At 49.3% G+C, this 71,388-nt stretch overlaps 3 protein-coding genes and 1 pseudogene across 3 annotated transcripts; 3 read left to right on the forward strand and 1 right to left on the reverse strand.

Moving 5' to 3' along the window:
• The first annotated feature begins 6,988 nt into the window (after window positions 1-6,988).
• Window positions 6,989-11,212, forward strand: LOC123138399 (probable tyrosine-protein phosphatase DSP2; annotated as a pseudogene).
• Window positions 11,213-11,525: 313 nt separating this feature from the next.
• LOC123138398 (STOREKEEPER protein) lies at window positions 11,526-13,189 on the forward strand. Its single transcript, XM_044558371.1, has one exon. The coding sequence runs from the start codon at window positions 11,631-11,633 to the stop codon at window positions 12,741-12,743; it is 1,113 nt and encodes a 370-aa protein (XP_044414306.1). The 5' UTR covers window positions 11,526-11,630; the 3' UTR covers window positions 12,744-13,189.
• An 8,062-nt stretch (window positions 13,190-21,251) lies between these two features.
• LOC123138400 (E3 ubiquitin-protein ligase COP1) lies at window positions 21,252-27,652 on the forward strand. Its single transcript, XM_044558372.1, has 13 exons — window positions 21,252-21,830; window positions 22,625-22,702; window positions 23,581-23,736; window positions 24,009-24,368; window positions 24,584-24,732; window positions 24,835-24,900; window positions 25,268-25,346; window positions 25,437-25,592; window positions 25,678-25,776; window positions 25,970-26,074; window positions 26,195-26,374; window positions 26,952-27,062; window positions 27,192-27,652. Exons 1-13 carry the CDS (start codon window positions 21,459-21,461, stop codon window positions 27,360-27,362), a joined length of 2,082 nt encoding a protein of 693 aa, XP_044414307.1. The 5' UTR covers window positions 21,252-21,458; the 3' UTR covers window positions 27,363-27,652.
• Window positions 27,653-28,307: 655 nt separating this feature from the next.
• On the reverse strand, window positions 28,308-29,408 carry LOC123134622 (uncharacterized). The gene is made up of 3 exons (XM_044553839.1): window positions 29,301-29,408; window positions 29,026-29,159; window positions 28,308-28,919 (listed from the first exon to the last, which is right to left on the reverse strand). Exons 2-3 carry the CDS (start codon window positions 29,146-29,148, stop codon window positions 28,593-28,595), a joined length of 450 nt encoding a protein of 149 aa, XP_044409774.1. The 5' UTR covers window positions 29,149-29,159; window positions 29,301-29,408; the 3' UTR covers window positions 28,308-28,592.
• Window positions 29,409-71,388: the final 41,980 nt, after the last annotated feature.

A 71,388-nucleotide genomic window follows, 5' to 3' on the forward strand; every position in this document is an offset into this window, starting at 1 on the left:
AGGTAAACCGAATCAATGAGGGACACTACCTGCGTTATCCTGCAATTCTCACAAACGCATTAGTCCCTCAACCAACTTTGTCGTTAATACTCCAAAACCAACTAGGGGTGGCACTAGATGCACTTACACTACCAAACGTCACAACGTAAAAGGGTAATTATAAAGGTGCTCTACAGGTGTCCCCGAAGGTGTTTGTTGGGTTGGCATATATCGAGATTAGGATTTGTCACTCCGTGTTTCAGAGAGGTATCTCTAGGCCCTCTCGGTGATACTCATCAATATAAGCCTTGCAAGCATTGTAACTAATGAGTTAGTTGCGGGATGAAGTCTTGTTACTGGTAACTAATGGGCCCTCTCGGTAATACCTAGTTCAATCTTGTTACCGTCAAGTCTCTTTACTCGTTCTGTAATACTTCATCCCACAACTAACTCATTAGTCACATTGTTTGCAAGGCTTATAGTGATGAACATTACCGAGAGGGCCCATAGATACCTCTCTGAAACACAGAGTGACAAATCCTAATCTCGATCTATGACAATCCAACAAACACCTTCGGAGACACCTGTAGAGCATCTTTATAATCACCCATTTACGTTGTGATGTTTGATAGCACACAAGGTGTTCCTCGGTATTCGGGAGTTGCATAATCTCATAGTCTGAGGAACATGTATAAGTCATGAAGAAAGCAGTAGCAATGAAACTGTAATGATCATAACGCTAAGCTAACGAATGGGTCATGTCCATCACATCATTCTCCTAACGATGTGATCTCGTTCATCTAATGACAACACATATCTATGGTTAGGAAACATAACCATCTTTGATTAACGAGCTAGTCAAGTAGATGCATACTAGGGACAATATGTTTTGTCTATGTATTCACACATGTACTAAGTTTCCGGTTAATACAATTCTAGCATGAATAATAAACATTTATCATGATATAAGAAAATAAATAATAACTTTATTATTGCCTCTAGGACATATTTCCTTCAAACACAAGATCTCTGATCAGTCTATGTTGGCGTGCACCTACGTCGTGTCTTTGCTGAAGATGGTTGATCGACTTAGATGATGAAAATCCCGAGACTGGCCTATGATTGGACTTGTCACTATCGGCGCACGCAACAATTCTTTATTGAAGGCCTAGCCTAGGAGATGTGTGCTTTTCGTTTGTTTTTGTCTTCTACCATAGTGTTAATGGTTGGCTTATAGGGTCGAAGGAAGTATTTTTTTAACACAGTACATATGTGGACGCTCATACACTCACCCTTGTGAACGCATGCACGCACACCCTACCCCTATGAACACCTTTGAGAGAGTGAGCATGCACATCATCATGAATTGACAGAGCCGCCACAGCCGCCTTCGTAATCGACGTGTACATCTTCACCCATTGTACGCACATCGTCAGAAATCCTGAAATAAATCAAAAATTACGATCACAAATGCCATGTCTAGGACGCGAACCCTGGTGGGTTTGGTTCCACCACAAGGTAACTAACCATCTAAGCTATGCTTAGTTCACGGTTGGCTGGTGGACCTACTGTTGCAAGGCACGCGGCTCGAGGATTTTTTTTTGGGAGTTAATTTTTGTTTAGCTGATGGATTTTGTTTAATGATATGTGAATGTGTGCGTCTTTGGATGCAGCGGCCGGGGTTATCCTCCTTTACCATTGAATTTTCAAAAATAAAAAATTGGATATGCGTTTTAGTTGATCATTAAGGCTTTCCGCTGCTCTATGGTTAACATCGCTCTTTAGTTCAACTGGCCGGCAAGTCAGCCTCTTTAGCGAGGTGTCGTAGGTTTGATTCGTCGGGGTTGCAATATGTTTTCCTGGATCGCTAACGTACTAGCCTCGCTCGCTCTACCTTTCATCGGTAAAGTATTAGCCTCTGCATTCAGCTGACAATCTACCGCAAAGAGCGGCAGATAGGAGCTCCCGGAATATATAACTAGTATTTGCATCAAAGTTTAGGCATGGCAGGGCCAAGCCTTGCCAAATTGCTGGCTTCGCCCCTCACCACTACTCCTAGAACTTGCACAAAATGTGATGCTTTAGTCCAATACTTGCAAAAGTTACGACAAGTGGAGCCAGGTGGCCGAGCCAGCCCTAGGGCATGGCAAAAGGTGTGGTGGCCTAGGGCCTATCTTAAATAAGAGACCGATATATCTACAGACTTAAATAAATTACAAAAGAACATAAAATCAACGCGGATAGGGGGCAATTGACCCCAACCCCGACGCACTTTACCACGTTGCATTTATTTAATAGTTATTTATAATTGAGTACATGTATCATATAATCATTATTTGCATTATATAATCATATATAGATGGTGTACTCAGACTTTATTTACTAACTAAAATCATGTTTTTTTAATGTTTACGCATTTATATTATTCGGTTAAGGTTTATTGTGTCTCATTCGCACTAGGGCCTCCATAATACTATGGCCGGCCCTGCCTACCTCATGAAGATTGCATATTTCATTTTAGTGTTTATGTGTTTGGAGCTGTCGATTATCACTTTGGGAAGCATGCATGTTTGACAATGTTTCATAATTAGTTGTGTGCACTGCTCTTGTCTCGATGTAGGCAGACACTAACACCACCTAGTTAGAATCTTGGATTATTAATTATAGGCCAGGTTGAGTGAACTACATCATATTTGTTCGCAGCCTCAAGTAAAATAGTTACACTACTCTTACCTTCATATTGGGAAAATGAATTAATTGAATGACCTCTACATAACTCTACTATAACACTTGAATGGATGGGTACCATCTGTTGTTGAGAATGTAACTTCAGATGTTGTGCATTTGGTGTAGAACTATAAAGAATGCCCTCATGTTTATGAACAAAATGTTTCGCTGATTGATTTTAACACTGCTCTTTTTTTTTTGAAACAAATTTTAACACTGCTCTTATAGTGATGGGTTTTTCTTTGCTGTCAAAGAAGTGTCATCAATTGACCAAGGAATCAATGCAAAACTATTTAGCATGTAAGCTTGTGGGTTTTCACATGCTTGATCAGTTGTCTTGGTTACACTGCTTCAAACGTTATATTTGCTGACACTCAGTCATGTTTATATTTACCCAAATGATAAGTGCCACACGTCAGGTGCGTGGCACTCCGGCCTTGACGTTTGTCAATGGTAATTTCAGTCACGCGAGGATGGCAATTTTCAGTGCCACACGGCAAGTTTCTGTAAAAAAAATATACTGAGGCACGAAACTTGCCATCCTTGACAACTAAAGTTGTCATCCTCGCGTAACTAAATTTGCCGTCGAAAACGTTCGAAGTTGCCATGTGCTCGTACCTGACGTTCGATACTTATCAGGGTCCTATATTTAACATTCAACCATGCAGATTGCAGAGCACAACAGGAGGGCAAATAGGGTTTCAGCAAAGAGGAATCCCTTTGCCTAGCCAGAAGTTTGCATGGAGGTTGGTTCTATCTGCTGTGCACTATACTGAAACGCCACTGGCAACACACCCATCCTCCTCACTTGGCCTAAACCTAACCTAACAAACGGAAAACTTTGATTGGTCGTGCAATAGTATTAGAAGGAGTCGTGCAATAATGCATGTTTAGCCCATTGCTTTGCCTGATTATGGTATGCAAATTGCAGATGCGCTTTTCTGGAAGTGGTTTCCATATGCCGTAAAGAGATGAGACAACACACCAAAGACAAATCATGCTCTGCCAGTCGTCATAAGATATTGTACTATTATTGTATCCTCTAGAATTTTTGGCTGGCGGAACTTGTAACAGCAGTGCCGCACAGAAAAGCTTGTCTTGCCATAGGTTTTGGCACAATATTTCTCGTTTTGAAATGCACGAGCTTTGTAGGAACAAAAGATAGTGGAATTCTCTGCTCCCAATTCAAGTGAATTAATTGGTTCTGATCACACCCATTTTTATTGCTTCTGATCACACGCATTTTTATTGCTTCTGATCACAAACTTAGCGGCTAAGGTTTTATGTCTCTCTTCAAGAACTAACACATGTGGGTCGTACCCAAACTAGTGGAATAAGTAATGTTTAAAGCAAAATCAATTTCTCCATGTGCATATATCTACTCATATTTTATCGGGAAAAATATTAACCCAGGAAACAACGGTTCAGCTAGCAGGCAAAAATACCCTAATTTTCTTGAATATCTGTTGTTGTTTTAGGTCATCCTTGATTCAAAGAATTTTGAAGGATCAAAAATCCTTAGGAATCTTTGCTGTGTGATTGCTTAATTCGTCGGATGAATAATTTTTTCTGAAGATTCCTTTGTGCTACATTTCATAGAAATTTCAGCATTCACTCAAACCTCTTGAAGAGAATCGTGTATTTTTCTCATGCAGTCAAACAAACAAAAATTATGTAGGATTCAAATGGTCATGACATCACAATCCTAGGTTTTTTCCTATTCCTACTTTTAAAAAATCATGAAAATCAAAGAGGCCCGGAGAGGTTTTAGTTTGTCTAGGTTGAAGGGATCACAACAGGAATATCAGAGCTTTGACACCTCTTACTCAAGGTCCAAATGATTTAGGCTCTCAAAGCAATGCATTTGCTAATTCCCGTGACTCAACCGTGGTAGGCATATTGAGGATCTATCAAGGTTGCATACAGGAAAAAAGGGGAATTGCATCAATTTTTATTAGTAGATTCAAGAAAATGACCGCTATGATATAGCCAACGATGGCGGCTCAGGGGTTCCCCCTCAAACCTACGCACCGCCACCCCAAACCTCCCCGCCCTGCGCCACCGTCGGAGGAAGCTTCCTGGCGAAGCTCGTGCGGTTGAAGGAGGCGGCAGGGAACTTTCTTGCGATACCTAGGGACCTGCGGGTGACAGATCCCGGTGGCGGCCATTGGTGCTCTGATGCGCGAAGAGGCTGGGCTCGGCGAGCGGCAGTTGCCCGTGCGGTGGGGATTGTGGCTCGGCCGCCGCATGAAGCACTGGCACGGTTTCGTCTCGGTCGCAAAACGGATTGTTCGGATGTGGCGGGATGGACGAAGAAGGTCGTGCTCGGATATTTTTCGGGCCGATGATGGCGCTGCCTTTGGTTGTTGTTACTTTGTTAAAGGAGTTGTCGATGTCGTTCTTGCCTAGCTGCCTATTGCTCCGGGGAAAACAATAGGTTCGAGTGATATCAGATCGGACTGTCATTTCTCTCTCTTGAGAGCATTGTTTTAGAGTTGCATTTGTTAGGGGATAAGTGGATGATAGCAGGTTTGCGTTGCGGCTGACACTTCCATGTCTTGCTGGTAAAATGTATTGGATGGTTGAGGCATTGAGGCCTAGCATAGCGGTGGTTGTCGGCGATCCTCCGTTGCGGCGTCGCGTTACGGAGATGGTGTGCGGCATTTTGCCGGTGATAATCGCAGTCTTCGAGGACACTGACAACATGTGGTGTTTTATCCGGGATTCCCAAATTTATCAGTGATAGACACTTGTGACGAAAGTATGGGATTGCCTGATAGTCTCCCCGGTGGGATTTTTATTTTTTATTTTTAATAAAAGAGAGCTTCCCTCTTCGATTTCATTTAGAGAAATCACAAGTTCACAAACTCAAAGACCGACTACCAGCAAACCCTAAAGTTGACAGTGCTATGTTGGCAGGAGGAAGCCATCCCTCCCCTCCCTCCACACAGCAGCTTGCCAAAATGAGCTAGATCTCCGGTACCATTCAGCACCATAGAAGACCCAAAAGCTAGTGAAATTCGTTCTACTCGCTATTACATTTAGAGAAAGTTCAAGACACAACGAAGGTAAAAGGAGATGACACTATTTGAGCTACAGGGGACATAAAAGGAAACGGTGGGATTTTGATGGTGTCGTCTTTCTCTCGCCCTACGGTCAATGGCTCCGCTCAGCTTTGGGTGACAGTGTGTTTAGGTTGGTCATGGTGGAAGTAACATAGATAGTAACATAGATGCCACATAAGCAAAAATGTTGATGTGGCAAGTAGTTAATGAGGAGAGAGGTAAATAGAGTAACCTAATATGTTACTATCACATAGCGCTTTTCAATGCAAAATGAGTCTACAAGACAATAAATAAACATGTGTATGTTACTACACATATGACACTTCCCACTATAAGGGTAGTAACATAGAGTAGTAACGTATGTATGTTAGTACTCTAAGTTACTCCCCACTATGACCAGCCTTATAATTTTCAGCTCGCGTGGCTTAACTTCTACTCTTTGTATCAATGCTCCGAATTTCTAGGTCTCTAGGATTTCTTATCATAAGTTATTATTAGCCAACAAATAAACCTGGATCCATCGGCAACGAACTTTGCGTTTTTCTCAAAAAGAACGGTTTAATATTGCTTCCCGTCATCCTGTTGGCTGCTCTTGCCGGCCGCCATCGTTGAACCGGACCTTATCCAGGAACGAAACCGGAAGTTCTTGGCTTGCACACCGAGGACATTGACCTGCTTGCTCGACGGAATCACTTGACATACGTGCTCCCCGTTACACCCGCAGGGCACGTATGTCGCTTTCCTGTCGGCACCAAACCACGACCAGCCGGGAGCGAGATGGCCCGGAATCCCGATCCACCACGCCACAACGGGATCCAGAGCCCCAGATCGACCACGCCACGGCGGCTTGCATGATGGGCAGAAGTCTCGAGTGTCACTCCATGCCATAGATCCTACGTTTTCTGAGATCTTGGAATCTGAGCTGAGCTTTGCTAGCACAGCCTCACTCACTGACAGTCAAACAAATAAACGTTTGCGTCCAGCCTCGTCTCATCCGGTGAAAATCTGGCTCCGGTCACCAATTATCGTCGCGCATCGGACGTGTCCCCTGCCGTCAGTGCTCTGAAATTTCTATGGATCGATGGATGGATCCATGTCGCTTTCGCCTAAAATTTCTCCTCGCCAAATCAAATCACCGTCGATCACATGGCAGCCCTGCTCCCCGCCCTCTATAAATAACCTGCCGTATCGCGGTCTCGTTGCACACGCTTACACGGTACAGTCTCGCACTCAAGACTCAACTCATCAACTGAGGCTGAGGCTGACACTTCCCGCCTCTGCAGCGACACCACGAGACATGAAGCTGGAGGTGTCGCCGAGGCAGAGGACCCAAGAAGCAGAGCAGAACGAGGGCCCCGAGGTATGGAAGCACCCGAAGCAGCTCTGCGCTAGTCTGGGCTACGGGGAGGAGGAGGAGGTGCCACGGCTCGTGCCGCCGCTCAACTTCGGCATGGTCGGGGTTCCCCGACGCGGCCAACTTCCGGTTCCTCGCGTCCCTCAACCTGCGCTCCGTCGTGTGAGTCCCCTTCCCTACCATGCCGAAATCTTCGGCCACCATGCACCCAAACTTCTCTGTTCTTACGCGCGCGCGACGCCCCGTGTTGCTTGCTTCTGCAGGTACCTGTGCCCGGAGCCGTACCCGGAACAGAACGCGCGGTTCCTGGGGCGCAGCGGGATCAAGCTCCACCACTTCGGAATCCAGGGCCGCAAGGTACGCCAACAATTCAGCCTTTGATTCATGCATTTCCAAGGACGGCGAAACCATCTTTGCATCGACCTGCATTTTTGCTTGCTCGGCGCGCTCTGCATATGACTGTGGCAGCAGTAAATGATCTTTTCTTCAGAGTAGCCGTGGGCTGTGGCGTGGATGAATAACTTGCTTTCGGCAGCACTTGCCTTTTCTAGTACTACCCCTTTGCTTGGGCAACTGGCTTATTGGCACTTTGCAGAGTCTATTTACCCGTCCACTTTCATGAGGAACAGCATATACTAGCCATGCCCGCGCTCCGTCGATATGTTACGTGTATATGTCTATTTTTATTTTCTGTCATGAAATTAAGACTTTTATGAGCATAAGTTTGTAGTCATAACTCTATAGTCACAAAAAAGGAAGGCATGCACAAGAATAATTTAAAAAATATTCATTTTTTATCATGATGTGTGCTACATCTTGCAAGATGAAAAGTGCACATTGCCATTTTTTAGCAGGCTGAACACATTACATTCATTTGTAGCTTATATCATTCTAGTGGAGCCTGTCGTGGGATGGGATTGTTACATGCGATGCAACGATACAGAGCCTTTCCAAATTGTTGCATGCGACCTGCATGTAGCTTCGTGCCAGTGTACGAAATAATTTGATCATCAGTCTGCGGACGCTGAGGGTGCACACAATGGTATTATGTCATAGAAATTATCACATGTCTTTGCCAGGATCTGGGTCTGTCCTGTGAATTCATTTTCCTGTGCCATGCTTGCACCGGAACTGCGACAAGGTCGCATAGCGCGTGAGCCGGGTCATGGCAGAGGCATCGTTGCGCCCCCTTCCATTGTGCCCGGGTCATGGCAGAGGTCTCGTTGCGCCCTCTCCTATCGTGCCCGTGCAGCTGACATAGCGCGTGAGCCGGGTCTTGGCAGAGGCATCGTTGCGTCGTCCTCCCCTCTCGCCGCTAGAGCGTGCTTCACCAGCCGCCATGGCACTTTGTGCTGCCGCCGGTACCGCCGGAACCGCTGCACGAAGAACTCGCACACGTGCTTGTCCGACTGCAGTGGAGTCCTCAACCTGGAGTACTGAAAAATGCGCCGACGACACGTCCTGTCCGACTCCAACAGCATCTAGATAAATATCAACCAATAGCACGACTCAAATCAAACTTAACAACAACGGAAGAATCCATCGAACAGCCAACGCCCCGACGGCGCACAGGGCGCACCCGCCGACAAAAAAAGCACAAAGAATCATGGCCAGCAACAAAACACCGCAGAACCGCCCGACGAACCGATCATGAAGCAGAGTCGCACACGACTAATAACAGCAGCCCAAATCCGAATTCCAGGGGAATGACTCCGATGACGGGCGATGTCCATGTCTTCCACTGATGGCCATTGTGATCATGAATTGTGTGAAGACAATGAATTCACCGGTGGTGGCGGCGGCGGAGATGGTGAGGATGTCACCGGCCGGGCCCCTAGCGTTTATCGCCGACGGCGGCGGCGAGGTGCCCGGCTGCTTGCACTCCGCAGCCTCGGCGCTCATGGACGCTGCCGTCCGACGCACTACAGGACCACCTCGCCGTGGACGCCATCGCGATATTGGTGCAGGCGCCCATGGATCCTGACGCCCCCACGCACTACGGGATCACCAGAGTCGCCGTGGACGCCATGGTCATGTTGGTACTCGCAGCCACCAGCGTCCTACAAACGCCATCGCCATGTCAGGCGCACAACACTTGGCTGTGCACACCTGCCAAGCTGCTCGGACCGACGTACGCCCAGCCGACATGCGACGACAGGGGGCCGATGGACTGTTGGGCGGGGGCGAGCTTGAGCAGAGACGCCGCAGCCTGAGGTCTGCGTCACCCCCACATGCACGCCACCATTGCCTCCTTTTCGTCGTGCCCTCCACGCGAGCCTCGCCATGCTGTGGGACGCCATCCTAGGGCCGATGGCAGCGGAGATGGAGTCCCGACGGTGGGAGCTCCGGCAAGACGCGGTCCGGCGGCGAGGCCGGACGTGGACTCGCCTAGATTAGAGAGGTGCGGCAAACGCATTGGTGAGGTCCAAAAGCCTTTTTATACAGGCGCATACGATGAGAAGCGGTTGCACGGCTGCGTAAGACGGTGGAGGCTTTCGCTGGAGTCTTCCGGATAGAACGTTCGAAAGGTCAATATGTGTCAATGTCCGTAACAGCCAGCACACACCAACAAAAAAATATCTACAGTCGCATGAACCAATCACGCAGATCACAACCAGTCAAAACAAGGCACATGAAAACCCACCACGCGACAAATCCGGTCAGATCCAATCCATGCATGGCACATGCTCATGCGGGGCAGAAGGAATGCCCGGTACGTATATCTAACCAAGAATCGGTAGATCTACTAAGAGCGTACCCAGTCATATCCCCCAATAAATAACGTGTCATCTCTCGATTGGTCCGATTTTCACTGATAAGAAAAAGTCAAAAAAACGTGGTAAACCAAACCTGGCCAGGTTTAGTATATTTAGAATATCTGATCAACCAGCTCGCCTTTTTACCTGCCATGCTACGCTCTGCATTAGTACCACATGTCTGCATACATGGAAAACGGGATGTCTGCTTGCCTAGCATCACGTGTCAAAAGCTCTAGTTTTTATCTGATATCCACTGCAACGGTGACTCGACGAGAACATATTCCACTGTCGGCTCTTTGCTCACCAAGCTATGATCTGCTAGTTAGTGGAACGCCAAAGGCCGTCGACGCTGGCAAGTTGACGTTCGGTCACAGCTTATTCTGTCGGCGATTAACAATGCATCCTACCGTCGAGCTCACCAACTTTAGTTCAGAATCATCCATGTGTGCACTGCAACTGCAATGCAAACTCCCTTTTGGAAAACCTATACTATGTGTGCGAAATGCCAACAAATAACTGAAATGTACGTACCTTGTTGCGAGTGCAGGAACTGTTTGTCGGCATCCCCGAAGAAATGATCCGCGAGGCGCTCAAAGTCATCCTTGGTACTATCTCATACACTTACTTACAGACATCTTCACTGATTGAAGGCTGCAAAACCACACATCACACTTGAAATCTCCCATTCTCTGAAAGATCACTTGAAATCTCTGACACATATCCTTGTTTGTTTTCACTTGATTCAGACGTAAGAAACCATCCGGTGCTCATCCACTGCAAGAGAGGCAAGGTACGTAGGCCTCCATTGATCATCCATCCATTCTGCACCCTACACCTCATACAACACTTTTTTTTTTGACGGCAACCTCATACAACACTTTAAAACGAAAATCATAACCATATGCTTCTTTCAGCACCGTACCGGCTGCGTGGTGGGCTGCCTGAGGAAGCTGCAGAAGTGGCGCCTGTCCTCCGTCTTGGACGAGTACCTGCACTTCGCGGCGGCCAAGGCCAGGAAAACCGACCAGAGGTTCATGGAGCTCTTCGACACGTCAAGCTTGGTGCATCTGCTGGCCTCGCAGTGTTGATGAAAGCGAGCGAGCGTTTTTCGTTTCTCTTTTGGCCTGTCCCGATCCTGCCACCATGCGGCTGCGACGACCTGTCTTTTCCCGCGGCGATTTACAGAGAATCATGGGCCATATCTGTGAGAGATACAAGGGGACCAATGAGAGATGTACTCCTTGAATGCTCAAAAATAACAATTCAAAGTGTATGGCACAGTATCATTATTCCCGCAAAAAAAAATGGTAGAACACCATTGTATGATCGATCTGATAGGATTTTCCGAGATGTTATTTTGAAAATGCTGGTATGGACTGAATGTTTACTGTTTACTGATGCCATTTGACAACTAACTACTTCTCCTGCTTGTGAGTGAGCCTAGTATTTTTTCTTTTTGCCTAAGAAAAATAGTGAGTCTAGTTTTTTTAGAAACGGTTTTTGTTTTAGAGCTGTGAGTGTGTCTAGCCAGAATGGACATGGACTGAATAAAGCCATGAGGCCCAAATGGACATGGGCCTGGTAAGCCCGAGTGCCTCGCATCGCAGGAGAGAAAGGGTTATCGTAGGGAGTACGCTGATACTTTCCTTCCCCTAATAAACCCCCAAATTGAGAGAGCAAACCACCGAGTCCGCCGCCGCCGCCGCCCACCTTTCTTCTTCTCCCAAACCCTAGTCTCCGGCGGCGATGGCCCCCAAGCGCGCCGCGAAGAAGGCGGCACCCCCGCCTCCGCCTCCGCCTCCGGCTGCCTCCTCTGAGGAGAGCGAATCCCGCTCGCGCTCCGAGGAGTCGGAGGGCGAAGACGCCGAGTCCCCTCCCCCCGCCCCCACCCCGGCCCCCAATAGCACGCCGGCGCCCCCGCAGGAGGGAGAGGAGGAGGAGGAGGAGTCTGAAGAGGAAGACGAGGAGGAGTCTGATGAGGAGCCCGCCCACGCGGCCCCAGCCGCCGCCGCCACCCCCAAGAACAAGCCTCCGCCGCCGCAACAGGGAGGTGACTCCGATTCTTCTTCCGACGAGGAGGAGGAGGAGCCCACCAAGGCGGCCCCTCCCTCCGCCCTGAAGAAACAACCCCCGCCGCCGCCGCCGCCGCGGCAGAGCGAGGAATCGGACGCCTCCGACGAGGAAGAAGAGGAGGGTGAGTCCGAGGAGGAGGCGCCGCCGCCGCCGCCGCCGAAGCTTGCTCCAAAGCAGGCGCCAGAGGGCCGGAAGCCCCAGGCAGCGGCGGAGACCAAGAAGCCGGCCGCTTTCAACCGCATCTGGTCCACCGACGACGAGGTGCGTATCCTCGAGGCCCTTGCTGCTCACCAAAAGCAGCACGGCACGCTGCCGCAGCCGGACGCCCTCGTGGACGCCCTTGCAGGAAAGCTCGACAACCGTGCCTACGGCAGCAAGGAGCTCCAGGGGAAGGTCTTGGCCCTGAGGCGTCGGTACCTCCTTCTCAGCAAGAAGGGCGAGCCCCCGAGCAAGGAGCATGACCGCCGGGTGCTGGAACTTTCCAAGATGGTCTGGGAAGGCGGTGACACGGCCGCAGCTGCCCCTGCGAAGGCGGCAAATGGCCAGGAGCCAAAGGGGTTCGAGGAGATGTGCGAGCTGTATCCGTACCTGGCGGAGCAGGTGAGGGAGCTGGATGCGGCGAACCCGGGCATCTTCAAGAGGCAGTTCGGGATGATGGACGACGACAAGGCGCGCGCGATGGACGAGAAGATCAAGAGGCAGAGGGTGGCGCAGATGAAGGTGGAGCTGCGCCGCCACGACCTGGCCAGGGAGGTGACCAAGGCGATCATCGACCTGGTCGACTGATCGGAGCGTCATGGGCTTACAAGTTAGTACAAACTGAAACTGTATCTGTGATCACCTGAAGTTGGTGCGATGAAATGCGGCGTTTTGGTGGAGCAAGAATGTTTCTGAAACTATGATCTAGAGTCTGCAGATTGGGCTGGCTCGATGCATCAGACATGTGGTGGAACTGCAAATTGTGCCTCCTGTAGTCCTGTTTGTAAGAATGCTTTTCTCGTGTGGCCAGAGCAAATGCTAGAAATAGCAAATTAGGGGTGTCTTTATAGTGTAAGCATGATGAGACATGTGCTGGAACTGCAAATTGTGCTGGTGGATTAAGAATATTTTCCGAAGTGCGCTAGAACTGGCAAATTGTGCTGTTGTTGCGCGAATCTTTGTTGCCACTGGTTCCATCGATTGTGCGAGGTTATGTATGAAACGGTCGCTGAATTTGTAGTTGGTTCAGGAAAGCATTTCTGTTGTTAGTTTTGACAGCTTGTTGCTGTTTTGGCTGTTTCAGGGTTTGGGTGCAGGCTGGAGTCGTGAGTCTGAATTGGATGAATGTTACCAGGGCATGGCGCTGGGTTATACTCCTCTACTTTTCTGCTGTTTAATTTAACCAGCATTTTATACTTGCGTGACTGTTTCAGGCTTTCTGTGCTGGATTATATGAATGTTACCAGGGCATGGCGCTGGGTTATACTCCCTCCGTTCCAATTTACTCGTCGTGGTTTTAGTTCAAATTCAAATTTAAACTAAAACCACGACGAGTAAATCGAAATGGAGGGAGTACTACTTTTCTGTTGTTGGGTTATACTCCCTTTGTACACAAATATAAGATGTTTTTGCAGTTTAATTCAAACTGCAAAAACGTCCTACATTTGTTTACAGAGGGAGTGCTACTTTTCTGCTGTTTAATTTGGAGGTAATTGCACCGCGGTGCTTGAGCTAGTGATGGATGTTCATTTAGTCCTTGTAGTTGCAAGTGGTTTCAAAACTTTGACATGCCCTTAAGGCGAAAAATGCGCCTACATGACACCGTATTTTCGGTTCGCGTGCACACGAGCTTCAAAAAAAAAAAGGTTTGCGTGCACACTTGGGTGCCAACCTCAAGTTAGCGAACAGGCCGTGCTAGCCACCTCACCAGATGAACTTTGATGTACTAGTAAGCTTGCACGTGCAACGCACGTCTCGACTAATATTTACAACCGTCACCTGTGTATGTAAGAGGATAATCTGATTGTAGTAGTAAAAAATATTTCAAATGTACTGTTGTGTAGATAAGGTTCACTTTCCACCCAAAAAACTATTTGCACTATTATTTCAAATCTTTAGTAGCCTTCTTATTTCTAGTAACCGTACACATGCAATGCAAACAAAAAAAAAAGTTACAAAGAAATATATTTGAACTTTGGGACAATGTGCTACTACAAAAAAAAGTCACCTATCAATGTGCGTGTCTTAAAAAAAAATGGTGCGTGACTACACTCCATATCCATATCTTGATGCTTGAGTACACTCCATACTCCATTTGCTCCATATGATAGCTTATCCTCCTCTCCAGAAAGAGCTTCATATGTATCCCTACCTGGTATATCAGCATTTCTCAAAATAAAAAAATAAAAAAAACTGGTGTATCAGCACATACTGTGTCCCTACAAGAAGCTTGTAATTTTTTTGGCAGAACATATAAACCCAGTAGCAATCAAGTCTCATGGGAAAACTGATCACTCAATTAGCGAGAAAGTGCTCACTTAGCAAGTTTACTTAATGCATCATGATTTGTTTCTTGAAACTTCATGCTTAGTGAAAGAAAAGTAAGGCTTGGAGATCTTTCTAGAGTTTAGTACCGAATAACTTTCTCAATCGCATGGCATTTAGTGATTCTGTATAAAGAAAATGGTTACAGGCTTGGTAAAGGAACAATATTCCTACAGACAAGTGAGAAATCTCATGTAGGCTTCCACAAATAACTACAGGCACAACACACACGAACTCCTGAAGAATTGGCATGATTGGCATGTAGTAGGTCCGACGAAGATAGAGATACCAGTGTCGTACAAGGCAGGAATGATGAAGACAGAGATGTCCTCGGGCTTCAAAGGAGCACCAAAAATAATAATAAGAAAAAACAGTAAGAAAGTTCACCTAGAAACCGTAAAGCATCAGGACGCAACAACATTCAAAGATTCAGGTAACATTCAAAGCAACCTCTGTAGGCCCAAAAATTAAAGAGGACACTATCGATCAATACACAAAACAACCAAAACTACCACAACATTATTTATTTATAATTATGTAGCTTAAGTTGTATAATGTTTTCATGACAAAAATACTTTGCACAACATGAAATCTGAAAATGCAGTATTTCTCATGAATGTTTGGCTGTCCTATAGTGATGATCAGAGATTTGTCTATTTCAGTAAGAGATCGATGGGGATCACTTGAAAAAAAAAATCTAATCAGGTGGATGTGAAGCTCACCATCTGGAACCAATACGAACGCATACCTCGAGCTCCTGCCTCCCAACGCACCTGGGTGACAGTTCTATCAAATTGGATGGATTGGAGACTGGAGGACTATTAGCGTTGCTACAGGAGCGAACCCCCAAACGGCGCCTGCCCACACTGTGTATAGACGTGTCGCTCCCACCGAAGGCCTCTCTGCATCATGCTTGACACCTTCCTCGCGGCCGGCATGCCGAGGTGCTCAATGTGCTCTCCCGCGTCAACCGTGGCGGTGCTGTGCCTCCCCGACGTGGAGGTGCGCCCGGATCTGATGCTCCTCGTCCGCACGGCCGCCTCCTGCAGCAAGCTCCATTCGGCGCAGCACAGTATGTGCGAAGGAGCGGCGAACGGTCACGGCGACCCGTGCTCCAAAAGAGGCCGATGGCGACCACGTACGTGGGGCATCAGCCGAGTGGAGGAGCGATGGCCTGAGTGCCGTGGGGAAGCGGCAGATCGGTGGAGCGGCGGGCGGCGACCCTCTGCCTCGCTTGGTAGGAGCGGCCGGCGGCGACTGGGCAGAGGCAAGGTGCGTCGCATTCTCGGCAAGGGCGATTTGATGTGGATGAAGGGATTGGTAGTCGATGGCTGGCTAGATCGGGCAGCGGTTCGGCGGGGCGGGGAGGCGGCGTGCGGCGCGAGAGGAGCAGGAGTAGGAGGGCGTGCGGGCGTGCATGCGTGCGTGTGTGGGGTTGCGGCAGTATTTTTTTCTTTTTAACGATGGATGGATTAGCGCTGGCTTAATGCATGGCTTGTAGCTTTAACCACGGAGGATTAAGTAATGGCATGGTGGGTAATTAAAGCGTAAAACACGTTTAGTATGCTGGAGGGATGTAGACCATTAAAGGAAAAAGTCCATTTTGAATCCTGAACTCGTAGACGTTCGGCGAAACGAACTCCCAAATCGAAATTCTGGTCGATTGCACCCTAAACTATGCAATCCCGGTCTAAATCAAACCTTGACAAATTTCAACCGGGATTTGTCTAGCTGGTGGGCCAAGGAGCACCGTCCTCCGCACTAGGCCAGCCAATTTATTTTTTTTGTTTGCTCAAAAAATTTCTTTGCGGCAGAACTTCGGACGTACGCACAGTAAGGGGGTGTTTAGTTCAGAGACTTTTTAGTCTCAGGAGCTAAAAAAAGTCCCTAAAAAGTTCCTATAAACCAAACGGGAGGGACTTTTTCTACAGGGACTAGAAAAAGACTCTACTGAAGAGTCTTTTTTTTTAAGGATATTGAAGAGTCTTTTTTTATTAGTCCCTGTGACTAGAAAAAGTCCTAAGACTTCTGAACCTAACACCCCGAGCGGGACCTCGTACTCAGCGCTTTAGTCCGGTTCGAAAAACGCGAAGCAGAAAAAAATAAAATTTTATTCGCCCGGATTGGGAATCGAACTCCGGCCACCAATTTGCACGCCACGTACGTCAACCAATATGACAAGCTTACGTTGCTGTTTATAAAAGGAAACAAACTATTTGACCCCATCTTCAGTACAAACAGTAAACATATAGCTGTATTATAAACCAGCTATAAATTATTTGAATAAAGAAAACATAAATTTAAAAACTGTTCACAAAAACAAAAAATTGAAAGAAATCAAAATTTTGAAAAAGAATAGTACCAATTGAATTCGCAAAAATGGAAAAAGTTTGTTAATTTAAAATAATTCATCAAATTTTAAAAAGTTCATCGAATTTGAAAATTTTCAGAAATTTCGACAAAAAAGTCCATTGATTTTGAAAAAATTCATCGAATTAGAAAAAAGGTTCACGAATTTGAATAAAGTTCATTGTTGAAATTTCTTAAATAAAAATTGAACATTTTCGTGATATACGTTGAACAGTATTTAATACATGTTGAACATTTTTGTGATATCCACTGAACAATATTTAAATTTCATTGAACTTCTTTGTAAGAAAATGGTTTTTTGAAGTAGTTCTATGTTTTAATTTAGAACAAATATTTGTAAACAGAAAAAAAGAGAATCAAACAAGGTAAGAGAAAGCAAAATGAAACAGAAAAACAGAAAATCGAACAAGGAATATTTTTTGAATCTCCGAAACGAAATTAGAATGCACGAATATTTTTTAAATTGGTGAACAATATTTGAAACAGAGATATTTTTTTAATCCCGAACATTTCTTTAATTTTTTTAAGAAATATAGGAAAAAGCATTCTGAACAAATTTTTAACAAAAACTAAAAGTGGGCCGGCCCAGCAGGAGCAAAGTGTAGGGCCCTTTGTAAATTTTTATTTTTTAACGAAAGAAAACTAAAGCGGGCCGGCCCAGTAGGATGCAGGTGTGTGCCCTCAGCGAAATCCCAGTAATCCCGCCCATCCAAACGACTCGAAGGTTTGATTTAGACCGGGATTGCATAGTTCAGGGTGCAATCGACCGGGATTTAGATTTGAGGGTTCGTTTCGCCGAACGTCTACGAATTCAAGGTTTAAAATGGACTTTTTCCACCATTAAATTGCATGTTTCGATAGATAGGAGGACTCCGTTCCTCCGCTTTGTAGTTAGGTTTTGGATTTGTAAGTCGTGGTGCGTCGTTGGGGTGGTGGGAGCGGCGCCCGGACGAATAAATCTGCCTCAACCCGACTCCCACACCGGCGGTGTCCTTCATGGCGGCGTCTCGGAGTTGATGGCATCATGTCTCTGTCGATCCCTCAGATCGACAGCGTTAGGGTTCATGGATGGTGTTGACGAGGCGGCGGCGGCGACTCCATCAGGTGTGTCTCTCCTTCTGCTCTGTCCCCGTTGTTGTGGCGTTGTCTCCGACGTCATGATGGAGCAGGGAGGTTTTGTCGTTCAGGAGTACGCGCAGGCGGTTGTCTACGCAAGTGACATCTGGAAGATGGAGTATCTTGTGTTGGGTCTGTGGTCGAAAGCAGGTAGTTCTGGTTTCCTTCTCTGACGTCGTCGTTATGCGAGGGTGTCAGTTCTGAAGTTCGATGGCGTGTCCGGGGACATGTTGCCCCGGTCTGATTCTTTCAACGGCTATGGTTTTGCTTTTGGCAAACTACTTTGGAGGTCTGTAAAGCTGCTGATCAGCGATGGAGCCGCGTCGAGCTTGGGCGAAGAGGTGATCTGTCTTTTTACCCTTTGGTGGCCGCTTCGGTGGTGTCGAAGGAAAGGGACAGGCGCTGGTATTTTGCATAGGATTTTCCTATCTTTTCAGTCATGTATGGTCGGTGCTTACGTGCCTTATAACTTGATCTTTATTCTATATAAATGAGACACGTATTACCATGCAAAAAAAAGGTTTCGATAGATAGGATGATCTGGTTCTCCGCCCTCTCTTTCTTTTATAGTGGTAGTAGATACATTGCATAGATTCTTTTTTCGGATAAAGAAATGTATTACTCAACGATCAAATTCTTACAATTATCACGGACAATCCTCAACACTTCCTCCAGGCCCGATCCAACCCAAGTAATGGTTCGGCCCTCGGATCTAGCAAAACTAGCAAGTTTATCACTAGCTTTATTTTGACTATGAGGTACATGAGTAATACAAAACTTTCTAAGACTCAACAGGTACTTGATCTCACCCACCAAAGGGGCATAAACTGAGCGGTCCATCTCTTCACAAGAAATCATAGACACTGCATTGCTCGAATCCATCTCAACTTCAATTGATAGCTCCGACCACTGGATTGCAAAGGACAAACCTTCCATGCATGCACATGGCTCTGCCTCCAATACATCTCTACAAGAGAACAAGGTTCTGCATGATGAGAAAATTATCGCTCCAGCGTTATCCCGCAGGATCATCCCGGCTCCCGCTCCACCTGATTCATCAAAGGAACCATCTGTATTTAATTTGACCCAACCCCTCTTGGAGGGCTTCCACGGTGTATCTTGTACATGCTTCTTCATATATTGCTCCGCACCACCAATGATTATGCTTTCTTTCCCTTTTGCTGGATCCCAGCAGTCACCAACCCGAATCCCAATCAGTTCATCCAGGTACCTTTGGAAGAAACGTACTGACACTGCCATGGGAGGGGCCGGTTTGGCATGTGTAACCTCATTGCGTATGAACCGGCATCTCCAGAAAATTAGCAATATCATGCGTCACTGACTCTGAGTATCACCCAGTTGGCCAAGCGCGTTGAGGAGCCATTCCTTTCCCGAGTTTTGAAATGATAACAGGTCGGGGATCTGCCATATGGTGGACATCTGCTCATATAAGTCCCGCCCCAACTGACACCTTATAAAAGGGTGGAAATTATCTTCTTCCTCCATGCCACAGACAAGGCATGTACTACTCATCTCCAGACCAATCATGTGTTTATTCTTCCAAGTGGGCAGTGAATCTGTTGACAATCTCCATGCAAAGTTTCGAATTGTAGGGGTAACATTGCACTTCCATATATATTGCCAACACGAACGATTACCGTCCGGTGACGTACTAGACGCCACATCAGTAGCCCTGTTAGCCTCCTCAAACGCTAGATTATATGCCGACTTGACCGTAAACCTGCAATGCTTCTCTGGACCCCATGCAATAACGTCGTCCCCAAGCCAAGCATAGATTTTTTCTTTGAGGGGAATATACAATGCATAGAAAGCTTTAAGTTATAGTAAACGAAGACTCTCGTGTGGTTTAAATAGGCTGCAGTTAGTGCGTCCATTTAGCACATGGTGTTTCTTTTTTGGTTTATTAGAAATTTGTAAAAATATATAAGTTATAACCACAATAACAGAAGTAAAGTTTAATATTTGTGTGTTACAAATATTATACATACAATTAAAGTAACTTGGTACTTTAAAAAACAGTCATGTAATTTTAAAAATATTCAAGTATTACCTTTAATAAAACATTCATATAATTAAAATAGGACAAACATTTTTAAAATCACAATTCATAATATTTATTTTTGTTATACAAACATTTGATTAATTATTTGCACATTTTTATAATTCATAAGTATTTTTGAATGTTTCTCGACGCAGGTAATAATATGAATTTGAGGTTTCTAATTTGAGATATCCGGTTGTAGAGTCAAATATTTAAGACGTGACCGGTCACTGTCCGCAGGCGTTTAAGGGTTTGGATTTGCGAAGTCCGACTCTAGACGCCCTTACCTTTTTAATTCAAACAACCACTTTATTTATACTCTTGCGTGACTGCTTCGCCCTAGTTTTTTTTATTGAACACAGTACAAACACAAGCACTCATACATATACGCATACACTCACCCCTATGAATGCACACACGCACATCCTATCCCTATGAGCATCTCTGAGAGACTGAACCGACATATCATTTTAAGATTTACGAAGTTAACATAGACGCCTCGTCATCAACAGGAACGTCTCCTTCCGCTAAAAGCGTATTGCCGTAAATTTTAAAATAAATTCAAAAATAATGGGAACAGTAAGACTTCAACTCTGATGAGCTGAGATACCACTGTGGCTCTAACCATCCAATCCAATCATGGATTGGGTCGCCCTAACTTGGCGACCGGATACCGAACCACAGTTACTTTACCCTCTGCCGAACCCGAGCAGTGGCCATCCATGGGTAGACGTCGGAGGTGGCGACGTGCCTGCCCACCGAGCACTAGCAGCACAGCAGTATTCATTTCGTGACAACAACGGAGGAGCATCTGGTCATGCATGCAGATACACACACCTAGGCCAAGCAGCACACGCACAGGCGGTCACGTCAACGGGGACACGCCGTGTCCACCCGCCGTCCACCTAACATCTTTCACCCTGATGCAGCTGCACCTTTTTTTTTTTTTTGAGGGGTTGATGCAGCTGCAAGCCTGCAACTGTGTTGCGCATCGTGGCTGGTCTAGACTCCACACCGCTCCAGCGTGCCAACAACGTTCGTCGCGTGTGGGCCGTTCCTCCCCTTGCCCGCGAGCCTGAGCGATTTTGATTTGGTTGGGTTGGGTCGGGTTGGGTTGGGTCGCCGCCCTGTCTGTCGTCGTGGGCCTTGCGTGCAGGCGGGGAGGGAGGAGGAAGCGGCGGCACGGCCGGGGTGGGGGGTGGGTCGGTCTTCTCTTCCCCGACGTGGTCTCCTCCCACCCATACGCGCCGCTCCCACTCTCGGGGTCTCGCCGCCCACAGAACCAAATTCCCTCCACCACCTCCTCCCTCGCGCTCCTCCCTCCCCCATCACACATCCCACCACCACCACCACCACCCGCTTCCGTACGCAATTATTCCCCCCTCGCACACACCCGGCCGCGGCGCCGCCACCACCACCACCACACCCCGATGGGCGACTCCTCGGTGGCCCCCGCCGGCGCGCTCGTGCCGTCGGTGCCCAAGCCGGAGCACGCGCCGTCCGGGGGCGACCCGGCGGCCCAGCTCCAGGCCCTGGCGGCGGCGGCGGACGACGCGTGCGCGGGCGCCTCGCCGTCGTCGTCGCCGGAGGCGGCGGAGGGGGCGGAGGCGGATGCAGCGGGGGACAGGGACCTGCTCTGCCCGATCTGCATGGGGCTCATCAAGGACGCCTTCCTCACCGCCTGCGGCCACAGCTTCTGCTACATGTGCATCGTCACGCACCTCAACCACAAGAGCGACTGCCCCTGCTGCGCCAACTACCTCACCAAGGCGCAGCTCTACCCCAACTTCCTCCTCGACAAGGTCAGCTCCTTGCTCCACTCCGCTTCTTCTTCGTGCTATCAGTTGGCCGTGCTCGCGATGCTCTCGCGACCGATTTGGGCTGCGTCCCTAGGCCCCCAAGTGTGGCACAACCTTTAGAAATGTTAGGGTTCTAATGTCCATACATTTGGATGTGATTTGGGCTGTGAGTCCAGTTGGGTTTAATTTTTTCAATATAATGCATATAATGCCCTCTTTGAGTTCTGTGTAAGTCACGAGGTTTTAGCTGTGTATATGGAGCAATCATCAAACAGTATCGAACGCATCATCAAACAGTAAAGTGCGTGGGACTGAGATCCAGTGACTTGCCCAAATGTGACACTTACTGTTTGGTGATTGCTCCATACAATGCCCTCTTAATTTTCTGCAAGTCACTGGATCTCAAGTGTGATGCATTTTTTTTAAACTAAACTTGCTGGTATTTTTGCAGATATTGGTAAGAGCCCTGGTCAGATAGTACTGTTCCTTTGACTTGTGTGATGCATTGCAGTTTATTGTAGATGTCAGATTTGATCAGTAGTAAATGTGTGTGTGCATTACTTGTGTTTTGTCTGCTTGTCAACAATGCTTGTTATGTACGCTTGCTATGGCTTTGATGGTTTCTAGTTCTGTTACAATTGAATAGTATGTCTCTTTTTTCTGTGGGAAATTGAATATGTCTCTGTGTATGGTTCCCTTGGTACATTCAAGCTATCTATCATGTTATGCCTGTTCATGCTTATTGAAACTGCCATTACATAGAAAATCACTAAGTTCTGTTTTTTTTTAACTTATAGGTCGTGAAGAAAATGTCGGCCCGGCAAGTTGCGAAAACAGCATCTCCCATTGATCAATTCCGACATGTTGTGCAACAGGTCAGTCACTCCACATGTGTTGCTTTCCTGTGTAATGTTTGTCCACTCCTGACATATAGTTGCAAATTTCAGCTCCTTTAATGTTCATTGCAGTATGCAGATAATGACTATATGCATTGTTCTGAGCAAATATAGTTACTAGAATGTTCACCTTGTATGCGCCTTTAGCTGTATCTTCGGGCTGCAACTACTTTTGTGGTGAACAGGCTATCTTCCTGCGTCCACTATCAAATGCTCGAATCTAAGTAGCTGCAATGCAATCCATATCTAAGTATCTGAACAAACTTTCCTCCTTGCATGTTTTGCCACTGCCGAATCTATGTAACCACCAATCCATGTCTAAGTATATACCAAGGATGAAATGCAGCCGGGGGTTAGGCCCCTTTTGATTAAAAAAATATACTTCAAGGAAAGTTAGCAAACAAATTGTACCTGCCATACAGTCATCTGTTCCCCTTCAGGGGCACCTATCTATCTTTCTCCTCACTGGTACAAGAAAATCTTCAGATGATAAACCAAGCATCACGAAAGATGGATTTGTACTAACATGATCGAAATGACATATGTAATAAAAAATTAGCAACAAATTTGCAAATTAGTTAGTTATCAATGTGCCTTGCTGGTTCTCTGTTATCACATACTAAGAACTCGATCAAGTTAGTTCTAAACTTTTGGCATAGGAGCGTCATATATTCATGCTTTTATTTTCTGGCTTTTGCATTGTGCAACACTCCATTTTCCCTTATCAACATGATTTCCATAACTTTTAAACCCCTTATCACGCGCTTATTTATACACATGCACTAAAAAGAAGTTACCGACGAATCATGACATATCACTAGTATGTTGAGTTGAGTTTTAATTCATCTTATTTACAGGGAAATGACATGACAGTTAAAGAGCTAGACAGCCTTATGACTTTGATTGCTGAGAAGAAGAGGCAAATGGAACAACAAGAGTCAGAGACAAATATGCAAATATTGCTAGTCTTCTTGCACTGCCTTAGAAAGCAAAAGCTTGAAGAGTTGAATGAGGTTTGTCCTGACTACTGATAATATAGATATAAGCGTTTATTTTCTGGTTCTTCATACTCCTTCCGTACCAAAATATAAGACGTTTTTGTAGTTCAATTTGAGCTGCAAAAACGTCTTATATTTTGGGACGGAGAGAGTACATGCTAATTAAATTTTATATCACAATTTTTTTTCCGTCTTGCTATTTATTGAAAAATGCCTACTTACTTTTTGGTGTAGTTTTTTTTACATGAAGTATATTCTTGTTAATAATGTTGGCTCCTTTTAAACAGATTCAAACTGACCTGCAGTACATCAAAGATGATATAAGCAGTGTGGAGAGACATAGGTTAGATCTGTATCGAACAAAAGAAAGGTACTCCATGAGGCTGCGCATGCTTTTGGATGAACCTGCTGCATCAAAGATGTGGCCTTCGCCTATGGACAAACCTAGTAGTCCCTTTGTTCCCAACTCTCGGGCACCACCTAGCACATCATCTCCAGGGGGGTTAAGTAATAGGAGGTTTGATTTGAGAGCACCGGCAAGCCATCAAGGACATCAAAGAAGAGATGCCCTTGCTAGCTCAGACCCTCCCAATCCCCCTCTACAGTCGGGTAATGTTATTGCTCGGAAGAGGCGAGTTCAAGCGCAGGTTTGTCTCTTTATTTAAGAAAATGTGTACTCTTCTATGTCTAAACATTATTGTTGTTTGTTGCACACTTCAAGTAGGTTATTAGTATATGCAAAATAGTAGTCGAGAACATTGACTAGTAGTAGGCACATTCTTTTTGTAACGTGTTAGATGAAATGATCCGTGCTAATCCCATGCTATTTGTTACTATCTAATGCAAGGACTTAAAATTGCAGTTTAACGAGCTTCAAGAATACTATTTGCAAAGACGGCGTACTGGAGCGCAGTCTCACAGGCAGGAGGATGCTGTTACGATGAATAGAGAAGGTTATCATGAAGGTCTTGAAGATTTTCAGTCTGTGCTTACAACATTCACTCGATATAGGTCTGCTGATTATTTGTTCTTAGTAACATAATATGCTCAGAGTAATTTTTATGGTGTTCATCGAGCTTATCATGTTTTTGTCCTGTTTCATGTATGTTTCAGTCGCTTACGTGTAATTGCGGAACTTAGACATGGAGATCTGTTCCACTCAGCAAATATTGTATCCAGGTGAGTGTTTAAAAAAAATTCAGCATCGGTAATTTTATCAGAGTATAATTTTCTGTGCATAATTTTATCTGAGGCAGGTAGTGCTGTAGCAGAGCTCCAAAGCCGGCATAGGGGTAGAGTGAGGGATTTATAGGCTCCTATTCATCAACTTTAAGGGTGTTCAGTTTGCAAAATAAATAAATAATCATCTACCAAAGTTTATTGCTGATCATTACAGTGTACAACAAGGGACAAATCTACCAAAAAATTGTTTGCTGACATCATTTGAGTATTTTTCTGGCTTAAGGATCCACAAGTCACTGCATTTGTTATCATTGTAGTCCTTACCATGAAAAATGAAGACAATATTGATATTCTTTAAACGCAGTATCGAATTTGACCGTGATGATGAGCTATTCGCTACTGCTGGAGTCTCGAAGCGTATTAAAGTCTTTGAATTTTCTACAGTAAGTAAACTTTTGCAGGGTACTTGTGTTCACCATAAGCATGTAGCCAGAATTTGGAGTTAGTCAAATTTGATTTATCCTGCTTCTTAGGTTGTTAATGAGCCATCAGATGTCCACTGTCCAGTTGTTGAAATGGCTACCAGATCTAAACTCAGCTGCCTTAGCTGGAACAAGTACTCAAAAAATGTTATAGCAAGTAGTGATTATGAAGGCATAGTTACTGTTTGGGATGTTCAAACCCGCCAGGTAACCTTGCTCTGCTCCACAGTTATTTTGTAAAATGCTGTGTAGTTCTCAGTAATTTATGCTATCTGCGTACTGCTTTTGACAGAGTGTAATGGAGTATGAAGAGCATGAGAAAAGAGCATGGAGTGTTGATTTTTCACGTACAGAGCCCAAGATGCTAGTATCTGGTAGTGATGATTGCAAGGTATTTCAGAGCCAAAATGGTTCAGTTATTTTTCTATTCCCATAAGGAAGAAAGCTTGATTGTAACCTTCCTTGGTTGGGTAATAATGGGATATTTTGTCATCAGGTTGAAACCTCTGAATGTTGCATATCTGCACTGCAGTTCTATAGTGGTTCTGCAATAACTGACCGGTATCTACTACTGTGTATGCCAGGTCAAAGTGTGGTGCACAAATCAGGAAGCAAGTGCCATTAACATTGATATGAAGGCAAATATTTGCTCTGTTAAATATAATCCTGGATCGAGCTACTATGTCGCAGTATGTAGCATCCATTTCCTTGATTTGTATTATAGTAATAAATAGAAAGATCTTTTTTCTTTCCGAAACGGAATAGAAATAGAAAGATCTCTTTACTCATAGGATGCTACAATATTTCAGGTCGGATCTGCTGATCACCATATTCATTATTTTGATTTACGAAATCCAAGTGCACCTCTCCATGTTTTTGGTGGGCACAAGAAAGCTGTTTCTTATGTGAAATTCTTATCAAATAATGAGCTTGCATCTGCATCGACCGATAGCACGTTACGGTTATGGGATGTCAAGGACAATTGCCCAGTAAGTGAGATCATCTGAGCCTTGATTTTATTATATTATTGCCTTTGGCAGTTGTGTAGCATATGGTAGTTGCATGTTTGGATGTACTCTTTATCTTAGAAGTAATAAAACTGGAGATATATAGTATTTTGAACTTCTCCATAGCTCATGGCTCACATCCAGAATTATATGTCGTATTATCTTTTGCTCTGGGAAAATGATAAAAGAATATCAGTGACATGCATAGGAAATGTCAACTTTGCAAATTGAATTTTCACGCGACATCGGGGCATTTTTCTTCGGATTTGCAATTAGCTTGCTGTGTTCATTACTCATTGGCCCCATTTTAAAGTGAATTCATTTGTCGAGTGATTGATCATAGTACGTTTTCACTTTTGTCTCTTAGCTTTGTCCAACGGCCTTGTTCAGCTATTATTTCTTGCTAGGCTTGAAAGAAAATGTCACTCCCTGTGTAAATAAATATAAGTTTTAGGTCACTGAAGTAGTGACCTAAAACGTCTAATATTTGTTTACAGAGCGAGTCCTATAAAATAGTAGTTGTAGTTGACCTTGATGTTAATCTGGTAATATCTTGCAGCTAAGGACTTTCAGAGGGCACAAAAATGAGAAGAACTTCGTAGGACTATCTGTAAATAACGAATATATTGCTTGCGGGAGTGAAACAAATGAGGTTTTTGTTTACCACAAGGTAATTGCGAGCTTCTGACATGATTCTTTTTTCCTGTCACGTGCTTCATATGCTGCGCTATTGCTTAACTGAGCAGCTAGATCATTCTTTCTCTCGGTCTTACTTGAAGCCACTCCGCACCAATTGCAGGCTATCTCAAAACCTGCTTCCAGCCATCGGTTTCTATCCACGGACCTGGACGACGCCGAGGATGATCCCGGGTCTTATTTCATCAGCGCTGTCTGCTGGAAGAGCGATAGCCCTACTATGCTAACTGCTAACAGCCAGGGGACCATTAAAGTTCTCGTGCTCGCCCCTTGAGTGTGATCAGGGGAGATCTGTAGCTAGCTTGTATATCCTATGTATCCCGTCGTTTCATTGTTGTGCCATTATATGTCCCGAAGTGGGAGTGGAGGCATATTGATCTCCAGCCTAGGGTGCGAAATTTTTGTGGAGGTAATCGTCTGACGTAGGGTTTCAAGGGCTCGGAATGTGCATAGTGGGGGTGACCCTGTTGTATATAGGTGCAAAGCAGTCGGCTTGTCTATTATAGTACTACTACATCTGTAACGTGAGAAATAAATCTTGAATAAAGAGTCCGGCTTGGTTTCTGAGTGACTGACTGAACACATGGCTTGCTGAGCTGAATTGCGCCCCAAAACGAAATTTGAAAACGTTGCCATTTCAGCTTTTACTACTACTCCCTCCGTTCCTAAATATTTGTCTTTCTAGAGATTTCAACAAGTGACTACATACGGAGCAAAATGAGTGAATCTACACTCTAAAATATATCTATATACATCCGTAGGTGGTAATCATTTGAAATCCCTGAAAAGATAAATATTTAGGAACGGAGGGAGTAGTACTGAATTAAGAAAATTTTGTACTTGCATTTTATTGGTTTGTCACATGGTCAGTGCTATGGATCAAAATCACTGGTGTAGCTTCGAGGTTCGGACAGCTGTTTTCCCCCTTCCATGCGCCTCTCAAACTTGAGAGCCGGGTTGAACAGATGATGACCCTGTAGTGTGCTTGCATTGCATCCTACTAGCCGTTTCTATCTGCCGTAGCATTCCATTCCTTGTGTATTGCGTTGCACTTGCACTTGCACACTTGCACGGCCGATCGTATGTGCTCCAGCTTAGACGTGGCAAGCAGGACTCCAGTGGTAAGGAAGAGTTGTTTTAATTTGGCCCAAGGAATGGAATGCATATAACTGGTCAATCTAAAACTATAACTGAGATGTATATCCATCTGAAACTATAATTGATCAATCTGAAGCATCTCTTCATAAACAACATGCATGGCATATATAACTGATGCCTCATACATCCAATACTGACCAGGATCCAGGCCAATTATACAGCCCAAATAGAGTAACTAGTATAGTCGATCGGTCCAATATAATTAACACCACAGACCACACTGCAGCTAGCAGATCGATTCACACATATGGCACTCGATCATCATATGCATACTACGAAATCGATTCACACATAGGAGTACTTATTATCACTTAGAACTACTCGCAGTACTTCATGAGCATGATCCTCACTTGTCACCTCCACGGAGAAAGTCCACGAAGTTGGCGACGTCGTTCGCTGCGAAGCAGAAGGCGAACCCGACGCAGATCCTGCCGAAGAGGTATCCTGGGTCGGCGGCGAGGAGGAGGAGGCCGGCGCGGGCGCACATGCAGTGGCGGACCATGGTGACCGCGAGCTGGAGGCAGGCGAGGGCGAGGCGGCGGCATGGGAGCCGCAGCGCCAGCGCCGCCACGGCCGCCTCGAGCACCGCGCAGCAGAGCATGGCGAGCCAGAGGGCCCTCCACTCGTCGGCCGCCGCGGCAGTCACCCTGACGCAGCGCAGGAGGAAGAAAGCCTGCACTCAGACGGCCGGGATGCCAGTTTGGCGTGTGATCTGATGATCGGCCGGAAAGTCTAGCATCTAGCCTAACAGCAGAGTAGACGGGTTACTAGGTTGGTACCTGGCTGCAGAGGTGGTGGCGGCCGATTGCGTACTGGGCCGCTGTGGCCACGGCGTAGGCGACGACGGTGACGCAGGCGGTGACGAGCGCCGTTACGCTGGCGCGCCTGACGGCAGTCCTCATGGTGGGTGGAGCTGCGAGGAGATCAACAACAACGCAGGTTAGATGATTCGCCTGCGAGGAGATCAACAACAACAACGCAGGGACGGAGAAAGAAACGATTGACTGCCGTGCCGGAGGCTTGGGGGAGACGGCCGGCGTGGGAGGAGACTCACCTTCTCTGGTCGTGGTCGGTCGGTCTTCCCTTGGGGGAGACGAGCGTCAGATAGCTTGGTCTTGGTGTGCTTCTACGTGAAGGCAGGGTTGGAGGCAAGGTGGAGGGCAATAGCTCACGGTGGGTGGTAGGGCTGTTTAAGTAGAGCGAGCCCGTGAGGCCGTGTTGCAAAGGCGATCGATGATGCGCGGGGAAACGACGTACGTGTCGAGCAGGACAGTGGACCGCGCGCCGGTGATGAGACGATCTCAGCCGCTGGCATGGCCATGGCCATGGGAAGCTGCGTGCACGCGTCGAGCTTTCAACTGGATGTACAGACATGTGATGTGCAGTGTAGCTCCACACAGGCAGGCACACACGTGAATGCATGCACAAGAATGGAAGGTGGGGCTCCAATTCCCTACTACACGGTTTTGCTTTCCACAAACAAAAATAAAGCACACACCCCAAACTCCAAAGGCTTCCCCCAACACCCTTACGGCTATGATGACCGGTGCTCTGTCCAGCGTTTTGGTCAGGCAGGTAGCCAGTACAATATCTTGACTTGCATCAATTCGGTTCATTTATTTATAGATCTCAATCGAGAGAGATTTAAGAAATTCTCAGTCAGGTTACATAACATGTGAAAAAGAAAAAAAAATCTATTTTTTTTTGTATGAATCTTAATGTAAGATCTCGCAGATATAGCATACCGAGAGTTAGCGAGACGGTTATTTATTTCACCTTAGCGGCCTCGGCTTTGAGTTACTCCCCAGTAAACAAATATAAGACGTCGTAGACCACTACTTTAGTAGTAAAACCTAAAATATTTTGCATTTTCCCACGGAGGGAGTACATTATCGTGTATTACGTTGCTATTCAGGGATTAGGTTCTGACTAGAGAACCATTCATCGACTTATTACTTGATGGCCTGCCAGTGGCCTGTAATCTACTTGCCTGGTTGTTAGAAAGTTATTTTGGCAACTGACCCATATTTTCGTATGTTACGGCACCAACTTGCCCATTTTAGAGCATCTTCACTCGGCCCCCCCCTCCCCCGGAAAAAAATTCTATGAGACCAGGTCTCACGGATTAGCAGATGAGACCCATCCTGATGGATGACACATGGCATTCACAAATCACAAAGCATCTATCCCACCCTCACTTAAAATCAGGGGGAAAAGATTAGATGCTTTGTGATTTGTGAATGTCACATGTCATCCATCAGGACGGGTCTCACCTGCTTTATATGAGACCTGTTCTCCCCCCTCCCCCCCCAAACAAGCTCCCAAGGCCCTTTTTTATCGCCGGTGCTAAAAAAAGTTCAGTCACGCCCTCAGAAGCCCACCTTTTGCCTGTTAGGGCCGAATTTGACGCCTGCCGACCCAACCCGAACCCCCCCGCGCCGGGGGGGGGGGGCAGGGGAAACATTTTTGACGCGAAAGTCTAGTGGACCCGCCGAGTCAGCGACCAGGCGTGTTCGTCGACCTCATCGCCTCGGTTTCCCATGGGAAATCAATGCCAAGGCTGTCACTGGTCAACCTTCCATTGATTCCTCACGGGCGCAGTGAAGGCGCGCGGACGTGCTTCCCGTCCCCTCCCGCCACGCGTACACACGCATGCCGCCCGCGCGCCACCCACCCGCCGCTATAAAAGACGCCTCTCCCTCGCCGGTGGCTGCACACACTCCTCCCCCCTCGCGGAAGAGGACCCTCTCGCCCTCTCGCCGCTGACGCCCCCCTCTCCCCAGTCGACGCTCCTCCTCCGACGACCATGGTCGAGCGCTACCCCGGCGACGGAGCGGCGGCCAACGGCTTCGGCCGCCACCACCTGCACGAGGACGAGGCCCGCTTCCTCTACGAGACGGACTACTCGGCCCCGCCGGACATGCGGGTGCCGGGCTCCTGGAGGCTCAGCGCCGGCGGCGTCCCGGTGCCTCCAGTGCCCATCGGCACTGATCGGCGCACAGAGATCGCGCTGGTCATCGCTGCCGGAGCAGGCGTGGAACCAGCCGAGGTACGCCCCCGACACCAACACACTTTGGACAACGTACTTCGACCGCCACCACAAGGAGCAGCTCGCCTCCACCAACGGCGTCGAGCCCCGCGGCCGCCTCAACTCCGAGGGGCGGCGCAAATGGTGTGGCGTCCCCGGCCGCACCCTTGAAGCCGTCCTCGAGCACATCGAGGCTAGCAACACACCGCGCTTGAAGTACCCGGCGCCCCTTCCTTCTCTCGCCGTCGTGGCAGCTCCTGGACGCCGCGGCGAATGGAGACGACATCCTCCTCCTCGTCGGGCTCCCTTTCCTCCAGATCGCCGGCGCTCCGCCCCATCAAGCCGAAGCCATAGGAGGCGCTGCTCGGGCGGCGCACCCGCGGCGGCTCCTTCGTCATCAATGAGGGCGGCCGTGGCCCCTCTCCTCATTCTTCCTGCCTCGTCTGGCTGAAGACCGAGCCGGGGCTCCTCGCCGTGAAGGAGCACGAGGCCATGGCTGCCGACGAGTTGATTGGCCTAAAATGGGTGCGGGACGAGTACATCCGGTAGTAGATGGAGCGCCAACACTGCACCCTGGAGGAGATCGCCGCCCGGCACCGCGACCGCGAGGAGGGTAGCATCGTCATCCTCGACGACAGCGACGAGGAGGTGCCCGGGCCGTCCAACCCCCACGAATCAGTGACGCAGGCCAGGGGTGCAGCAAGGACGGCGGCGACGACGGCGACAACGACTACACCAAAGGCGGGCGGGCGGGCGGCGGCTAGTAGTAGTAGTTTTTATTTTGCTTTTAAATTTATGTTTTCAATTTGTACAAATATCAATGGAACGCCAAAATTTTCTGTGAATTTTGGCTGAGTTCGGTTTTTAAAAAAACGGCGTCTGGGGCGAGCTTGGGGTGGCGGTTGGGAAACCGATCACCCCCACGCCGATTTTTTCGCCGGTGCGCCCCCAGGCGGCGCTATTTCACAAGACCGGGGGGGGGGGTGGTGGTGTGTCGTGGTTCTAAGTATGACAGTAGTGTAGGGGGGTACTAATGGAGAGGCAAGATCTTAGCTATGGAGTAGTTGTATACGCAAGAGATTTACGAGTTCAGGCCCTTCTCGGAGGAAGTAACAGCCCTACGTCTCGGAGCCCGGAGGCGGTCGACTGGATTATATGCGTATGAGTTACAGGGGTGCGAACCCTTTACACCGAGGAGGGGGGTGGCTTATATAGAGTCCGCCCAGACCCCTCCGGCCCTCAGTTATGCAGGGTTTAAGACACATTAAGATTGGGCGTTACTGGTAATGCTACACATAAAGTGCTATGATGACCATAAAAGCTACTTAATGACCGACCGTTTGCGTGCAGAGTGACTTTAGATCTCCTGGGCGTCGAGTGGTTGGCTTCATGGTCGAGTGGTTGGCTTCATGGTCGAGTGTCTTCGAGTCTGTGGAGTGGAACACTTTTGAGTCGATTGACAGGTGGTTTTTTCCAGAGATGTCCTTGGGTAGGGTAGTTCGAACAGGTCCATGACCCTACCCTAGGTACATAGCTTCATCATTAGCCCCCGAATGGATCGAGGTTTGAGTGGGGAAGGAGTTGAGAACTCTTTCGACCCATTTCTTGTGCTATGAGTATGTCTTGTTCTGGATCAATGAACCTTAGGTGACGACACCAACTTCCTTTTCAGTCGCCTTGATCCATTCTTTGTATCCGTCGAGTGAAGTTTTCACTTGGAGAGCTCCGAGCGACAGAGCGGAGGAGATCTTTCATCTGACGAGTTGTTCTGCAACCCGCGGATTTTGCGGGATTCGAATTTCGGGAAGCGCGCGGGGCGGAGGAGGCCACGGTAATCGGATGGGATAAGGCAGGGACACCTCAATCTCCATGCCACCTTTTTCGCCATGTATCGCGCGCGCGACTGTTGCGGGATTTGATAGGATCGCCCGAGCCTACAAGTCAGTCACTCGGAAGTAACCTCATATAAGGCGCCGGACGGTTTTTTTTAATAGTGCATTCTCATTTCCTCCCCCCTTCTCCAGACTTCTCCGCCGCGTTCGCTTCCGCCTCAGCGCCGCTGCCCCGTGCGCGTCTCGTCGACGACGATGGTGAAAGAGAAGACGGCGGCCCTGGAGCGGGCGAAGAAAGCGACGGCGAAGGCGAAGGGAAGGGCGACCAGTCGGGGCGGATCTTCATCGAGGACCGGCCTGCCGCCGGGCTGGATCCAGGGAGACTGGATCCACTCGACGATTAGTCAAGCAGATCTTGATGACCTGGCCGACGGAGGACTGATCCCCCATGGATCGGCGCGGCTCCCGGGGAAGGAGTCTGAGCCGCAACCTCAGGAGGGTGAGTGCGTTCTCTTGGCCACCCATGTCGACCGTGGGTTTTCTTTGCCGCCTCACCCTTTCTTTCGGGGATTTCTGAATTTCTTTGGGGCGCAACTCCACCACTTCACACCCAACACCATTGTGTACCTCGCTGCTTTTGTGTCTTTGTGCGAGAATTTCTTGGGTTGCCGGCCTCATTGGGGTCTTTTCAAGCACATCTTCACCTGTCGCTCCCAGACGGTGAAAAAGGCCAATCCAAGTGACGAGAGAACACAAGTGATTTAGATGTGTGGGGGTCTTGGGGTTCAGCTGAGAGGAAAAAGCTCCTTTCCGACCTTGGTCTTACCCGACTCGGTCCATGGATGGCAGTCGACCTGATTCTACTGCAAAGACCAGCCGACGCCAGGGCAGTCGACTGGGCTCCCTCCCTTTTCCATGGAACGAGTGAGGAAGCCTTCCTCTTTGAAGGTGGTCCTAGAAGAGAAGGCGTAGGTTAAGGTGCTGGTCGAGCGTGTCGTGCAGCTTATCCGTGATGGGGTGACTGGCATGGACCTCTTGGAGGTCTTCCTCGGACGACGCATCCAGCCGCTTCAAGCTCGAGATCATTCGATGTGGTTGTATTCTGGCACTGAGGACACCACTCGGATCCACCCGGAGGAGATTGACAACGCCACGCTGGAGCGGTGGATGGCGAGCATCACAGGGAACAAAGACAACCCCCGAGGAGCCAGGAGGATTCCTCCACTCGACCAATCATACGAAGTAGACAAGGTCCAATTCTGCATTTCTGACTGTGATTCTGCTTTCTCCATTCTGTTTGCTTAAAATCAGTCGACTGACTTTTGTCTTGTTTGTTGTCTTCTAGGCCACGACTGAGATGTACTCGACGCCCAACGGGGCGCAAGAACAGGCCGAGGAGGAAGAGGCGAGCAGAGGTGAGAGTGATGAGTGGCAATCTGATGGTGAGGGAGAAGAGGATGACGACGGATCCAACAAAGAGGAGGAGGAGGAGGAGGTCGATCCACCTCGTACGGAAAGGCGATCGAAGCTCATCCACGACCCCACGAGCGAGCGCGGCAAAGCGATTGTGCCCGTTGGGCAATCCACTACTAGGAAAAGGGCTATAGATGATATGGCCACTAATGGCGCACCAGACATGTGGTGCGCCATTACTATATACTAATGGCGCACCATGTGTTGGTGCGCCATTAGTAATATATTACTAATGGTGCACTTGTGTGTGGTGCGCCATTAGTAGTTTCGAAAAAAAATTGTTACTAATGGCGCACCGTGGTATAGTGCGCCATTACTAGTTGACATAGTAATGGCGCACCACACCCACAGTGCGCCATTAGTAGTTTTGAATAAAAAAATAAAAAAATTTGTTAGTAATGTCGAGCCCCACCTTCCCTCGCCCCGTCGCCCCCTCCCCTCGCCGCCCCCTTGCCCCACCTCCCCTCGCCCCGTCGCCCTCCCTCCCCTCGCCCCGTCGCCCTCGCCGCCGCCGCCACCCACCGCCGCCGCCGCCACCGCCCCTTGGCCCCACCACCCGCCGCCGCCACTGCCCCCTGGCCCCACCGCCCCTCGCCCCATCACCCCCACCACCCGCCACCGCCCCGGCGCCCCGTCACCCGAACGGCGCCCCACCCCGGCGCCCCGTTGCCCGAGCGGCGCCCCCCTGGTGCCCCGCCGCTCCCACCACCTGCCAGTCGGCCCCTGCGCCCGCGCCGCCCCCGGAGCCAGGCTCGCCGCCGCCCCTGCGCCCGCGCCGCCCCCAAGCTCGCCGTCTCCGCCCTCCGTCGTCTCCGCTCCGGCCACCACCTCATCGTGGTCAGGTAACCCTCCTCCCTCTGCCTCTCTTCTCCTCTCTTCCTCCTCTCCTCCCTCCCGGCCATGCCCTCTTCTTCTCTCTTTTGCTAGGTTTAATTTAGGTCAAATCCCTCTCTAATTTAGGTCAAATTAGGTCAAATCCCTCTCGAATTTAGGTCAAATCCCTCTCGAATTTACTGGACGACGTGCTAGTATTCCATTTTTCATCATGCTCTGTATGCCATTGCTGCTGCTCTGTGATGCCATACACCCAAACATTATTTGGCTGGGATTCATTCATACATGCGTGTGTCTGTGTAGTTATTAAAGGGGTTTGTTTGTATGGAAGCAAGTTTGTGTGTGTGTGTTTACTAGTTACATGATGATCTAACAAGAATATATTTATATAATGGTTCCCTTTAGCTGACTTGGCATTATGCTTGAGAAGAGAAGAAAATAGTTGCTTGTGTTTGAATATTGGCTTGATGCTGGTTTTGAAGTTTGAAGCTATCTGTCCATGTGAAAAGAGTCCAGTCTAGTCAGCAATATCCATGTGGTATATATCTCTATCTCTGTCAGTGTGTGTGTGTGTAGTAGGGTAGTAGTTGGGTTGGAATGGATTGAATGGATCAAAGACTGGACAGAGGTGGGTGGGAATGGATCAAGTCAGTCCCATCCATGCATCCATCCATTTGATGATGTAGTAGTAGTAGTAGTAAAGTTGGAGGAGGGATGTATTTTGAGAGGGATGTAGTAGTAGTAAAGTTGGAGGAGGTTAGTAGATGCTGGAGTAAAATTAATTTAACAAGAATGAAGGAAAGAAAGAAAGAGGGAGGTGTTACTCTTGTAGTGGTACAACATGTCTTTCTGTTGACCAGGAGGTGTTTGTGAAGGTTGATTCGGTTTCCCAGCCAGTCACCTTAATATATATATATATATATATATATGTTTTGGTAGAGCTGTATGCATTCCCATGGTCCTTGCATGTATGTGTAGCATTGCAGTTTGGTTGGTTTCAGTTTGTTGACCGCACAGAGGTCGGTCTCTCTCATCTCATGATGGTGTGGTACAGTACAAAGGCCGCAATGACTCTAACTGTTAAATAAAAATGCAGGCTTGTCAGCATGAGAAATGTAGTAAATAGTAGTACAGAAACATTTGCTTGTGTTATTCTGTGCTTTCATCCGTTTGTTGTTACTTAGACAGGCAATGTTTTCCATTCATCTAACTATTGTCTGCTTATACTAAAACCGTATTGTACTGTTTTTTACTTGATCAATGGATGCGGCTGTTTTAGTGAGTGTGATGACCTGGGGATTCAAGTGCCATGACCATCACGGTAGATACTGTACTAGTTAAGACAAAATGATGAGATATGCTGCACATGCCTTGACTTGTGAATGCTGCCCCCTTCCAAAATCTAACCACAAGGGAAACATCATTTCAGTCTCACTCTTTCGCTTTCCCCCTTTGGAATTTAGATGTCAGAGTCTTGTTTGCTGTCTGGAACCTAGTGTTATCCAGCTTCAGAAATTCCTGCCCAATTTAATGCATGAGAAAAATCTGCTGCTGCTGATAGAAACCCCTGAATGATACTATTATTCATTTATGATAGTTTGTGAGATACAGAAATAGATAAATTTAAGTTTGTAATGGCTAACAGCCAGACATGTGAATCTGTTCTTGACATGCTTATCAGAGATGGCGGGAAGCAGCCACCGCCGCTCTGCGACACCGCAGTACGAGTTGGATGCTTCCGAGTTCTTAAGTATCATACTTGAGAGTTCAGTATCATTCATGACGCAGGTATATAAAACGAGAGATCTCCCCTTCACCCATCTCATTATGATATACATCACTCATTGTCCCAAACTATAGAGGCTGCCTGACAGTTTTATGAACATGCTGGGTGAAGATCTGCCAAATAATGTGAAGCTGCGACAGGCCGGCAGCGGGTTTCACAGGCAGTGGGATGTGGAGTTGGTGATCAAGGAGGGCCACATGTACTTGTCTCGTGGGTGGGAGAAGTTCTACCGTGCCTACGACCTGCGGCTGGGGTACTTCCTTCTCTTCAGGCACGACGACGACGCCACCATGCTCATCGTGAAGGTGTTCAACGCGACTATGTGTCGCATGCGCTATGCTGACGATGATGATGATGGTACGTTCTGCTTCTTCTTATTCCTCTACATTTGGCTTTGTCTCACATCGATTGTTAACGGTCATTGTTGCATTTGGACAGGTAAAGGGAGCAGCAACAGCGACACTGGCTACAGCCAAAGCAGCAGCGACTATGGCTGTAGCAAAAGCAACACCGATTCTGGCTTTAGCGAAAGCAACAACGATTCTGGCAGCAGCATAGACAACAAGAAGGATGATCCGGACTGGAGTGCGGGAGAAGAGGAGAAGAGTGGGGATGAGGAGCTGCAGGATGACGATGGGCATCAGGCTGAGGATGACCTAGCGCTGGTGGTGGCTGACCAAGGGCAAGAGATGGTGGTGGCTGACCATGGGCAAGAGATGGAGGTGGCTGAGGATGACCTAGCGATGGTTGTGCCCGTCCTGCCTGAAGGTGGCCTCGCGATGGTGGTCGTGCCTGACAATGACCACGCACCGGTGGTGGCGCCGGCGATCCCACAGCTGGGCGACATGACCACGCCAATTGTGGTAGAAGACTACATCCCACTGCCTCCACTGCCTCCACCGCCTCGCCGCTCTTGGTGCATCATGCCGAGGAAGGAGAAGGAGAAGAACAATGCATGAGAACTGAACTTTGTCAGGTATGTCAGATCTCCAAAATGATATATATATACTTAGTTACCTATGTTATCTCTAATATGCTTAGTTTCCTATAGGTTAGCTTCATTTTACCTAAGTTGGCTCGAACATGCTAACTTAGAGCTTATATGCTTAGTTTCCTATAGGTTAGCTCCAAAATAACTTATGTTAGCACAAAATGATCAAGTTTACATAATAAGTTTATAGTCTTTTTCTTATTCTTCTTCTTTTCCAAAATGACATAGGTTAGCTTCATTTTACCTAAGTTGGCTCTAATATACTAACTTAGAGCTTATATGCTTAGTTTCCTATAGGTTAGCTCCAAAATAACTTACGTTAGCACAAAATGATCAAGTTTACATAATAAGCTTATAGTCTTCTTCTTATTCTTCTTCTTTTCAAAATTCTTCTTCTTCTTCTTCTAGTGTTCTTCTTCTTCTAGTATTCTTCTAGTCTTCTTCTTCTTCTTCTAACTTCTTGTTTATCATTTTGCAGATTTGATTTAATTCACGGAAGCTTGCATGGATGGAGTGCTTCTTTTCCATTTATGTTTTTATTTTGTATCAATGTGAAACTTTTGTGAATTGATGGATAACGGTATTGGATGAACAATGTGAAACTTTTGTAATATGTAACGATGGAACTATGTGTTGGCTATGTATGTATATATGATGGAACTTGTGTGTTGGCTATGATTGTTATATGGATGCTTGTTGTATATATATGTATTGGATATCTCATATGTGAAATAGTGACCTGAGAATAAGATTTTTTTTTTAAAAAAAATTGTTACTAATGGCGCATTACCATGTGGTGCGCCATTAGTATAGAAGACACTAGTGGCACACTGTGGGCAAAACTAATGGCGCACTGCATGGTGCGCCATTAGTATACCAGATACTAATGGCGCACCAATGGTGCACCATTAGTAAAAAATACTAGTGGCGTGATAGTAATGGCGCACCGGTAGTGCGCCATTAGTAGGCAAAACCGGTGCGCCATTAGTATGCCTTTTCCTAGTAGTGATCGTCAAAGCGCCCTCGGGCGGCTTCTCCGGCGCCGACTGAGAAAGCGCCGAAGCAGCCGAAGGCCTTGCCCAAGATGAGAATGGCCATTCCCACTATCTCCGGGTAACAGCAGAACTTGTGTTTTCTTGTTTAGCACAGACGAACTCTTGGTCGACTCATCAACTAACCGACTGGTTTCTGAAATCTGCAATGCTGCTACCTCCGAGACCTCCGCCAAGAACGACGACCAAGAAATGGAAGACGCTGCCACCTCCAACCTTGGTACGCTCTTTGTAGTTTCACTTTTGGTCGATTGGATATTCGTTTCTCACTTTGGATTTTTCCTGCAGCTCCTCCTCATGTCATTGATCTCCCCGATGATGACGACGAGGTGCCACTGAGGGCGAGGAAGAATAAAAAGGCACCGGCTGGCAAGACCACTCGGACTGCATCAGTGCCTGAGGCATTGGTTCAAGAAGGTGGTGATGTCGCTCGGCATTCTGTGTCCTTTGCCGTGACGCTGACGAGTGCCCGACCTTCATCGTTGATTGCTGATCCGCCCTCCCTTTCCTCCACGCACCACGTCCCAGAGGACCAAGCAGGTGCTGCTAAGGAGGCTATACGCCAGGCGGGGATCATGATGGAGCAGGTGAAGGCGACCCGGGAAGCCAGCCAAGCGGCTTATGATGCTAGCTCAGCCCTTCAGAGCAATGTCCAGGTTAGTTGGTCACCGCTTGTTCTGTTAGGATATTTTATCTGAAGACTTTCTTTCCGAAAATCTTTTTTCTGTACACCCACTGGGTGTGTCGATTGGTTTTTTGGATTGGTGGGGGCAGGCTGAGTGCACCCACTGGGTGTAGTCCCCGAGACTACGGTGGACTGCTGGCAGTCGACCGTAGTCTTTGTATTTTGAATTTCTTCATTCCAACTTCTTCACTCGGTTTGGTCGGACCATGTCGAATGGAATCTTGGAACCGGTGGGGGAACGCTGAGTGCACCCACTGGGTGTAGTCCCTGAGACTACGATGGACTGCTGGCAGTCGACTGTAGTCTGAAGACCCTGTGTTTTTTTGGTAGATCATGATGAGACCGAGACTAACTGCTGGTAGTTAGCCATGGTTTTGGGATCACAATCTATTTGTTCCTTTCGGTCGACTGATCGGATCAAGTCGATAAAACTAGTGGGGGCACACTGAGTGCACCCACTGGGTGTAGTCCCCGAGACTACTGTCGAATATTTTGATTCGACTGTAGTCTTAGAAATGTTACGGTATTTCTCTTAGTCACTCGTAAGCGACCTCTCTTTTGATGTCTGTCGACTGACTCTTCGCAGAAATCTTGTGAGCTTGTGGCTCGCTATACTGAGTTGGAAAACAAACATATCCAGCTCGACCTTGACTTGAAGCTTGTTCAGGAGAACTTCCAGAAGGCAAAGGATGAAGCAAAAGGTATGATTGGTGAGAACTTGACGAGTGTTCTTATCCTTCTACCCATTCTTGATTCTGATCTCGTTGTCATTTTGCATATAAAATGAAGGAGGCTCTGAAGAAGAAGGACCAGGAACTTGCCGAGGCGCAGAAGGCGGCTTTGGACAAAACGAAGCTTGCGAAAGAGAAGCTGGCTTCAGTCAGTAAACTTGAAGAGGAGAACACCAACCTGAAAGCTGCTCTCGACGCGGCCAACAAGGAAGTCAGCCGTCTGAAGAATGACAAGATAACTCTGAGTGACAAAGCTAGTGAACTGGTGGGGAAGAAGAACGATCTGGAGGCTTATCTGGGAGGGCTCGCCAAGAAGTTATTCATCATGCTTGAGGGTAATCTCTCCTACCTGACTAACTTGTAATCACCGACTTATCATAGAACTGCTGGCTCATCTTTGAGTTGTGTTTACAGAATTCTGCCAAAACTTCGAGGAGGAGACCAGTCGAGTGGAGACAGGCTTGGATCCCATTAATTCTCCTGTGAAGGATGAAACTGCCATGAACGTGCTCCGACTGGAGTCTCGTGTTGCTGGTGTGGTCGACTACCTTGCTCGACTGAAGGTTGCGGCGTCGCGGATCGACACGACACTTTGGCCGAGAGAGACGCTTCAAAATGACCTCGAGTCTCTAATGACTCAACTGAATGAAGTTCCAGGTCGAGTGCAAGAATGGAAGAAGTCTTCTGCTAGGTGTGGTGCTGATGTTGCTCTATCCCTGGTCCATGTTCACTGCAAGGATGCGCGAGAGGACAAGCTGGCGTCCCTCGAAGTGGCCAACACCAAGAAGCATGACTTCCAATCTTTCATGGAGACCTTCATTGCTACTGCCACTAGGATTGCTGATGGAATCGACCTGGGCCAGTTTGTCGCGCCTTCCAGTCCTCCACCCGAGGAGTAAAAAACTTCTATGCTTGATGCTTTAAATTTGCCTCGGAATACCGAGTGGTTTTGTAACCGATAAACTTTTACAGGCTTGATGCCTGAGCACTTCTGAATCTGTAGGATGCTATCTGAACTTGTCTTGTCGTTGAATATGTTTGCATTTGCCTTCGAGCGAACATTGTTCTTCACTCAGAATATATTTTAGTGCTTGTGACGCACTCTTGCAGGTAGGGATGGAGCACAGATTGCAGTCGACCTGCGTCCTTGCGGATCGGGATGGAGCGCACATTGTATTTGTGGCGGATCTCCAAAGGAGAAGGTAGCAGTCGACCTGCATCTCGCCGTCCTTGAAGAGCGCACATTGTATTTGTGGTGGAGCTCCGAAGGAGAAGGTAGCAGTCGACTTGCACCTCGTCGTCCTTGCAGAGCGCACATTGTATTTGTGGCGGAGCTCTAAAGGAGAAGGTAGCAGTCGACCTGCACCTCGTCGTCCTTGCAGAGCGCACATTGTATTTGTGGTGGAGCTCCGAAGGAGAAGGTAGCAGTCGACCTGCACCTCGTCGTCCTTGCGGATTGAAATGGATTTCATACTTAGGCGAGTACTGGACTGCAACTAAGCCCCCGAGTGGGAGGCTTGCTCTCCACTCGGTAGGATTTCAAACACTTAGGCGAGTACTGGACTGTAGCTAAGCCTCCAAGTGGGAGGTTCGCTCTCCACTCGGTAGAATTTTCAAACACTTAGGCGAGTACTGGACTGCAGCTAAGCCCCCGAGTGGGAGGTTTGCTCTCCACTCGATAGGATTTCAATCACTTAGGCGAGTACTGGACTGCAGCTAAGCCCCCGAGTGGGAGGTTTGCTCTCCACTCGGTAGGATTTCAAACCCTTAGGCGAAACAGATTCGCAGCTAAGCCTCCGAGTGAGAGGCTTGCTCGTCACTCGGTAGGAATTTTTTTTACAAACTTAGGCAAAACGGATTCACAGCTAAGCCACCCACTGGGGGATTTCTCACATAAACAAAAGCAACAACAATCAATGGGAAAATTATAACACTTTTGTCTTTGATAAACAAACTACAGGAGTACTTTTATTACATCTCATCTGAGTGAGTACTTAAGTGTAAAAGGGGCGGAGCAGGTCCGCATTCCAAGCTCGTGGCTCATCAATCTGGCGGCCGACATTGTAAAGACGGTATGCTTCATTGTGGAGAACTTTGGTGACGATGAAGGGGCCTTCCCAAGTAGGGACAAGTTTGTGTGGCTTCTGTTGGTCCACTCGGAGGACCAAGTCTCCTTCTTGGAAGGCTCGACTCTTCACGTTTCTGGCATGGAATCGACGCAAGTCTTGCTGATAGATGGTCGATCGGATCATGGCCATCTCTCTTTCTTCTTCTAGAAGGTCGACTGAGTCCTGCCGGGCTTGTTCTCCTTCATCTTCAGAGTAGAGCTCAACTCGGGGTGCATTGTGAAGCAGGTCACTCAGCAGAACTGCTTCGGCTTCGTAGACCAGAAAGAACGGAGTTCGCCCAGTCGACCGATTAGGAGTAGTCCTCAATCCCCAAAGAACTGATGGAAGTTCGTCGACCCACGCGCCTGCTGCGTGTTTGAGATCACGCATTAACTGGGGTTTCAGTCCTTTAAGAATTAGGCCGTTTGCTCTTTCTGCTTGTCCATTCGACTGGGGGTGAGCGATGAAAGCGTAGTCGACTCGTGTGTCTTGAGAAGCACAAAAGGCTTTGAATTGGTCGGAATCGAAGTTTGACCCATTATCAGTGATGATGCTATGCGGAACTCCATATCTGAATATCAATTCTCTGATGAAGTTGATAGCAGTGCCGGCATCAAGATTCTTGATAGGCTTGGCTTCGATCCACTTAGTGAACTTGTCGACTGCCACCAGTACATGGGTGAAGCCGCTCGTGCCAGTTCTCAGTGGTCCAACCATATCTAATCCCCAAATAGCAAAGGGCCAGATGATTGGAATGGTCTTCAAGGCTGAGGCGGGCTTGTGTGACATATTGGAATAGAACTGACATCCTTCACACTTGTCGACTATCTCTTTCGCCATTTCATTTGCTCTGGGCCAGTAAAACCCCGCTCGGTATGCTTTATCCATAATAGTTCGAGAGGACGCATGATGGCCACAGGTCCCCGAGTGGATATCATCGAGAATTACCCGACCTTCTTCTGGCGTTATACATTTCTGACTGGCTCCAGTCGCGCTTTCCCTGTACAACTGTCCCCTTATCACAGTAAAGGCTTTGGATCAATGGACGATCTGCCGAGCCTCTTCTTCATTCTCTGGGAGTTCTTTCCTTAGGATATACGCGATATACCGCACTGTCCATTCGGGAGTGATAACCAAAACTTCCATGATTAGGTCGACCACAACTAGGACCTCAACTTCAGTCGGATCCGTGGCACTTTTAGGCTGCGGGGCTTCTTCGGTGAAAGGATCCACTTGAACTGATGGCGTGTGGATGTGTTCCAAAAACACATCACTGGGAATGGCTTCTCTCTTGGAACCTATTTTTGCCAAATCATTAGCTGCTTGATTTTTCAGTCGGGGTATATGATGAAGCTCTAACCCCTCAAATTTCTTCTCTAGCTTTCTTACTGCATTGCAGTAACCAGTCATGGCTGGGCTTCTGACGTCCCACTCCTTCATCACTTGGTTAACCACCAAATCAGAGTTGCCATAGACCATGAGGCGACGGACGCCGAGTGAAATGGCCATGCGCAACCCATACAAAAGTGCTTCGTATTCTGCTTCATTATTGGAGGAATCAAAGTGAATCTGGAGCACATATCTGAGCTTATCTCCTCGGGGGGAAACCAACACTACCCCAGCACCGGATCCATTCAGCATCTTAGAACCATCGAAGAACATGGTCCAGTGCTCTGAGTGAACTTGAGTCGGCAGTTGCTGTTCGGTCCACTCGGCGATGAAATCTGCTATTGCTTGGGACTTAATGGCTTTCTTTGCCTCAAATCTGATATCTAGGGGAAGGAGTTCAATCGCCCATTTTGCCACTCGACCGGTTACATCTCTGTTGTGCAAAATCTCTGACAATGGAGCGTCGCTGACGACTGTAATGGAATGGTCAGAGAAGTAATGAGCAACCTTCTTCATGGTCATATAAATTCCATTACAAGCTTCTGATAATGAGGGTATCTTTGCTTTGATGGGGGTCAAAACTTCCGAAATATAATATACTGGGCGCTGAACTTTAAAGGCTTTTCATTCTTCTTCCCGCTCGACCGTAAGTACTATACTGACGACTTGTCCTGTGGCTGCAATGTAAAGCAGCAAAGGCTCTTTTCTGATCGAGGCAACAAGCACCGGCTGGGTGGAAAGTAGGGTTTTCAGCTCTGCAAACGCTGCATCAGCTTCAGGAGTCCACTCGAACTTGTCTGGCTTCTTCATCAGTCGGTAAAGAGGCAATACCTTTTCACCGAGACAAGAGATGAATCGACTTAACGCGGCCAAGCAACCAGTAAGCTTCTGGACATCGTGCACACGCACAGGACGTTTCATTCGGAGTATAGTACCAACTTTTTCTGGATTGGCGTCGATTCCTCGTTCAGAAATGAGAAAACCGAGTAACTTTCCACCAGGAACTCCGAATGTGCACTTTGATGGATTAAGCTTGATATCATACCTCCTGAGGTTGGCAAATGTCTCTGCAAGATCAGTCAGCAGGTCGGAACCTTTCCATGACTTAACCACAATATCATCCATGTATGCTTCCACATTCCGACTGATTTGAGTGAGCAAACACTTCTGAATCATCCTCATTAATGTGGCTCCGACATTCTTGAGGCCGAATGGCATGGTGACATAACAGAAGCACCCGAATGGGGTGATGAAAGCTGTTTTGATCTCATCGGGTCCATACAGACGGATCTGATGGTAACCGGAATAAGCATCTAAGAAAGACAGGTGCTCACATCCCGCAGTCGAGTCGACTATTTGGTCGATGCGGGGGAGAGGAAAATGATCTTTCGGGCAGGCCCGATTGATATGTTTAAAGTCAATGCACATGCGAAGTGACTTGTCCTTCTTGGGGACCATGACAACATTGGCGAGCCACTCGGAGTGGTAAATCTCTCGGATAAACTCTGCTGCTAAGAGCCGAGCCACCTCCTCGCCAATGGCCTTTCTTTTCTGGACGGCGAACCGTCGAAGATGTTCTTTAACAGGTTTCACCTTTGAGTCCACTTGTAGACGGTGCTCAGCCAGCCCCCTGGGAACACCCGACATGTCAGAAGGTTTCCATGCGAAGATGTCCCAGTTCTCACGGAGTAACTGGATGAGCGCTTCTTCCTATTTGGAGTCGAGCGTTGTAGATATATTAGTCGGAGCAGCATTGGGGTCAGTCGGGTGAATGTGATCGGTTTCGTCTCACCACGACTGAAACATTGATTCCATAGCGGGCTTCTTAGCTCGCAACAAATCACCCGGGTCTGCATTTTTCTGGTGCTCCTGCCACTCTTCTGCTGCCATCCGAGCATCGACGATCTTTGAGCCTTTCCGAAAGCACTCTTCCGCCTTCTTCCGATTGCCAGTAATAGTGATCACACCTTTGGGGCCATGCATCTTCAATTTGAGGTACACGTAACATGGTCGAGCCATAAAACATGCATAAGCTGGCCTGCCCAAAATAGCGTGATAGGCACTCTGGAAATCCACAACTTCAAATGTCAACTTTTCTTTGCGGTAATTTTTGGAATCACCGAAAACTACATCAAGAGCAATCTGATCGAGTGACGCAGCCTTCTTTTCAGGAATGACTCCATAGAAACTCATGTTGCTGGTACTGAGTCTGGACATCGGAATGCCCATCCCTTTCAGTGTCTCTGCATACAGTATATTCAGGCTACTACCACCATCCATCAAAACTTTAGTCAGTCGAGTGCCTTCGACGACTGGGTCGACCACCAGAGCTTGCTTCCCAGGGGTGGCTATGTGTGTCGGGTGATCAGACTGGTCGAATGTGATGGCAGTCTGAGACCATTTCAGATAATTGGGTGTCTCCGGAGCAACCATATTCACTTCTTGGTTGATAACTTTCAATCGACTTTTGCTCTCAACGTCAGCAAAAATCACCAGAGTGGAATTGACCTGGGGATATCCATCATCACTATCCTCCTTGTCCTCAACTTTGTCCGACACCTTTTCCTTATCTTTGGGCAGTTTCCCCTGGAATTGCTGGATCAAGAGCCGACACTGTCGAGTGGTATGTTTCGGGTAAATGAATTTACCCTCCTCATCTTTCTTCGTGTGGATGTGGCACGGCAAATCCATCACGTCATTTCCTTCTTTGTCTTTCACCTTCTTAGGGTTCCAAGACCCTTTAGGCTTCCCTTTAAACTTTCCTTGAGTCACGGCCAAGGCTTCTCCAGGAGCAGCTGGCTCGGCTTTCCGCTTCTGCTTCCGACTGGAGTTCCCTCCTCCGGTTTCGTGGGCGACTGACTTGTGCTTGCCACTCCGGAGCCGATCCTCTTCTTCACCATTGGCATACTTGGTGGCTATCTCCATCATTCGACTCAGAGACATGTCTCCGGTTCGACCAAATTTTAGGTTTAGCTCTCTGTACTTAACACCTTCCTTGAAGGCACAGACTGCCTAGTGATCAGATACATTCTCTACCGTGTGATGCAATGTGATCCATCTCTGGATGTAATCTCTCAAAGTCTCATTCGACTTCTGCACGCAAGATTGCAGCTCTGTTAGTCCTGCTGGCCGCTTGCAAGTTCCTTCAAACGTTCTGACAAACACTCAGGAAATATCTTCCCAAGTGTAAATGTTGCTGGGTGCTAACTAATTCAACCATGCTCTGGCCGAGCCCTCCAACATAAGAGGCAGATGTTTCATGGCCACCTCATCATTACCGCCGCCAATCTGAACAACCACTCGGTAGTCTTCAAGCCAAGTATCAGGCTTGGACTCACCAGTGAACTTACTGACTCCAGTCGCCAACCTGAAGTTGGGAGGAATCACTGCAGCCCTGATGGCTCTGCTGAAACACTCTGGTCCTGAGATGTGCACTCTGCTGCTGGTGGGTACATCTCTGTCGTGACCCTCTCGGTGAGCTCTGTTCCTGTCGACCAAACTTGAACGATAATGGATCTCGCATCAAAGCCTGCTTCCCTGGGGTCGACTGGAATCCTTCTCCCAACACTGTGCTGGCGTCTATCATCCTGTTGTCGAGGCGCGTACGATCCACCCCTTGGGGGAGGGGTGGGCACTCGACGTCAATCATCGCAATCGATTCGGTGATCATACTGCTCATGGTTCTTGTACTGATCATGCCAGTCTCCGCGTCCGTCATGCCTCGGGGGCGATCTGGGGCTATGAGCCGACTGGACTGTATTTGCAGCTACGGATCTATTGTGAATCCTATTCCGCGACTGCGATACAGCTGAATTTTGATCTCCTACTACCGGGAGTAAATCTCTGATATGCAACAAGCCTCTGCCAGCCTCCGACTGGGAAGGCTGAATTGACTCTGCTATACGGGTCGCAGCTGCTAAATTCTGAATCGGAGTTCGATATACCTGAGTCGGTTGTGGAAAGAGTTGACGTCGACTGGAATCTGGAACCCGTTGCCGCGCATGCTCGTCGAGTGCTCGCTGAAGGTTCTCCAGTCGAGCGCACTCAGCCAAGTTGGCCAAGCGCGCGTCCTCTAAGGCACGATCCTCGGGAGTTTCTCCAACAATAGGAGTATGAAGCGCATCCATGTTCCGGCGGCAAAGTTCTTCCCTTTACCGCGAAGTGAGGGGCTCGGGAAGATACTCCTCATGGGCATGCGACGGATCGCCTCCGCCGCCGCCTCCGTCGGCGTCGGGAAAACCGGGAGGACCGCGTGGTCCATCGACCATCAGAACCTCCGCCGCTGGATCACTGCTGTCGCACTCGGATGTAGTCTCTGCGGAGCTAGTCGACAGATCGAACAGGCCGTAGAGAGATTCATCGGGCTCGATTGCCGCGACTTGAGGGGTGGCCGACTGGCGAGCCACCGCGTACCTCACCCACCGTTGAAGCCTCGACCGACCGGAGCGCTTGCGCCGGCAGGAAACATGGGGGGATGACGACACAAAGACCGACCGATACTGGGTCGACGGCTGCCGCAGGAGGACGCCGCGGACGCACGCACGAAAGTGCGTCGCTCCACGGACTGGGAGCACGTTGATGTCGAGCGGAGCCTCCTGAAGCCAAGCAGAGTCGTCGGCGATGAACGTGAGCGCGCTGAGACGGATCTCGCGGCCCTCAACCAAAACTCCGCCTGAAACCATGATGAAGGAGATCGGAAAAAATTGCAACTTCTCCAGTAAGTCGCTAAGACACCGGCCCCATGGTGGGCACCAACTGTCGTGGTTCTAAGTCTGACAGTAGTGTAGGGGGGTACTAATGGAGAGACAAGATCTTAGCTATGGAGTAGTTGTATACGCAAGAGATTTACGAGTTCAGGCCCTTCTCGGAGGAAGTAACAGCCCTACGTCTCGGAGCCCGGAGGCGGTCGACTGGATTATATGCGTATGAGTTACAGGGGTGCGAACCCTTTACACCGAGGAGGAGGGTGGCTTATATAGAGTCCGCCAGACCCCTCCGGCCCTCAGTTATGCAGGGTTTAAGATACATTAAGATTGGGCGTTACTGGTAACGCTACACATAAAGTGCTATGATGACCATAAAAGCTACTTAATGACCGACCGTTTGCGTGCAGAGTGACTTTAGATCTCCTGGGCATCGAGTGGTTGGCTTCATGGTCGAGTGGTTGGCTTTATGGTCGAGTGTCTTCGAGTCTGTCGAGTGGAACACTTCTGAGTCGATTGACAGGTGGTTTCTTCTAGAGATGTCCTTGGATAGGGTAGTTCGGATAGGTCCATGACCCTACCCTAGGTACATAGCTTCATCAGGGGGCGAATGCCTAGAGATGCTCTTTCAAGCCCATGTAGCATGCCATTGCCGGTTTTCTCTGCTAATGACTACATGCGTCTCGTCATGTATGCATTGCATCTAACATTTTTTTTCTTTCGAAAAGCATGTTACAACCCTCGGTCTTCGCATCATTACAATGCACACAGTCTATCTTTATTAAAGTTGATGCAAGACAAACAATGCACCATTCTATCCTTGTCAAGAATAGGAGGTGGGGCTCCAAAGCTCTACACGGTTTTCCCTTCACAAAGATAATGGACCACACCCATTCATCTACTTCAAAGAGCAATGTAACGTTTTTTTTAAAAAGAGGCTACAACCCTTGGTCTTTGCATCATTGCTATGCACACATCCATTTTTATTAAAGTTGATGTCAGACAAGCAATGCATTGTTCTATCTTTGCCAACAATAGGGAGTAGGGTTTCAAAGCTTTACATGCCAAACGTGGGAGCCGGGTCTATAGGGGAACGGAGTTTCTTTGCAATACGAAAGCAACACATTTCAAAGCCTTCCCGCAAAAATAAATAAATAAAAACATTTCAGAGCCTAATAAAGATAAAAAGAGGGAAAAAACAGCGACAGTTGGACGTGGCGCCCCAAAACCAGAAGGGCCTTGCTCGTCAGCTCGCCATAGATAGTAAGTTTTTCTTGCAAAATGAAAACAAATGAATCAATCAACCATCGATCGTGATGTTGCACCTCACCTAGACCACCAAAAGGGTCTTGTACATTTCATTGAAGGTAGGCATAGAAGTAGAAATGCCGGTGATGCATCTCCCCTTTGATTCAATGGCGTTTCTACAAATGCGCTCAACAGCTCTGCCGCGCCAGCCATGGACGCTTTCGCTCGTTTGGAAACTCGATTTGGCAGCGTCTGCTGTGCTGCACATGCTGCATGCTCACTCGCCACTCATTTCGGCTCCGGGGATGAAGTAGTTGGCTTGCATTCTACTAGAAGTTTCTATCGACTAGCATTAACATTCGTCGTGTGTTGTGTCGCATGCACTTGTGCACACTCGCACGGTCGATGTATGTGTTCGAGCCTAGACGTGGCAAGCAGGGCTCCAGTTATCATAAGGAAGAGCTGCTTGCATTTCACAATTTTTTTTCTTCACAAATACAACGTGGCAATGTACCAGTATAGTACAATCTGAAACCCCGGCTCGATAGGGGTTCAGCAGCATGCATGCACACAGGCTCGAACGAGTGGCCTCTCCCAGCTTTGAACGAGAGAGACCGGTTAGCTGCGAGAATGAATGCAAAACAATGGCTCACGTACTGACTCATACAGATAACTGATGTCTCATGCATACATCCAAGACTGACCAGGATCAAGGCTAATTATACAGCTCAAATGGACCAACTAGTACAGTTGATCGGTCCGATTAACATCACACTACCAGATCGATTCACACATACGGCACTAGTAGATCATAATGCATAGTATACTAGCTAGAGTACTGATTCACACATACAGTACTTATTATCCCTTGGAAGTTAGAACTATTCGCAGTACCTCATGAGCTGATCCACGGCCATGGCCCATGGGCATGATCCCCTGCAGCGCAGCTAGCTGAACTCCTCACACCTCGCCTCCAAAACGGAAAAGCCCCATGAAGCTAAAGTGGTAGTCCGTTATGAAGTTGCAGACGCTCCCGATGCAGATCTCGGTGAGGTAGACTCCTGGGTCGGCGGCGAGGAAGATGAGGGTGGCACGGACGTACATGTAGTGGCGGACGATGGTGAGCGCGCGGTGGAGGTAGGCGAGGGCCAGGGCGCGGCATGGGTGCCGCAGCGCCAGCGCCGCGACGGTCACCTCGAGCACCGCGCAGCAGAGCATGGCGAGCCAGAGGGCCCTCCACTCGGCGGCCGCCGCGGCCGTCACCCTGACGCACGCCGGGTCCGGGGTTCACTCCTTTCGTGCCCCTCACACACACACCAATCGCACGCTAATTAGGGAGGGGTTGACTCTCACTGGCACCAGTCTGGCCCGACGACGCGTGGGTTGGGCTGCTTGGGTCGCTGCGGCCTGGTGGGCTTCTCTTGGGCTTGCTTGCCTTTGCCGCTCGATGTAGTTCCTGTGACATTTCCTCCTCCTTTAGGCTTGGCTTGTCCCCAAGCCAGTGCTCGAGGGAAGCGAGATCGCAGCGGTATTTTGTCCTCCCAGGTCGCCAAGGATGCAGGGAAGCCTGACCATTGCACCAGCACTTGCTTTACCTGCCGAGGCCCGCGCTGCACACGGCGTTTCTGAAGTATTGCCGCTGGCACTTGGAGTGGTAGGAGGTCCTCATCCAGGACCGGCAGCTCAGGCATGGCACTGGTGGCCGGAGGAAGGCCTGCCCGCAGCTGCGAGACGTGGATGACGGGGTGGATCTTGGCGTGTTCCGGAAGAGCGAGCTTGTATGCCACCTCGCCCACACGCTGCATTACCTGAAACGGTCCAAAGAAGCGGAAGGCAAGCTTATGGTTAGCTCTCGCCGCCACCGAGGATTGGGCGTATGGCTGTAGCTTGAGGAACACCCAATCTCCCACAGCAAACACACGATCTGATCGCTTTTGGTCGGCCTTCAGCTTCATATCTTGTCGGGCTCTGTTGAGGTGTTGGCGCAACAGGGCAACCATAGTGGCTCGTTCTCCAGTCCATCGCGCCAGGTCAGTCACTGCTGCGTCAGCGACATTGGAAATGCCAAAGAAGCGAGGCTTGTGGCCGTAGAGCACTTCGAAGGGAGTGGATTTAAGAGTGGAGTGATAAGAGGTGTTGTACCAGAATTCAGCCAAGGACAGCCACTCCATCCACTTGCTGGGGCAGTTGTGAGCAAAGCAGCGCAAATAGATCTCCATACATTGGTTGACGCGCTCTGTCGTACCATCCGTTTGCGGGTGTCGGGCAGATGATATGTTGAGAGTTGTATGTGTCAGTTTGCATAGCTCCTTCCAAACCCGACTGGTAAAGATTCTATCACGGTCAGAGACCATGGCATCCGGAGGCCCATGCAATTTGAAGACAAAATCCATGTACGCTTTGGCCACCTGAAGCGCGGTGAATGGATGGCAGAGAGGAATGAAGTGAGCGTACCGGCTGAGTTTGTCCACAACCACCAAGATGGAGTTGAAACCACGGGAAGCTGGTAGCCCTTCGACAAAATCGAGGGTGACCACTTGCCAGGCCTGAGTTGGAACCTCCAAAGGTTGTAGCAGCCCTGGGTACCTGACGTGTTCAGGTTTGGCTTGCTTGCAGACAGCGCAGAGAGCAATGAAATCCTTGACAGTTTGCTTCAGTTGTGGCCATGCAAAGAGGCGAATTATGCGGCTGTAGGTAGCTTGGATCCCTGAATGTCCTCCAATAGCTCCAGAATGCATTTCTGTAAGGAGTTGGGTCTGCACAGATTTATTGTTGCCAATCCAAATGCGCCCTTTGTAGCGGATAATGCCATCTTGGACTGCGAATGGTGCCTCGATTGGAGTCTGCATCGCCGCTGCTGTCAGCAGTCGGGTGCATTGTGGGTCATCGACGTAGCCCTTCTTGACTTCTTCCAGCCACTTGGGGACACAAACTGAGACCGCATGGAGGTGGCCTGGTGTCTCTTGACGACGCGATAATGCATCTGCAGCCAGATTGGTCGCCCCTCTCCTGTACTCGATGGTGTAGTGGAGCCCGAGCAACTTGGTAAGTGCCTTTTGCTGCCAAGGAGTGGTCAACCGTTGCTCATCGAGGCACGCCAAGCTCTGGTGGTCCGTGCGGATGACGAAGGAAGACGGTAGCAAGTATGATCGCCATCGGTCCATAGCCATGAGAATGGCCAGGCATTCTTTCTCATAGGTAGACAATGCTTGAAGTTTAGGCCCCAAAGTTTTGCTCATGAAGGCAATAGGATGGTGCCCCTGCATCAGAACTGCACCCACGCCACGCTCCGACGCGTCAGTCTCCAGAACAAATTGCTTGCTAAAATCGGGCAAGGCCAGCACAGGAGCAGTAATTAAGGCTTGTTTGAGCGCTTGGAAGGCTTCTTCATGCAGGGGTGTCCAAGCATAGACCACACCCTTCTTCAGGAGATCAGTCAGGGGTCGGCTGATCACCCCATAGTGCCGCACAAATATACGGTAGTAACCAGCGAGGCCCAAGAACTGCCGCAATTCCTTGACCAAAGCAGGTTGTGGCCAGTCCCGCACCCTGTCCACTGTGGCGGGGTCTGTGCTGACACCCTGAGAGCTAATGATATGGCCGAGATATTTGAGTTGAGGCTGCGCAAAGACGCACTTGCTCTGCTTTATCTTCAATGAATGCTCATCAAGCAGCTGAAAGATTGATCGGAGTAGCAGCAAATGACCAGACAGAGTACGGCTGTGAACAAGGATGTCGTCGATAAAAACAAGGACTCCTTTCCTGAGCAGCGGGCCAAGCACAATCTGCATCCCAGATTGGAAAGTTGCGGGCCCCCCGGTGACCCCGTTCGGCATCACTTTAAACTCGAAGTGACCATGATGTGTCTGAAAGGCAGTTTTCGCTTCGTCTTCCGGGCACATACGTATCTGGTGAAAGCCTGATCTCAAGTCCAAGCTGGTAAACCATGCCGAACCGGCCAATTCATCAAGGAGCTCATCAATGATCGGCAGTGGGTAACGGTTCTTGACTGTAATCGCATTCAAGTGGCAATAGTCCACACAGAAGCGCCATTCACCATTCTTCTTGAGCACCAAAAGGACCGGAGAGGGAAACGGGCTGCGGCTAGGCTGAATGATGCCCTGTTTCAGCATGTCAGCCACCAAGGCTTCAATCTCGTCCTTTTGGGCTGGGTTGTAGCAGTAGGGTCGTATATTGACTGGTTTCGCGCCAGGAAGCAACTCAATAGAATGATCAAAGCTGCGCGCAGGTGGTAGTCCTCGCGGCTCTTCGAACAATCGCTCGAACTCGGAGAGAAGCTGCTGGACTTCTGGTGGTATGTCGACGCCGTCTGGTGTCAACTTCACCGAACAGAGCTGCAAAACATGTGTAACTTCATCCCGTGCCTGCATGAGGTTTAGTTCTTCCAAGGAAAGCATTTTGCAGGAGGTGGTGTTGGCAGCAATTCCAGACAACTGGCAGTCTGCTCTGTCGTGGGTGAACTTCATATGTTTACGCCCCCAATCCACTGTCATCACTCCGCGGGACTCGAGCCAATCCATCCCTAAAATGACATCGTAAGCACCCAACGGAAAGAGCTTCAGAGGGGACTGAAAGTTGTGCGCCTGAACTTGATATTCGACAGCTGGAACCTCCTGGGTACAGGAAACAACGGCACCATCAGTGACTTTGACTCTCAGCGGGGTTGATATCGTTTGGATCCCGGGCCAATCACCAGCTATGTCAGAGTTGATGAAGCTGTGTGAGCTTCCAGAGTCGACGAGCATCAGCAGAGATCGCTGCTTGAGATGACCCAACAGACGAAAGGCCTTGGGGGATTCAGTCCCGGTTGTAGCAGCGGCAGACAGCAGGCAAAGGTCTTCTTCAGAGGTGTCTGCTGACAAGTTGGAGTCGGGCGAAGAGGGATTGTTGAGCATATCAACTAATTCTTCAACTACGTGCAATTGGACTGTGGATGCGCAAACATGTCCTGGGCCCCACCGCTCCCCGCAGGTGAAGCAGAGTCCGCGTGCTCGACGATAGGCATGGAGTGTCTTGAGCTTGTCATCAACCGACGAAGGAGCAGCAGATGGCTTGGTGCTGTCCGGACTGTGGCGATCTTCCACACTGGCGCTCGGTGTCGACGGTGTTCTGACAGAAGACACGGCTGCCGGAAGTGTCAGCGGAGCCGGCGGACGCGGCGAGGCACGATATGTGCGCGCCGCTGGCTGCTGCTGGTTCGTCGCCACCGGCGCCATTTGTTCCTGACGAACGAGCTCCAATGCCTCCTCCCGTAATGAAGCCAAGGCAACAGCAGTTTCCAGATCGACAGGACGATGTAAAATGATAGCAGCCTTAATATCACTATGCAATCCATCTAGGAACTGGGTTGTAAAGAACAGAGGATCCCACGACTTGTGGTCTGCTAATAGACTATGCATAGCAATGTTAAACTGTTCTGCATACTCTAGTACAGTGCCCATCTGCTTTAATCAAGTGAATTTCCGCACCAAGTGTTGAAATTCAGAGCGACCAAATTTCTCCCAGACAACAGCTACAAAATACTCCCACTGAGGAAACTTGACATGGGTCTGAGACCATTCCAACCATAGGGCAGCAGCGCCCGTAAAGTGGACTACAGCAGTGTCTACCCAGGTGCTAGGATCAATGGCACAGACACGGAAATATGCCTCGCAACGAATGCGCCATCCAGTGGGATTGTCGCCATCGAAATCGGGGTAGTCAAGATGGGATGAAGAATTGCGGATGACAGGAACAGACCCACTACTATCACCGGGGCCAGGCAATGGAACCAAGGGAAACGGGGTTCGGAACGTACCATTGGCCGGGGTCAGAGGAGGAAGCAGAGAGCTCCCTACCCCCGAAACCCGTACTGGTGGAGTCCTGCCGTGGCCATCGGGCCCGTGGCCGTCGCCACTGGTGTTGTTGGTGACGAAGGGCGCGTCCGCCGCGGGCTGAATCCCACTAGTACCCACCTTTCCCGCCTCGTGGAAGAAGGGCCTTGCGGAGATCTTGGCGAGTTCCGCGCGGATCTCGCCTAGATCGGCTTGGAGCTGCCCGACCGCGTGGTCCACGCCGGGACGCCACGCTGCGAGATCGGCGACATTGGGCTCGAGCGACGCGAGCATGGGCTCCATGCGGGTCACCGTAGGCTCCATCTTGTCAAGCGACTTCTGGATCGCCAGCAACGCTAGGGCGATGCCGCCGCGCTCGACCGCCGCGTCCGCCATCTGCTTCTGCAGATCGAGGTCCGCCATGACCGCCTTGAGGCTCTTCGTGCGCGTCGGGGCCAGGATGCGGAAACGGGAACCGGCAATCTGATACCAAATGACACGGACTGAGTTCCTCGATCTAGCCTTGAGATGGATTAATTCCTCGAATCCGAGATACAAATCTGAGGTAGCAGCAAGAAGGGGGATCTGGGGAAGAAGAGCCAGAGGTGGGTAAGGGAAACACGCCACAGGCGGCCGGGTCCGGGGTTCACTCCTTTCGTGCCCCTCACACACACACCAACCGCACGCTAAGTAGGGAGGGGTTGACTCTCACTGGCACCAGCCTGGCCCGACGACGCGTGGGTTGAGCTGCTTGGTCGCTGCGGCCTGGTGGGCTTCTCTTGGGCTTGCTTGCCTTTGCCGCTCGATGTAGTTCCCGTGACAGGGCCCTCCACTCGGCGGCCGCCGCGGCCGTCACCCTGACGCACGACAGGATGAAGGAAGCCTGCACGCAGACGGCCAGTTTGGCGTGTGATGATCGGATCGGAAAGTCATGCATGCATCTAGCCTGACAGTTGAGTAGACGGGTTATTAGCTAGGTTGGCACGTACCTGGCTCTGGCTGCTGCAGAGGTGGTAGCGGTCGAGTACGTAGTCGGCAGCTGTGGCCAAGGCGAAGACGACGACGGTGGCGCGGGCGATGTAGAACGCCCGTAGGCTGGCCGGCCGGGCGGCAGTCTTGTTGCCGTCCATGGTGTGGATGGAGCTAGGGCAAGGCAAGGCAGCTGGCAAGCAGCACACGGTCAGTTTAGTTGGTTCGCTTGGTCTTGGTGTGCTTCTATACGTGAAGGCGGGGTTGGAGGCGAGGTGGAGGGCAATGGCTTATCGGGGCAATGGGTCAGGGTGGGTGGGGCTGTTTAAGAGCATCTTCAACAACCGCGCTAAACTAGCGCCGCGCCGTAAATTAGGCCGTTTTAGTGCGCGCGCAACGCAGCGGGTCGCTTCAGCGGGCGTGTAAAAATGACGCGCGCGCTATAACGCGTTGGGCGCGCGGTCGGAAGCACTATCCCGCGTGGTGTATTTCGGGCGCCCGCTTCCGCGCGCGGCACACTCGAGCGCTCACGCCGCACTCTCTCCTCTCCTCCTCCTACGTCCCGCGCGCGCCGGTGCCGGCGCCCTGCCATCCATGGACGCGCACACCGGCACCCCACTCACCCCGTTGTACAGCCGCGACCCCCCCCCTCCCCCGCCGCAGCCGCCACCGCCGCGAGAAATCCTAGCGCGGGGAGCGTTGGCACCGCCACCGCCAGAGCTCCGCCGAGCGTCGGCCGCGCGCGCAGTCTCTATTTGCCGCTGCGGATGACCACGACGACGGGTGGCATCGCGCCGGCGCCGTCCCGTGCCGCTGCCGCACCGTCGAAGCTCCCCAATGCGGCGCGGCCGAAGAAGAGCAAAACTTCGGTGAAGAAGAACAAGGCGGCGGACGGCTCCGGCAGCACGAAGGCGAGGGGAAAGAAGCTTGCAGGGCGTTCGACGGCCGCGGCGGCTGCAAAAGCGCCGGCGAGCTCAGTCGTTGTGCCGGCTGCCGACGCGCACCACGTGTTCGACGAAATGCCCCTAAGGTGAAAAAAATTCCAACTTTTATTTTCTTGTTATTTTTTTAATGCATCATCACATATAGATAGCTTATTTGCATTGTTGAAAAAACTTTGTAGTCTCAACGATGATGCATACATATTAACTATGGGTTGGATGAACTTGTGGGCATGATTTTGAACTTGGTTGGATGAAGTTGTGGGCATGATTTTGAACTTTTGGGCATGAACTTTTATTTTCATCAACTTGTTTGTGACAAATTTCACATGTTCATTGCATTTTGATGAATGTTTCAACTCATTTTGTGTCTAAAATGCCATGCACGGCGAGTCACGCGCGCTGTATTTTTGCGCGCTGCTGGAGCGGCGCGCACGCTGCATTATAGCGCGGCTGCTGGAGCCAGCGCTGGCGGCCGCGCTAAACCAGCCGAAGCGCGCGCGGCAAACAGGTTTATTGCGCGCGGCGCGAGGCGCGGCTGTTGGAGATGCTCTAAGTACACACACTCCAAACTCCAAAGGCTTCTCCCAAAACCCATACGGCTATGATGACCGGTGCTCTGTCTAACATTTTGGTCAGGCAGGTAGCCAGTACCATATTTTGACTTGCATCAATTCGGTTCATTTATTTATAGATCTCATTTGAAAGAGATTTAAGAAAGTCTCAATCAAATAACATAATATGTGAAAGAGAAAAAAACTCTGAAAATAGAATTTTGCATGAATCTTAATGTAAAATCTCGCGGATATAGTATATTGAGACTTAGCGAGACGGTTAGTTATTTTACTTTAGCTGTCTCGGCTTTGAGTTACTCCTCTGTAAACAAATATAAGACATCGTAGACCACTACTCGTAGAATCTATGTTTTTTTACATTTGCTATAGAGGGAATAGATTATTGTGTATTACGATTGCTAATCATGGATTAGTTTCTGACTAGAGAACCATTCATCGACTTATTACTTGATCGCCTGCCAGTGACCTGTAATCTACTTGCCTGGTTGTTAGAAAGTTATTTTGGCAACTGATACATATTTTCGTACCATTCTAGAGCATCTCCACTCGCCCCCCCCCCCACCCAAAAAAAACCAAACAAGCTCCAAAGGCCTTTTTTATTGCCGGTGGTAAAAAAAAGGTTCAGTCGCGTCCCATAAGCCCACTTTTCGTCCGATTAGGGCCAAATTTGACGCCTGCGGACCCAGACCGCGTGCCGGGGGAAACATTTTTGGCGTGAAAGCCTGCTGGACCCGCCGAGTCAGTGATCAGACGCGTTCGCCGTCCTCATCGCCTCGGTTTCCCACCGGGAATCAATGCCAAGGCTGTCGCTGGTCAGCCTTCCTTTGATTCCTCACGGGCGGTGCAGTGAAGGCGCGCCGACGCGCTTCCCGTCCCCTCCCGCCACGCGTACACACGCATGCCGCCCGCTCGCCACCCACCCGACGCTATAAAAGACGCCTCTCCCTCGCCGGTGGCCGCACACACTCCTCTCCCCCCTCGCCGAAGACGACCCTCTTGCCCTCTCGCCACCGACGCCTCCTCTCTCCCAGTCGACGCTCCTCCTCTGACGACCATGGCCGAGCGCTACCCCGGCGATGGAGCGGCGGCCAATGGCTTCGGCCGCCACAGCCTGCACGAGGATGAGGCCCGCCTCCTCTACGAGGCGGACTACTCGGCCCCGCCGAACATGCGGGTGTCGGGCTCCTGGAGGCTCAGCGCTGGCGGCGTCCCGGTGCCTCCAGTGCCCACCGGCGCTCACCTGCGCGCTGAGATCGCGCGTCGGTCGTCGTTGCCGGAGCAGGCGTGGAACCATCCGAGGTACGCCCTCGACAGCTACACGCTTTGGACGACGTACTTTGACCGCCACCACGAGGAGCAGCTCGCCTCCACCAACAGCATCGAGCCCCACGGCTGCCTCAACTCTGAGGGACGGCGCCAATGGTGGGGCATTCCCGGCCGCACCCTTGAAGCCGTCCTCAAGCACATCGAGGCTAGCAACACACCACGCTTGAAGTACCCGGCGCCCCCTCCTTCTCTCGCCGCCGCGGCAGCTCCTGGACGCCGCGGCGAATGGAGACGGCCTCCTCCTCCTCGTCGGGCTCCCTTTCCTCCGTATCGCCGGCACTCCGCCCCGTCAAGCGGGAGCCACAGGAGACGTTGCTCGGGCGGCGCACCCGCAGCGGCGCCCTCGTCATCAACGAGGGTGGTCGTGGCCCCTCTCCTCACTCTTCCCACCTCGTCTGGACAAAGACCGAGCCGGGGCTCCTCGCCGTGAATAAGGAGCACGAGGCCATGGCTGCCGATGAGGAGACCGGCCTGAAATGGGTGCAGGACGACTACGTCCGGCAGTAGATGGAGCGCCAGCGCCGCGCCCTCGAGGAGATCAACGCCCGGCGCCGCGTCCACGAGGAGGGCAGCATCGTCATCCTCGACGACAGCGACGAGGAGGCGCCCGGGCCGTCCAACCCCCATGAATCGGCGACGCACGCCAGGGGTGCAGCAAGGACGGCGTCGACGACGACGGCGGCGATGACACCAACTTCTACAGGCTCCTCGGCATGTAGAAGGCGGGCGGCGGTGGCTAGTAGTAGTAGTTTTTAGTTTGCTTTTAAATTTATGTTTTCAATTTGTATAAATTACCAATGGAACGCGTAAATTTTCTCCAAATTTGTGTCGTGTTTGGCGAATTTTGGCCGAGTTTGGTTTTTAAAAAACAGCGTATGGGACGAGCTTGGGGTGGCGGTTGGGAACCGACCGCCCCCACGCCAATTTTTTCGCTGGCGCGCCCCCAAGCGGCGCTATTTCCAGCCCCCGGGGGTCCGAACAGTTGGAGATGCTCTTTCAAGCCCATGTAGCATGCAATTGTCGGTTCTCTCTGTTAATGACTACATGCGTCTCATCATATATGCATTGCACCGGCATTTTTTTCTTTCTTTCGAAAAGCAGGTTACAACCCTCGGTCTTTGCATCATTACAATGCATACATCCATCTTTATTAAAGTTGATGCAAGACAAACAATGCACCATTCTATCCTTGTCAAGAATAGGAGGTGGGGCTCCAAAGCTCTACACGGTTTTCCCTTTCACAAATATAATGGACCACACACATTCATCTACTTCAAAGAGCAATGTAACGTTTTTTTAGAAAAAGAGGCTAGAACCCTTGGTCTTTGCATCATTGCTATGCACACATCCATTCTTATTAAAGTTGATGTCAGACAAGCAATGCATTTAAATTTTTCATCATTGCTACGCTCCTATCATCCTCCCGTTGAGGGCTCCGTGGGCGCCAACTCAGGCGTTTCTTTAGAGGAGCGTTGCTAAACTCCGGGAGGCCGATCCGGACTGGATCCGGCAACGGGGCGTCTTCCATATAGAACCACTCCGAAGGCCAGTCTTCGGACGCCTTCTTCGGGGTTCCGGATAGATATCCGGTCCCGGCGATGCGCCATATTTCGGCTCCGCCCACTTGATATATCGACCCCTCGTGAGAACGGGGTACGAGGCAAAAGAGCCTCTTCCACAGCGCGAAATGGGGCTCGATGCCCAAGAACAGCTCGCAAAGAGCTACGAAGCCCGCGATGTGCAAGATGGAGGCAGGTGTGAGGTGGTGAAGTTGGAGTCCACAGAACTCCAGGAGCCCCCGGAGAAACGGATGTATGGGAAATCCGAGTCCCCTTATTAAGTAGGGGACGAAGCATACCCGCTCTCCTTTGGAGGGATTGGGGATGCTCTCCGCCTGCTTCCCACCCTTGTAGGTGGCCAGTCCGGCTCGAACCGGAACCATAAAGGCTGGGGGAAGGTATCCCTCTGCTTGGAGCATCACTAACTCGTTGTGCGGGACTGAGCATCTCCTCCAATCTCCTGGCTGAGGACTGGGAGCGCGAGAAGAGGAGCCGCGTCGACTATCCATGTTGGAATGGATTTTTTGTCAGATGCGCTTCGGTGAGTACTTGCGGAAGGAGGATGGTGTGATTTGGATCTGGATCCTCGCCCTCTTATAGGTGGCTTATTCGCGCAGCTAGGGGGTAAAACGTAAAAATACCCTGGCTTTTCGCATTCATACAACACGTGGAAGAAGGCCATTATTGGACGTGGAAGCCAAGGAGCGCAACATTTATGAAGCAACCGGACACTATCCGGCAAACACATGGAACATGAAGGAGAACCCGCCTTGCAAACGCCGAAGACAACATACGCGCCAGACTCGTCGTCATTGAAGCCTGGTTCGGGGGCTACTGAGGGAGTCCTGGACTAGGGGGTGTCCGGATAGCCGGACTATCATCATCGGCCGGACTCCAAGACTATGAAGATACAAGATTGAAGACTTCGTCCCGTGTCCGGATGGGACTTTCCTTGGCGTGGAAGGCAAGCTTGGCAATACGGATATGTAGATCTCCTACCATTGTAACCGACTCTGTGTAACCCTAGCCCTCTCCGGTGTCTATATAAACTGGATGGCTTTAGTCCGTAGGACGAACAACAATCATACCATAGGCTAGCTTCTAGGGTTTAGCCTCCTGGATCTCGTGGTAGATCTACTCTTGTAACACACATCATCAATATTAATCAAGCAGGACGTAGGGTTTTACCTCCATCAAGAGGGCCCGAACCTGGGTAAAACATCGTGTCCCTTGTCTCCTGTTACCATCCGCCTAGACGCACAGTTCGGGACCCCCTACCCGAGATCCGCCGGTTTTCACACCGACAGTACCCATTGAGTAATGGGTACTTTGATGTTAGTAACAAGGGTCTTAGGAACCCAAATAGACCATTCAATGTACTCATAAGAAGAACCAACACATTTAGCATAAACATGCCCATCACTAGCATGGCACAACACATAAGAGGGGTTAAAGTCGCCGACTTTGTTGGGAGAGATGGCTTTGCGCTCTTTGGCATCACCACTCTTCGCATTGTTCTTCTTCTCCTTAGTAGCACCCTCTCCCTCCTTCACAAAGTTTTGCTTGAGCAGGGGAGGTCGTTTGGTCTTGTTATTCTTCTCCTTGTTCTTCTTCTTGTTCTTGGACTTGGGTGAGAGCCCAACTCCCTCCTTGCCCACAACTTCCTTTTGATTGCTCAAAAGGTCATTTAAGTTCTTCTCACCTTGTATGCATGACACAAGACCTTTCTCGAGTTGTTCCTTCAACTTGGCATTCTCCTCCACAAGATGCACATGCTCACAACATGGGTTAGTAGCATTTGCATTATCAATTAAGACCATGTGAGGAAATGTGGCCTTTTCCTTGGTTAGCTTAACTTGGAGTTGAGCATGAGACTCCTTGAGGTTTGCATGAGCACCTTTCAAGACCTTATGGGCCTAGTCAAGTACATCAAACTCCTCCTTGAGTCTAGCATGATCAACCCCAAGTTTAGCCTTCTCGGAAGTTAGCACACAAGACACAACAAGAGCATGATCAAGATCTTTCTTTAATTTGGCATGGTCATCGTTGTGTGACTCCTCAAGAGCCAAACGATGCCCACCCTCTTCCTCAAGAGCATTAGAGAGATCCGATATCTCATCGGCATAGTCACAACTATGACCTTCCATCTTAGAGATGGTTTCTTCGTGAGCCTCGATCATGTCATTGGCTTCACCAAGTTGTTCCAAGAGAGCAACGAAGTGCTTCTTGGATTTGCCCTTGAGCTTACTCATGAAGGACTCAAATTCATTTACCTCCTCATTAGACCTCTTACCATCATCAAAGCCATCCGTTGAAGGAGGATTTGGAATAATGCTGGTTTTGATGTTGGGGGTTACCTTGTTGGTGGCTTTAGCCATGAGGCACTTGGCGGTGATGTTCTCGTTGGGTGAATCGAAGAGAGAGACCCGGGGAGTTGTGGCAATGGCAACGGATGCCATAGCCATTGCTTCACTATCTTCATCATCATCATCATCCTCACGGTATTCTTCTTGAACTACCAACCCGCGTGTAGGAGTCTTCTTGGTGAAGTTGTTCTTGTTTGGGAAGGACTTGGCTTTGTCTTTTCGGATGAACTTGCCACCATTGTCTTCCCGCTTCTCGTAAGGACAATCCGCAATGAAATGGCTCACATTGCCACAGTTGAAACAAGTTCTAACTCATTGCTTGCCCTTGAGGCCACTTGAGTTGTTCTTGTTGAAGTTGGGTCTTGTATTCTTCTTACTCCAAAATTGTCTTGAGGCAAGAGCCATGTGCTCATGATAATCATACTTCGTGTCTTTGGGGTTGTTCTCCTCATCTTCCTCTTCTTCTTCTTCTTCCACACTAACCTTGGCCTTCAAGGCAAGGTTGGGCTTCTTTGCCCTTTGATAACGGAGCACCGGATTGTCGGCGGTCTTATCCAAGATGCTCATTGCAACGAACTCATCCAACACTTCACCTGAGGTCATGGAGTGGAAGTCCGGTCTTTGACGAATGACGGAGGACATGGCCTTGTTGTAGGGCATCATGGCCTTGAGGAACTTGTGCTTGATCCAATTGTCATCCATGTCCTTTCTCCCATGATCTCGGAGTGCGACCACGAGTTTGGTCACTCTTCGAAAGAGCTCACGAGGTTCTTCATCTTCTTTCATTGCAAACTCATCGGCTTCATCTTGCACCACTTCATAGTTGGAGCGTTGAATGCTAGCACTTCCTCGATAGAGACACAACACATTTCCATGCGTCTTTAGCCATGGCATGAGGACGAAGATGAGGGAGATCTTCGGGAAGGATTGCATCTTGGATGATGAAGAGAGCGCTTTCATTGAATTGATTATCCACGGCTTCTCGAGGGGTGAAGTTGCTTGGGTCATGTGGATAGAAACCTTCTTCTATAATTCTCCAAAGATTAGTATTCACATGCTTTAAATGACGCTTGAAACGATAAACCCAAGCATCAAAATCCTCATTTTTCACAATCTTAGGAGGAGGACCGGCATGATATAAATGAGTAGTGGGAATCGGTCCACCATAAGTAGGAGGTTCCACATGGGCAAAGATCCCGGAGCCATTTCTACCACTAGTAGAAGGACCTTTTTCACTATTAGCCTCCCCCTTGTCGGAGGTGGCATCCGTCACCTTGTTAGTGGGATCACCCACTTTCATCGGCGAGGTGGATAGTTTAAGTCCTTCTAGGAATTCAGAAAACATGCTTTTAACCTCGGCCGTCATGGAGGTTTTCAATGTGTCTAAAGCCACATTGAATTCCTCACGTGAGACCGAGGTTCCCCCATCGGCCGTAGACGAGATAGGATTCACACCGGAGTGCTCCTCCGCACCGTCGTTGGTGTCAACCATACTCTTCGGACGGCAAAGTCCTTAATAAAGAGATGAAGCTCTAATACCAATTGAAAGGATCTATATGGTTGACTAGAGGGGGGGGGGTGAATAGGCAACTAACAATTTTTAAGCTTTTCTTTAACAATTTAAACCTTACAACAAGATAGGTTGTCTAGATATGCAACTACGTGGACAACCTATATGATGCAAAGACAACTAGCACACAAGCAAGCAATAGAAACAACACAAGTGAGCTTGCAAAAGTAAAGGCACGAAATAACCAAGAGTGGAGCCGGTGAAGACGAGGATGTGTTACCGAAGTTCCTTCCTTTTAAAGGGAAGTACATCTCCATTAGAGCGGTGTGGAGGCACAATGCTCCCCAAGAAGCCACTAGGGCCACCGTAATCTCCTCACGCCCTCACACAATGCGAGATGCCGTGATTCCACTATTGGTGCCCTTGAAGGCGGCGACCGAACCTTTACAAACAAGGACGGGGCAATCTCCACAACACTTGGAGGCTCCCAACAACACCACGAAGCTTCACCACAATGGAGTATAGCTTCGAAGTGACCTCAACCGTCTAGGGTGCTCAAACACCCAAGAGTAACAAGATCCGCTAGGGATTAGTGGGGGAATCGAATATCTCTTGGTGGAAGTGTAGATCGGGCCCTTGTCACCCAATCCCGAGCAAATCAACAAGTTTGATTGGCTAGGGAGAGAGATCGGGCCAAAATGGAGCTTGGAGCAATAATGGAGCTTGGAGGTGGAAGAGATAGTCAACTAGAGGTAGGAGACGCCCCTTTTATAGTCGTGGAAAAGATCCAACCGTTATCCACATGTTCAGCCTGCGACAAGCGGTACTACCGCTCCAGGGGCACGGTCCTACCGCAAGGCCACGCGGTACTACCATGGAGGACCATGGTACTTCCGCAACAGCAGCAGAAGCTGGGACTTGCCTGACTTGGGGGCAGTACTACTGCTTGCGCGGTACTACCACTCCCCCTTGCGGTACTACCGCAAGGCAGGGAAGTCACTGCCTACGAAGAGAACGGATAAAATAAATTACATCCGTGCCTACTTCCGCTGAAGATGAAACAGTGCAAAAATCCGACGCGGTACTACCGTGCACGAGGCGCGGTACTACTCTGGAGTCGCGGATGTAAAAAATTACATCCGCTCCTACTACCGTGACGCAGCGGTACTAGGTATGAGGGCCACGATACTACGACTCCTGGGGAGCGGTACTACCGTGGCCTCCCGCGGTACTACCGCGCAGGACGTGCGGTACTACCGCGAGGGCGCGGATGTAAAAAATTACATCCGCCCCTACTACCGTACCAGAGCGTCACAAGGCCTGGGAGCCACGGTACGAAGGCTCCAGAGGAGCGGTACTACCGTGACTCCGAGCGGTACTACCGCAGGTGCTTGCGGTACTACCGCTATGTAGAGCAGTACTACCGCAAGTACAGCAGTAGCCGTCAGATTAGGCACAACTAGGATACCGGAGAGATGCTCCAAAGTGCAAGGGAAAGGAAGGACATGTGTACGAGCTGATTCCACCGAACCTTTCCGATGCGGACCCCCTCTTGATAGTACGGCTATCCTACGACTCAAATCCACCAAAGAGAAACGTAGAACAACGCCGTCTTCAATAATCTTCGAGGGGCATCAAATCGTCTCGTGCCTAGAGATGAAGTGTCTGAGAAACTAAAGGCACACGATTAGTCCGCAAAAGCATTGTCATCAATCACCAAAACACTTATGGGATAAATATGCTCTTACAGACGGCACCTCCGCGTTCAACACACGTGCAGCCCGGTGACGTCTCCATGCCTTGATCCAGCAAGGAGAGAGGGAGAGGTTGGGGAAGACTCCATCTAGCAGCAGCACAACGGCGTGGTGGTGATGGAGGAGCGTGGCAATCCTGGAGGGCTTCGCCAAGCACCGCGGGAGAGGAGGAGGGAGAGAGGTAGGGCTGCGCCAGGGAGAGGTGAAACTCATATGTTGGCAGCCCCAAAGTCCTCAAGTATATATAGGGGAGAGGGAAGGGGGTGCACCCCCTCTAGGGTTTCCACCCTAAGGGGTGCGGCAGCCCCAAACCCATCTAGGGTGGCGGCCAAGGGGGGGAAGAGGGGAAACTTGCCCCCAAGTTAGGTGGGTGCGCCCCCTCCCCAAACCCTAGGCGCCTTGGGCCCTTGGGGGGGGGGGGCGCACTAGCCCACCTAGGGCTGGTCCCCTCCCACACTAGGCCCATGCAGCCCTCCGGGGATGGTGGCCCCACTTGGTGGACCCCCGGGACCCTCCCGGTGGTCCTGGTACGTTACCGATAAAACCCGAAACTTTTCCGGTGACCAAAACAGGACTTCTCATATATAAACTTTACCTCCGGACCATTCCGGAACTCCTCATGACGTCCGGGATCTCATCCGGGACTCCGAACAACATTCGGTAACCACATACAAACTTCCTTTATAACCCTAGCGTCATCGAACCTTAAGTGTGTAGACCCTACGGGTTCGGGAACCATGCAGACATGACCGAGACGTTCTCCAGTCAATAACCAACAGCGGGATCTGGATACCCATGTTGGCTCCCACATGTTCCACGATGATCTCATCGGATGAACCACGATGTCAAGGACTCAATCAATCCTGTATACAATCCCCTTTGTCTAGCAGTATTATACTTGCCCGAGATTCGATCGTCGGTATCCCGATACCTTGTTCAATCTCGTTACCGGCAAGTCTCTTTACTCGTTCCGTAACACATCATCCCGTGATCAACCCCTTGGTCACATAGTGCACATTATGATAATGTCCTACCGAGTGGGCCCATAGATACCTCTCCGTTATACGGAGTGACAAATCCCAGTCTCGATTCGTGCCACCCCAACAGACACTTTAGGAGATACCCGTAGTGCACCTTTATAGCCACCCAGTTACGTTGTGACGTTTGGTACACCCAAAGCATTCCTACGGTATCCGGGAGTTGCACAATCTCATGGTCTAAGGAAAAGATACTTGACATTAGAAAAGCTTTAGCATACGAACTACACGATCTTTGTGCTAGGCTTAGGATTGGGTCTTGTCCATCACATCATTCTCCTAATGATGTGATCCCGTTATCAACGACATCCAATGTCCATGGTCAGGAAACCGTAACCATCTATTGATCAACGAGCTAGTCAACTAGAGGCTTACTAGGGACATGGTGTTGTCTATGTACCCACACATGTATCTAAGTTTCCTATCAATATAATTATAGCATGGATAATAAACTATTATCATGAACAAGGAAATATAATAATAATTAATTTATTATTGCCTCTAGGGCATATTTCCAACAAGGCTCCTCGCAAAATTAATTTTTTTGCTTGTCTCCTCTTCAAAGACCGCCTCAACACCAGAATGAACCTTGCTCACAAGCATATAATCTCCACCGATTTGTGCCCCCGCTGTGCTACGTCACCTGAAGACTCCACTCATCTCTTCATCACATGTGCTCTCGCCAACAGGATTTGGCAACGTGTGGGTTTCCTGCCCTCAAACGACGATATAAATGAGCTCTGGGACACTCCACTGCCTTAACACCTCCCCAATAATGCTTGGTCCTTCGTTCTGCTCGCTCTACTCTGGAAAATTTGGGCAGCGCGTAATGACATGCTGTTTAGGAATATTGATCAATGTTCTGTAATAACCTTAGAGACCTAATCTCCGACTTAGACCTTTGGTCACACCGTCTTGTCGAAACGGGTGACAAGGAGGACGTCTTCTCGTGGCGTTCCTACCTCTCTGCACGTTGCACCGTGCCTCTCTAATTCTGTACCTACTGCTTCTGCAGTCGTTTGAGCAATATATTCAGGTGGGGAAACTCCCCCGGTGATTCTCGAAAAAAAACACACACTCCAAACTCCAAAGGCTTCCCCCAACACCCATACGGCTATGATGACCAGTGCTCTGTCCAGCATTTTGGTCAGGCAGGTAGCCAGTACAATATCTTGACTTGCACCAATTCGGTTCATTTATTTATTAGGCGTGGCTAGATCTCAATCGAGTGAGATTTAAGAAATTCTCAGCCAAGTGACATAACATGTGAAAGAGGAAAAAGAAAATCTAAAAATAAAATTTGCATGAATCTTAATGTAAGATCTCGTGGATATAGCATACCGAGACTTAGCGAGACGGTTATTTATTTTACCTTAGCGGCCTCGGCTTTGAGTTACTCCTCTCTAAATAAATATAAGACGTTGTAGAGAGCAATGCTACACATACATAGGTTTACACGGCAGGCCCGTACCGGACACATGTGCAGCATGTTCGACTGCACAGGGCCCCCAAGTGACCAGCCCCCAGTTTTTCATGTACACTATTTTTTTTGAACACCTTGGGCAAATATGAATGACCAACCAATGCATTTTTGACTATATGGAGTACTACTAGTATTCCTTGGGAACATGCACGGTAATAACTCCCGGCACTCCATCTCACGCACGCCTCTCCTCCTTCCTATTTCTCTTTCACTTCCAGCGACCCATGCAAATCCCTTGCTACGCTAATAGCTTAATTCCTTCGCAGTTTCTCCAAAAGAAACCCAATGTATAGGTACACCACCCTCAATCCAACATCTATTTATCACGTGTCTCCTTTGCTTCTTAGATTTCGTTGCTGCTTCAGACTACCAGAACTCTTAAACTAAAGTTCGCTTAATTCCCTTTTGTTTACATGTTCTATTTCTAACACATCATATACTGAGCATTCGATCTAAAAAATATGCTCTTGATAAGTTTTTAGCAAAATAATCAAATGGCATTTTGTGGAAGATTGCTTATATGAAAAACAAATCAAAGATTTTGTATCAACGACTGCTAGAAGGATGCATGTTTATGCTAAATAATGTACTAATTTTGAGTTTTGAGAATTGCTTGTTGAGTATAAATTTTTGTTTTCCTAATTGCCAATGGTTATTAAGGGCCAAATTTTGGATGTTGAACAGGGCCCCCATTTTCTCGGGTACGCCTGTTACACGGGTTTTACAAATAGGTGAGTTTTGATTAGTAGTAAAATCTAAAATATTTTACATTTCCTCACGGAGGGAGTACATTATTGTGTATTACGTTGCTAATCATGGATTAGGTTCTGACTAGATAACCATTCATCAACTTATTGCTTGATCGCCTGCCAGTGGCATGTAATCTACTTGCCTGGTTGTTAGGAAGTTATTTTGGCAACTGATCCGTATTTTTGTATGTTAAGATACCATCTTGCCCATTTTAGAGCATCTCCACTCGTCCCCCCTTCCTTCCCCAAAAAAGCTCCCAAGACCCTTTTATATCGCCGGTGCTAAAAAACGGTCCAGGTGCGTCCCCAGAAGCCCACTTTTCGCCGGTTAGGACCGAATTTGACGCCTGCGAACCCAGGCCGACCCGGCGCGCTGGGAGGCGCCCGGGGGCGCCGGGGAAACATTGTTGGCATGAAAGTCTGATGGACCCGCCGAGTCAGCGATCAGGCGCGTTCGGAGTCCTCATCACCTCGGTTTCTCACGGGAAATCAATGCCAAGGCTGTCGCTGGTCAGCCTTCCACGGATTCCTCAAGGGCGGCGCAGTGAAGGCGCGCCGACGCGCTTCCCGCCCCCTCCCGCCATGTGTACACACGCATGCCGCCCGCTCGCCGCCCACTCGCCGCTATAAAAGACGCCTCTCCCTCGCCGGTGGCCGCACGCACTCCTCTCCCCCCTCGCCGAAAACGACCCTCTCGCCCTCTCGCCGCCGATGCCCCCTCTCTCCCAGCCGACCCTCCTCCTCCGATGACCATGGCCGAGCGCTACCCCAACGACGGAGCGGCGGCCAATGGCTTCGCCCGCTGCCACCTGCACGAGGACGAAGCCCGCCTCCTCTACGAGGCGGAATACTCGGCCTCGCCGGACATGCAGGTGTCGGGCTCCTGGAGGCTCAGCGCCGGCGGCGTCCCGGTGCCTCCAGCGCCCACCGGCGCTGATCGGCGCGTTGAGATCGCGCGCCGGTCGTTGCTACCGGAGCAGATGTGGAACCATCCGAGGTATGCCCCTGACAGCAACACGCTTTGGACGACGTACTTTGATCGCCGCCATGAGGAGCAACTCGCCTCCACCAACGACGTCGAGCCCCGCGGCCGCCTCAACTCCGAGGGGCAGCGCCAATGGCGGGGCATTCCCGGCTGCACCCTTGAAGCCGTCCTCGAGCACATCGAGGCCAGCAACA

This window comes from Triticum aestivum, chromosome 6B (genome assembly GCF_018294505.1).
Source record: "Triticum aestivum cultivar Chinese Spring chromosome 6B, IWGSC CS RefSeq v2.1, whole genome shotgun sequence".
NCBI lineage: Eukaryota > Viridiplantae > Streptophyta > Magnoliopsida > Poales > Poaceae > Triticum > Triticum aestivum.

Coding starts and splice junctions, on each gene's coding strand:
- LOC123138400 (XM_044558372.1), top strand. CDS start 21,459: ATGGGCGACTCCTCGGTGGCCCCCGCCGGCGCGCTCGTGCCGTCGGTG. Junction 23,737..24,008: donor AGCTTGAAGAGTTGAATGAG/GTTTGTCCTGAC, acceptor CCTTTTAAACAG/ATTCAAACTGACCTGCAGTA. Junction 24,901..25,267: donor TCAGCAAATATTGTATCCAG/GTGAGTGTTTAA, acceptor CTTTAAACGCAG/TATCGAATTTGACCGTGATG.
- LOC123134622 (XM_044553839.1), bottom strand. CDS start 29,148: ATGAGGACTGCCGTCAGGCGCGCCAGCGTAACGGCGCTCGTCACCGCC. Junction 28,920..29,025: donor GCCACCACCTCTGCAGCCAG/GTACCAACCTAG, acceptor GTCTGAGTGCAG/GCTTTCTTCCTCCTGCGCTG.
- LOC123138398 (XM_044558371.1), top strand. CDS start 11,631: ATGGCCCCCAAGCGCGCCGCGAAGAAGGCGGCACCCCCGCCTCCGCCT.